This window comes from Aquarana catesbeiana, linkage group LG01 (assembly GCF_042186555.1).
Source record: "Aquarana catesbeiana isolate 2022-GZ linkage group LG01, ASM4218655v1, whole genome shotgun sequence".
NCBI lineage: Eukaryota > Metazoa > Chordata > Amphibia > Anura > Ranidae > Aquarana > Aquarana catesbeiana.
Window position 1 is genome coordinate 432501395 of NC_133324.1, and position 72089 is coordinate 432573483.

Sequence of the window (72089 nt, forward strand, 5' to 3'; positions counted from 1 at the left end):
GACTGCGATACGCCGGACCAAGTATACCGGAAAGTCCGCTCGTGTGTACGCGGCATTAGAGACACTTGCTGTTGCTATTCAGCAATCCTCTGATATTATGGGTTTTTGTAGGCCTACCGGAGAAGATCGGATTGCTCTTTATGCTGCTAATTCACTTTATTGTTTCTTGGTAATACCTCAAAATATTTAGTGACTGTGTAATGTGTCTTTGATTTCTATGTATGGATCACTATAATTTGGGACAAATAATTTTTTTTACCATTGGATCCTATAACAGACCCATTTTCCCCTGCTGCCAGCCAGATTGTTTTGGTTTCATGTTTTAAACATCTGAGGATTCATGTTTTGTCTAAATCAATGGTCTCCAAACTGCAGCCTTTCACTTGCCTTTTTCTGACCCTTGGGGCTCTAGTCCACCAACTGACACCAGTGATAGGGCTCTATTCTGCCAACTGACACCAATGATGGGGCTCTATTCCACCAACTGACACCAATGATGAGGCTCTATTCCGCCAACTGACACCAATGATGGGGCTCTATTCCAGCAGTTGACACCAATGATAGGGCTCTATTCCACCAACTGACACCAATCATAGGGCTCTATTCCACCAACTGACACCAATGATAGGGCTCTATTCCACCAACTGACACCAATGATAGGGCTCTATTCCACCAACTGACACCAATCATAGGGCTCTATTCCACCAACTGACACCAATGATAGGGCTCTATTCCGCCAACTGACACCAATGATGGGGCTCTATTCTGCCAACTGACACCAATGATGGGGCTCTATTCTGCCAACTGACACCAATGATGGGGCTCTATTCTGCCAACTGACACCAATGATGGGGCTCTATTCCACCAACTGACACCAATGATGGGGCTCTATTCCACCAACTGACACCAATGATAGGGCTCTATTCCACCAACTGACACCAATGATAGGGCTCTATTCCACCAACTGACACCAATGATGGGGCTCTATTCCACCAACTGACACCAATGATAGGGCTCTATTCCACCAACTGACACCAATCATAGGGCTCTATTCCACCAACTGACACCAATGATAGGGCTCTATTCCACCAACTGACACCAATGATAGGGCTCTATTCCACCAACTGACACCAATGATAGGGCTCTATTCCACCAACTGACACCAATGATAGGGCTCTATTCCACCAACTGACACCAATCATAGGGCTCTATTCCACCAACTGACACCAATGATAGGGCTCTATTCCACCAACTGACACCAATCATAGGGCTCTATTCCACCAACTGACACCAATGATAGGGCTCTATTCCACCAACTGACACCAATGATAGGGCTCTATTCCACCAACTGACACCAATGATAGGGCTCTATTCCACCAACTGACACCAATGATAGGGCTCTATTCCGCCAACTGACACCAATGATGGGGCTCTATTCTGCCAACTGACACCAATGATGGGGCTCTATTCTGCCAACTGACACCAATGATGGGGCTCTATTCTGCCAACTGACACCAATGATGGGGCTCTATTCTGCCAACTGACACCAATGATGGGGCTCTATTCTGCCAACTGACACCAATGATGGGGCTCTATTCCACCAACTGACACCAATGATGGGGCTCTATTCCACCAACTGACACCAATGATAGGGCTCTATTCCACCAACTGACACCAATGATAGGGCTCTATTCCACCAACTGACACCAATGATGGGGCTCTATTCCACCAACTGACACCAATGATAGGGCTCTATTCCACCAACTGACACCAATGATAGGGCTCTATTCCACCAACTGACACCAATGATGGGGCGCTATTCCACCAACTGACACCAATGATAGGGCTCTATTCCACCAACTGACACCAATGATGGGGCTCTATTCCGCCAACTGACACCAATGATGGGGCTCTATTTCGCCAACTGACACCAATGATGGGGCTCTATTCCGCCAACTGACACCAATGATGGGGCTCTATTCCACCAACTGACACCAATGATAGGGCTCTATTCCACCAACTGACACCAATGATAGGGCTCTATTCCACCAACTGACACCAATGATGGGGCGCTATTCCACCAACTGACACCAATGATAGGGCTCTATTCCACCAACTGACACCAATGATGGGGCTCTATTCCGCCAACTGACACCAATGATGGGGCTCTATTTCGCCAACTGACACCAATGATGGGGCTCTATTCCGCCAACTGACACCAATGATGGGGCTCTATTCTGCCAACTGACACCAATGATGGGGCTCTATTCTGCCAACTGACACCAATGATGGGGCTCTATTCTGCCAACTGACACCAATGATGGGGCTCTATTCCACCAACTGACACCAATGATGGGGCTCTATTCCACCAACTGACACCAATGATAGGGCTCTATTCCACCAACTGACACCAATGATAGGGCTCTATTCCACCAACTGACACCAATGATGGGGCTCTATTCCACCAACTGACACCAATGATAGGGCTCTATTCCGCCAACTGACACCAATGATGGGGCTCTATTCCACCAACTGACACCAATGATAGGGCTCTATTCCACCAACTGACACCAATGATAGGGCTCTATTCCACCAACTGACACCAATGATGGGGCGCTATTCCACCAACTGACACCAATGATAGGGCTCTATTCCACCAACTGACACCAATGATGGGGCTCTATTCCGCCAATTGACACCAATGATGGGGCTCTATTTCGCCAACTGACACCAATGATGGGGCTCTATTCCGCCAACTGACACCAATGATGGGGCTCTATTCTGCCAACTGACACCAATGATGGGGCTCTATTCTGCCAACTGACACCAATGATGGGGCTCTATTCCACCAACTGACACCAATGATGGGGTTCTATTCTGCCAACTGACATCAATAATGGAGCTCTATTCATCCCATTAAAACCAATGAAGGGGCATTGATGCTGGGGCATTTTCTACTTCCACTGGCCACAGTCCAGCCCCCATATCCACTGTCTCTATCTCCTCATCCCAGAAATTGACTCAACTTTCTGCTATTATATAGGATCTATTATACACCCAAGAAACTACATTCATGGTGTAGAATTGATTCACCTTGTTGTCCGAGATGCTCCAGCACTGACAGCTCTTTAATACATACACTTTAGCGTTGCCCAAAGCTCTATAGATTTTTGACCAGTATCTTTGCTTCAGTTCAAGATCAATGCAGTATTACACTATTACCAGACCCTAAGGCTCTGTTTCTACTACTGCGAGTTGTTGTGCGATTTGACACATGTGAAATCGCATGACAAGTCAAAATCCATGTATTTCAGTGGTCCCTGTTCTAATTGGTGCGACTCAAGTCGCAGCGATTTCAAAAAAGGTTTTTGCACTACTTTGTTCCGACTTGTTCTCTGTAGAAAGCAATGAAGTCACAATGCAGTCACATGTACATGTATGTCACTGCAACTTTGTTGCGACTTTGACTGAAGTTTGTGGAATCACATGATCTCTGCTCCTCCTATACAACACCTGACAACAAAAGAGGAAGGGGAAATGACTGAACAGGAAAAGGAATTATGTCACTATGACCAAATCGCATAAAATCAAAGTCGCATGAAAGTCGTTTGTAAAGTCGCATGGAATTGCATCAAACATCGCATTGCATCATCATGCTGTAAATCGCGTGACTTCCAGGTCGCAATAGTGGAAACCTATCCTAAGATGGCCATTCTCTGTATTTTTCCTGAGGATCTTATACCACCGATATTTAGGTTAATTGCTAACACCTATTTTTTTTTTTCACTACTGACTACGTAAACTTAGAACTCAAGGGTGGTTGTCTCCTTGCCCTGCTACATTTCCACAATGGTAAAAGGCTGTTAATGTTATCTTGGTGAGAGAGAGATTGATGTACCAGCATAGGCGCTGTCCAAATTAATGACAAAAAAGTATGCTTTCCTTGGTTTTCTTGTGCTGTAGCAGATTCCCCCTCTGGTCCTTCTCCATCACTCACCACTTGATTCAAAGATACAGTAAATTTTAAATCTATGTAGCGGTTAGAGATTTTTCCAAATCTGTGGTTTTCATTTTGCCTTTTTTTTTTTAACCCATTGGGGGTTGTATTGTGATATTGTTTGGGTTTGAAAGATAAGCTCTGAGGGGTAGTTTTGCTTTTCTCCTGAAATGTTCTGTTATTAGGGTATAATGTATTGCATCTACTTATAATGTGTGTTGTTGCTGCTTTAATTGTTTTGTGTTGATGTTTATCCATCAGTTGAATCCTATTTTGATTTGCGTTTTTTTTTTTTTTTTTTTAGTCTTGTATGTTTTGCTAAAACATAAATACTACTTGAATAAAAAAATAAAAATATAAGTTCAAGTATAGGGCTGTGGATTTTTGAACAAATATTGCAACTAATTGAACAAAATAATATTTTCAATTCAAACTGATCACTATCATTTCTGACACTGTCACTGCTGTAAAATGTATTTGTATTTACCTGGGGAATATTCTGCCCTGCAAGAAATAATTTGGAGACAGAATGTGTAAGGGTTAAATATGATAAAAGCATCAGACCCTTCCATGATAAAGTGCTTGTTTGTTTTTTTTTATATATGTGAGAGTGGCTTCTAAGTTTGACTGAGCCCAGGTTTTACACTGAGCTGCGGGGATGAAGCCATGCGAGTTCAGCTGAACTCGCACGATTTCACTCCCGCATGTCAGTCCTGATTTCAGCAGCGATTTCACAGGTTTCTGCACAGATGTCAATGGAAATCGCAAGAAGTAGTACAGAAACGACTTTTTGAAATCGGTGCGCCGATGGGACGGTGCAATTGCTGCCGATTTGACATTTGAAATCGCATGTCAAAACGAACCAATGTGAACCAGGGCTGAAGAAGTGTATCTGATCTTAGATCAGAATAAGTCTTGGAACACAGGAAATGATCATAGATCATAGTGAGGCTTGAAACACAAGGGACTAATCTTAGATCAAAATGAGGCTTTAAACACAAGGAACTGATCTTAGATCAGAATAAGTCTTGGAATACAGGAAATGATAATAGATCATAGTGAGGCTTGAAACACAAGGAACTGATCTTAGATCAGAATGAGACTTGAAACACAGGAAATGATAATCGATCATAGTGAGGCTTGAAACACAGGAAACTAATCTTAGATCAAAGTGAGGCTTGGAACTCAGAAAACCAATCAGAGTGAGGCTAGGCACATAGGAAACTGATCTGAGAGTGAGGCTGGGATCTTGAACACAAGAAATTAGGTGGGAGAAGGAAGGAAATGTTGAAGTAGCTGACGAGAGGTGATATAAACTCACTAGATAAGGTAATGTAAAGTCCTGATACTTATATTAATTATCTGCAACTTTGGTAATCAATGAGGGTAGTGGTTGGTGCATTGGTAGCAATGATGAGTGCGTAGATGTGGAGACTATGACAGCTGTGTGTTATGCCTGGAGATCATTGTTTTCCTGTATAATTGCTCCCCAGAGGAATTCATAGCTCGCTCTTCTGAGACTCCTAGCTCTTGTTTACCAGACAGAAACCTAAAAGATCATTTTTTTCCCCCCTAGCTTTATACGGATGACTATCAGAGCAGCGGTGCAGACATGACTGGTGGGAAGAAAAGTTCCAAGGAAAAGAAGAAGAGAAGGAGGTCCAGTTCTCATGACACGAGTGCCCAGATAGAGAGGAAGAGGAGGACTACGGAATCAAGTCAGCAGCAGGTAGCTTGTTTGTCCTTCTTTTGTTGTATGGACCTTTATACTTGCATACTTAGAGCTCAAGCCCTTTGAAAGCACACATGTAATAGAATACAGATTATTATGGATTACTACATTCACTGTCATATCTGTATAAAAACACACTTGTTTATGCGTTGACATGCACAAACATTGACAATAACAAACGGTTAAGATGGCATTCCTACATGTAATGTGGGTTTTGTGTCAGTCTTAATTCACTAAGCTCTGAAATGACTGTTCATTATAGCCATTGTAATCAATATACTTTAGTGTATGTCGGCTCTTGGTGCTAAAATGTTGGCTGTTATCAAAAATAGTCATCGTTGTAGCTTGGCAAATTGTGTGTCATGAATGATTAAGGCTGGATTCACATCTATACAGTTTTAGCGCTTTTTGCATTTTGCAGATTTGCACTACAGTCCATTTAACATGGTTTACTATGGAACATGTTCTGTAGTGCAAATATGCAAAAAGCACTAAAACTGTATAGATGTGAATCCAGCCTTAGTCCAACTCAGGGCAAATCTATAATTTCCTTGTCCCTTAAACCTACTACCCCCCCAACCCATCCTGCAAGCTGCTTAATTTACCTTACCTGATTAAGTCAGTTGTACTGCGTCCCCTGACTAATAATTTAATTACCAGAACTGAGCTTAAAAGATATGTAAAGGTTCGTTTTAAAAAAAACAACAAACGTGTCATACTTACCTTCTCTGTGCAGTTGGTTTTTCACAGAGTGGCCCCGATCATCTTCTGGGGTCCCTCAGCGGCATTCCTGGCTCCTCCTCTTCTCGAGTGCCCAGTTGGAGAGCCGCTCTCCCTCGGGGCACTCGTGCGGGCGCGCTCCCGTGTCCTGCTGCTGCATCTATTGACACAGACAGCAGGACTCGACCCGACTCCCGCGTCATTGGATTTGATTCACAGCAGTGGGAGCCAATGGCTGCGCTGCTATCAATCTATCCAATCAGGACACGAGACACCGGCTGGAGCTGGTGTTCCCGTCCACGTCCGTGGAAAGACCAGGTTCAGGTAAGTAAAAGGGGGGGCTTTGGAGGGCTGCTGCATCACAGGAGGTTTTTCCCCTTAATGCATAGAATGCATTAAGGTGAAGTGCCCCAGTGTGGGCACCCGGCTGTGACAGCTTGCGGCTTCACAGCCGGGTGTGCACTGAATGGCCGGGCAATCTTCTGGGACCTGTGATGTATCCCAGAAGATTGCAGGGAGGGAGGGGGAGAGAGGAAAACTTCCACTTGGGCTGCCTGTCAAAACTAGGTCCCATGGGAGCTGAACAATGTAAAAAGATTGTAATGTGTTCATCTTTAAGCTCCTAAAAGGAAGCTGAATTCACAGCGTAAATAGATAAAATGGAACTACTGATCTGTGATTCTGTGCAGAAAATCTTATGAGCCAATGGGTACCCCTGCTGGTGGGATTTGATTTCCATGTAGGACTTTCTATAGGAAAAGTAAAGGGAAGTCTAATTGATGAAACCCAGATGAAGAAAAAAACAATGCATTTATCTATGCCCTACTGTATTCATAATAATAATAATAAAAAAAAAAAATGTAGGTATACTTTAACCCCTTCACGCTTAAGGGTAAAACAAATCTAAATTCCTAAGCACAATTTTGACATGTGTTAGTAAAACCGTACCTATCATCACAACTACTTTGTGCATACAGGTGGATTATACCTTGTTTTATTCAGGACAAATTGGGCATTTATTTGGTAGTAAATAGTTATGGATATCTTTTTTGATTTTTTTTTTTTTTTAATTATCAAAGGAAAACTGGCCCAAGATAGTAAAAATGTATTTTTCTTGTTACCACCATAACCTACCACCAAAGAACAACCCAAAGAAAAATTCTCCTGCTCTTGACAATCACAGCGATACCACAAATGTGTATGTCCAGCTGTTTGCACCAGTAGTACCGCCCAGAAGCAATAATGCACATTTTGCTTTTTTTTTTTTTTTTTTTTTTCCTACCTTTGAATTATTCAACCTTTGAATCTCATTTGACCCAAACACTAACCCTGGCATTGACCTAGATCAAACCTTGATCTAGGTATTTTTCTTTATTATTTACTTATTTCTTAGCCTCGGTTTACACTAGATGCGTTGCAAATTCACATCGATTTTGCTGCGGATTCCGCACCGCATCAAAATCACAAGCTGTTCATGCGCATCGATTGTGGAGTGTATGTTAATGACACCCCGCAATCCGTTTGCAAAATGCAGTGCGATTTGCAGATTTGGTACGTATGGATGTGAACACTCATGCGATCCGATTCTGGTGTGGACAAAAAAAGGGTCCTGCATGAGTTTGGTGCGATTTGAGCCATACAAATCCATGGCTCAGATTGCATCCCAGAGACAACACATGTAATTTACACAGGAATGTCCTGCACTGCATCAGTGTGAACCCAGGCTCGCACATTCCTCTCTGCAAGGAATGAAAAAAATACATTGTATCTTTCCTCTCCATTCACAGAGAGTAAAAAACAAAGGGGCAGGCTTCACAGTGACTGATCCCTGTGTTAGCCAATCGGAAGTTATCACAGCGACCAGGTGACCTGGAATCGGGAGATCTGGGTCCCGATCGTTGGTACAGGGCCTGGGGCTCTCGGTGAGACCCCGGTCTCTGTGCTGGGAGCACACTGTGTGACGCGCTCCTAGCACAAAGGGAGATATGCATATATGTGGCCCTACGGAAAAAAGCCCAGTGCAGTGGGGCTGTATATATGTGTTACGTCGGCGGGAAGGGGTTTAAAGTATAACTAAAGGCAAAACTTTTTTAGTTTTGAATAGAGAGGACAAAGATTAGAACACCTGTCATATTTTTATTGCTGTCTGTGCCTTCATTAGTCAGGGAGATTCAGCCTCCCTGTTTGACCTGTTTACCATTATTTCCAAAAGCGAAAGCAAAAGTAAATCCCAAAATGTAGGTTGTCCCCAGAACTGGAATAGAGGGGAAATGATCTATCGGGGGCACTCGTTTTGGTGAGGGATTTCCTCACTTTGGAAAGATGTCCTCTTACTTGCTGTTTAGCAAAGAAACAGGAAGTGCAGGGAAATCTCTGCAATGGAGCACAGATAGTGTGAAAAAGACTGACAGGGGTTATAACCCTCCTTTCATCATCCAAAATGATAACGTTTTGCCTTTAGTTCTACTTTAAAACCCAAGAAATTTTCTTGTTTTCTTTCTTTTGGTCTAATAAAGTATACCATTGAAAGCTTTCTGTTCAATAAGTTAAAAAAAAACAAAACAAAAAAAACAGTTGACTCATTCAAAAATTCAGAGCTGTTGTCCTGTGCACTCTTCCCAGTAAGTCCAGTCTATCCCCATTTCTTGCCAAAGTGAAGAACATTTTTTTTTTTTTTTTCCTTTTTTGTTTAATTTAAAAAAAAAAAAAAAAAAAAATCCACAATGCCTTCTATTTTCACCTAGAATAACATCTTCTTCATTTTGAAACCTCCGAAAATATGCACGTCACATATGCCAGGATGCTTTAGGTTTCCTACAGTAGAACAGCAGCAACAAAGAGTGTAACAGCTGCATGGCGGATCACAGCAGAACAATGCTGGATTCGCTGGCTGGGTGGGTATGTGAATTGTTCACAAGACCAAAAAAAACAGTGGCAAAAAAAAAATATGTGGAGAGGGGGGTGAGGGGGTGGTAAGTTAAGTTCCTTTTTAAAGTAATAACATTTTAACACTGGTTACAAATCTCTATTGTCTGATCTGTTTACTGAATGCTGCAAAATTGATTTCAGGAACCAGAAACATCTGCTCCATATTCTTTGGTGAAAGAAGAAGAAGTAGAGGAGTTGAGTGATATAGAAGAAGGTGGACTAGACTTGAATGTGCCTCTTAAACCTATTAGTTTCTACGTTTCTGATAGAAAGGAGATGATGGAACATTGTTTTCGTGTTCTTGGCGATCGGAAACTTAAGAAAATGCTTCCTGATATGTTAAAGGTGAGACGATAAATATTTCTTTCTTTTACCACCTTCAGTGAGCAGGTGCAGTCAGATGCATGAACGTTTTCTGCAGTTCTATACTTGCTGTAAAGACAGTATTATTTGATTACCTGTATCTATACTAAAAATGATACACTGGAGCTTACTAGTCCTTAGTAGAGATGAGTTGGGCGTGTTTGGTTTCCTGGTCCCAACCCACCTGCCCTATCCCGCCAGGAAGCTGACACTGCACACCATTGATCACAGGCAGTGAGACATTTCCTGATCTGTGCAGCTGCGGACCGGGAAATTCCTCACTGCCTGTGATTAGCGGTGTCGGCTTCCTGGCGGAATCGGGCAGGTGGGTTAGTTGGGTTGGGACTAGGAACCCGAACACGCCCAAGCCCATTCCTAGTCCTTAGATGTGATGGCTGCGGTAGTTTTTCTTCTTTCAGGCTTTTTACTCCTGTTTTCACTTGATAAGCCTGCGAATAAAGAACTTCCTGTCCCTTCATTTTTACATTTTTTTTTTTTTTTTTTTCCTCCACTGGATCTGTGTGGGCAGCCATGGTTGTCATGTATGTAGCTCACCCCTTGGGTCTTCTAAAGGCAGGGTGCAACCTCCAGAGCCAGGGATTTACCCCAGGGCTGAGTCCATGGCTATAATGGGGAGCTTTGAACAGAAATTGGGTGCCAATTAGTAGTAGGAGAGAGGATTAGGGGTCTCAGATACCAGCAGCAGATCACTTAGAGACTCCTTGGATCCATAAAAAGTACAGCTTCACGGTACCAGGACCTTTAGGCCAACCCGGCGATACTGCAATTAAGTTTTCAGATGTAGAACAAGATCCAGCTTCACCGTCTCAGAACCTTTAAGCCGACCTGGCAACACTGTAAGCACGTTGCACAATTGCACGATTCTGGTGCGTCCTCCAAATGAGTCACCAGGCCCTCCTGAGAGACCAGCCTTCACCCTGACTCTTCTCTCCAGCAAGGGTCCTCCCCTGGATCTTCTCTATTTGGCTTGGCTTCTTCCACTCTGGGCAAGACAGCCTAAAGACAATCTCAGAATTAGTAGGCCCCAGACAGACTTCTGGGCCTACACGCAGAGCTTACTTTAGCAGCACATCCCCAGGCCAGGGGCCTGAGGCGAGAGAGCGAACACATGGCCCCCGCCCAAATATATATCATCTCCCAGAATGCACCAGTGGCTAAGAACCTCCTACTGGGCTGGCTGGAAGAAAAATAAATATTCATAACTCAGTCTAGTTGTACTCATACTATGGCCAGTGGTACCAGTGACACCTACTAGCGACAGTGAGAAATGCACAACCTAATTGATCTTCGGGAAAGACCAGGTATAAACTGTACAATCAGTCTGAGCAGTCTACAACCCAGCCAAAGAATACATTTACGTGATAACCCCAGTTTAGGACCAGGGGGCAACATGTAGGCTAGACTTCAAACAAATCTGCCTTTGTTCATTTTCCTTGAAGAATTAATGGGACTAGTAGATTACACAATAACTAGCAACTTCTAAGAGGAAGTGACAAGGATATTTAATTTCAAGATCAAGATCATCAGATATTTTCTGTGCTTGCTGAAAAATGGAAACTAGTACAGCCACCACATCTATAGACTGGTAAGTTGCAAAATAATACATTTTTTATTTTTGGGCTTTGATACGCTCTTAAGTCTATTCAGAACACACAGACATCTGAAAGCTAAATAAGTCAGAAGAGGGGCATGCTTTTCTCAAATTTCTTGAATTTTTATAGCTCTGTGTGGAGTATTATGCTAGGATGGCTTCCCTCCAAAAAAAAGAATAAGGCCATATTCGTAGATCAAATCTACTGAAACATACACTTAGTAGGACTTGAAAAGTATACCTGCTGACAATCCATATCAACCTAATACTGAATAGAACAGGGATAGGAAATGTAGATGTGCAATGAATTCAGCTGTGTGTGCATATGAGTGTAGTCACAAGGTAGCGTGTTTTCATTGTCACTGTGATACAGAAACTCAACTTGACATCAATCTGCAGTCTTTCTAAAGCTGGCAGTTATTCTGCTATATGGTCAGTTTAACCACTTGCTGACGAGCAACGTACCAGTATGCCGCTAGACTTCAAGTGGTTATACCTGGATGATGCCTGCAACTGTAAGCATCATCCCAGTACCGTTTTTTTAGAGTCAACAATCGGATTGCTTTTACAAGCAGCAGGATGGGACGTCCCACCCGCAGCTTTACCGGGATCTCCCCTTTCCACAGGGAGTCCCAATCGACCAACCGGCGCTTCCGCTGGCTGATCATAGAGACTGGAATTACTTTGATCGCCTCTATGATAAAGGAACCCGAAGGCGATGTCCTTACATCACTTCTAGTTTCCCTGGAAGTAAACGGCGCCAATTTCAAAAAATAAAAAGCATTTGATCACACCGATTTTGGTGTGATCAAATGCTTTTAAGTGTAGAATAGGGATCTGGGGTCTTATAGACCCCAGATCTCTCCATAAAGAGTACCTATCACATGCCTATTGCTGTCACAAGTGATGTTTACATTCCTTGTAACTGCAATAAAAGTGATGAAAAAATTAAAGCGACAGTGTAAAAATAAATTAATAATTAAAAAAAAAATTTAAAGTACCCCACCCTTCGTGCTCGTGCGCAATACGCGTCTCTCCCACATGCATGCAAACAGTGATAGTCCCACACATGTGAGGTATCAATGCAAACGTCTGATCTTAGGCAGTTATTCTAGCACCAGACTGTGTGAATCTAAAGTGGTAATCTGTAAAGGCTCAAAGCATCGCCTATGGATAATAAAATTTTTGTTGTTTGTCGCTGTTGCACAGGCATGCGCAATTTTTAAGCATGACATGTTTGGCATCTATTTACTCAGTGTAGCATCATCTTTTATATTTTACAAACAAATTGGCTTATGTATTGATGTATTGTGGTGTTGTGTTTTTTTTTGTTTTTTTTTTTTGTTTTTTGGCTTTAAGATTAAAAAAGTGTATTTTCCCCTAATCGTCTTTCAGGACAGCCACCTGAGACCTTGGCTCCTCCCCTCTGTAGGAAACACCTGCGCCAGCTTTCTTATAAATTTCCTCCTCCCCTGCTGGCTCCTCAGTTATTTGTGTTTCCTCCAGAGGGGAGACACCACAGGAACCAAGCCAGGAGAGTCAGGAGGCTCAGGCAGTTGTCCTAAAAAGGAGCAGAGGCTCTTTGGGCAGTCCAGGCAAACAACTAACCTGGAGGAGGATTGTCACCCCCACATCTCTGAGTGCAGATGGAGGTCGGGGGGGCTCCCTTTCAATAGCCGAGAGTGGTAGCAGGAGGTGCAGGCCCAGCCGTCCCATGCCCTCAAGCAGCGTGTAAGCACTGGCAGTGTAATCACGCTGGGTATTGGGACCGCACGGCACCTGTGACGGGTGACGTCATGTCCGGCGGAGGGGGCGTGCACTTCCGGGTTCGCGGCTTCCGGTTCCGGCCGCGAATCATGAAAAGGAGCCAGGCATAGGCTGGAGAGGAGCCGCACATGCTGTAGAGACAGCAAAGGCTCCGGTGGTGACACCAAAATGTCGGATGCAGAAGGTAGAGACCAGACTGCAGCTCCAGCAGAGACCAGCTCCAGCCATGTTAAGGTAAGGGGAACCTAGGGTGGAACTTCCCTGGCCTGAACCCACCGCCCCCCCGCCCCCACCGGGAGCCATTCATCCAGCAAAAATAGAGGGGGGGTGGGTAAAGTGCCCTCTGGTGTCAGAGGGTGGTTCATGGGGCCCCTGTTCAGGTAAGCCCACATGAAAAACGCTGTGCACCTGCAGTTTTGCAGGAGAAGATTATGGTAGTGTTATTCGGTGGGGTTTTGTCTTTTATATCATTTCAGAAAACAGACAAAGCCAGGCCCTCTCACAACTCAAAGAGGAGGTGCCCTTCCTGTAAAAAATACACTTAAAGATTCCTGGGGGAAAGCATTGTGTAAAGAATGTATTAGCAAACTGGTGCAGGAACATTCCACTGAGCAGGGCAGTGATTTAGCAGCTTCGGTTAAGGAATTATGAAATACATTTGAATCCTTTAAAACCTTCTTTGAAGGGTTTCAGATCCCACAGCTGCAGACTGCCCCTCCTACAGTACAAACAAAACTACCAAAAGTACAAGCACTACCTTCTACTAGTGCAGGCACTGCATCAGCCCCTAGGGAGGAGGCAGACGAGGAGCCTGACAGCGCAGCGTCTGGCTCCCAAGAATCAGAAGGAGAGGCCCTGGAAGGGGATTCCAGGAAACCCTCCTGGTACAAACTCTCATTGGAAGAAGTTGACCATCTTCTGGGAGCCATTCATACCACATTAGGTATACAAACTGAGAAAAAACCTTTATCCCTGCATCATCAAATGTATGTGGGTTTAGGGGAACAGGAAAAGAAGAATTTTCCCGTTCATGACGTCTTAGTGGAGGCAATTAAAAAAGAGTGGCAGGAACCAGAACGAAAGCCATTCTTTTCTAAAGCCTTAAAGAGACGGTTTCCATTTTCAGATGACAAATCATCAATATGGAATAAAACCCCGAAGCTAGATGCGGCGTTCTCACAAGTATCGAGACATACGGATCTAGCTTTTGAGGACATGGGGGTCTTATCTGAAGCAATGGCTAAGAGGATGGACTCCCTGTTAAGAAAGTCATGGGACTCCACAGTGGGAAGCCTAAAGCCAGCCATGGCAGTCACGGTAGTGGCCAGAAATGTTGAGTTCTGGTTGAACCAGATTCAGGCGCACATCGAGGAAGGAACTGCAAAAGAGCAGATTTTATCCTCTTTTCCCACTCTTCTGCGAGGCATCGCGTATATCGCGGATGCATCAGCAGAACTGGTACGCATGCCAGCCAGATCTTCGGCACTAACCAGCTCCACACGGAGGGCCCTTTGGCTAAAAACATGGCAAGGTGATTGCGCATCTAAAGCCAAACTTTGCGGGATCCCCTTCTCAGGGGACCTGCTGTTCGGGCCAGGATTAGAAGAAGTGCTGGACCGTACAGCGGATAAGAAGAAAGCGTTTCCGCTGAAAAGGAAAGCAACCTGCAGTCAGCCATACCAGAATAAAAGGAAGCAGAGAGGGGACACAAAATCCTGTTTCTCTGCACCCAAGGCAGAAAACCAGAAAAGACCTTGGGTCCAGAGAGGGAAAGGCAAGGGAGGAGCGATTTTTCGTCCTCCTGAACAAGCCAAAAATAAACCATGACAAAGTAGTCCCAGTGGGAGGAAGACTGGGGGCCTTCCTCCTGCAATGGGAAGAGATATCCTCCAGTCAGTTTATTTTAAGAACAATAAGAGAGGGGTATTACCTGGAATTTTCAAGTTCACCCCCAAACAGATTTTACACCACCAGGCTTCCAAAAAACAGAGGGAAAGCCAGAGGGTTAATGAGTGCCATAACGGATCTCAGAAAGCAAGGTGTAATAATCAAGGTCCCAAGAGAAGAAGAAGGGCAGGGTTTTTACTCCCATATATTCGGAGTACAAAAACCCTCGGGAAAGGTCAGACCAATTCTCAACCTCAAACCCTTAAATCTATCCATAACTTACAAAAGATTCAGAATGGATTCCATATACTCAGTGAAGGCCCTGTTACCACCAAGCTGTTATATGGTCTCCCTGGATTTAAAAGATGCGTACCTGCACATACCCATACACCAAAATTGCCAGAAGTTTCTAAGACTAGCAATAGAAACAGGGAAAGAAACCCTATACCTTCAATTCCGAGCTCTACCCTTCGGCCTCTCTTCCTCACCGAGAATTTTTACAAAAATTCTGGCAGAAGCTCTGGCACCATTGCGACTAAAAGGCATATCCATAATTGCCTATTTAGACGACCTTCTCCTTTTTGCAGACTCCCCCGGGAGATTGCTAGAAAACCTAGAATACACACGGAAATTCCTGGAAAGTCTAGGTTGGTTGATAAGTGTAGAAAAATCCAATCTACAACCCACTCAACAAATAAAGTATTTGGGGTATATAATAGATTCAGTGCAACAAAGAATATTCCTACCCAAGGAGAAGATAGAGAAAATCCAGAGAGAAATAAAAAGAATACAGACCTATCTACCATGTTTAATAAGAAAAATCATGTCAACGCTGGGGTTGCTAACATCAGCAATTCCAGCGGTACAATGGGCAAGCCTACATTTTCGGCCATTACAGATGTCCCTATTAAAGATATGGGATCACAAGCAGGAATCACTGGACACACAAGTGTTTATACCAGCAGGGGTAAAAAAGACCCTATGGTGGTGGAGAAGAGCAGAAAATGTAAACAAAGGAAGGCTATGGATCCTACCTATTTCCCAAACTCTAACCACAGACGCAAGTGGCGTAGGGTGGGGAGCACATTTAAACTCCCAAATCTCAAGGGACTTGGGGAAAGGAGGAGAGGAGGAGGTCGTCCAATTGGAAGGAGTTGAAGGCAGTATGGTTTGCGCTTCAATCCTTCCACAGAGAGTTGAAGGGACATCATGTGCAGGTCAGGTCCGACAACTCATCGGTAATCGCCTACATAAACAGACAAGGGGGAATCAGAAGCGGAGCCCTGTGGTCTTTAGCAAAGGAAATCCTGAGCCTCACTGGCCCAGGAGACCGTGGTTCTCTATGCTCAAAGAACTCGCCATAGAGCCCCCCTGGTTGTTACCAGTCCAGGAAGACCTACTTTCACAGGGCCCAGTGTACTGTCCCCAGGTAGGAAGGTGGAATTTAGCCGCCTGGTATCTGAGGAGCAGCTGCTAAAAGCAAAAGGGTTCTCAAACCGTTTAATAGAGACACTGCTGAAAAGCAGAAAGGTTGAGACACGGATTATATATCAAAAAGTATGGAAATGCTTTAGCAGATGGTGTGCAGAAAACAACTTCAAAACACAAAGCTCAATGGCAGTCTTAGAATTTCTACAGAGTGGTGTAGATAAAGGCCTAAGTCTCAGTACGCTAAAGAGCCAGGTGTCCGCACTGTCAGTTTACCAGGAAAAAGGCTTAGCAGCAAATCCATGGATAATCAGACTTTTCAGATCCGTGAGCAGGCTGAGGCCAATACAGAGTTCAGCCTTTCCAAAATGGGACCTGTCATTAGTGCTGGAAACTATGACAGCAGAACCCTTTGAGCCTTTGAAAGATTGCAGCCTAAAGATGCTGACACTGAAAGCAATCTTTTTGGTAGCGATCACTACAGCCAAAAGGGTCTGCGAGATAGGAGCCCTATCGATTGGACCCCCCTTTTGTCAGATTTTCCCGGATCGCATAGTCTTTAAAATGGATCCGGGATTTCTGCCCAAAGTGGCCTCGAAGTTTCACCGAGACCAAGACATAGTGTTACCCTCGTTTTGTTCAAATCCTTCGAAAGAACAGGAAATAAAGTTTCATAATTTAGACGTCAGGAGATGCGTCTTACATTATTTAGAGGTAACAAAAACACTTAGACGGATTCTTTATTTATTTTAATTTCTGGAGCTAGGCAAGGGTATAAGGCTTCAAGAAGCACTATAGCCAGGTGGCTTAGGAACGCCATTGAACAGGCGTACAAACTAAGGGGCATGCAGATCCCAGAAGGAATCAGGGCACACTCCACAAGGTCAATGGCAGCGTCACAGGCAGAGAGAGCTGGAGCAACGCCAGAACAGATTTGTAAGGCGGCAACCTGGTCCAGCTTCGCCACTTTTGTAAAACATTATAGAATGGACCTGTGGTCAGCCAAGGATCAGACCTTTGGACGCAAAGTCCTACAAGCTGTGGTCCCACCCTAAAGGTAAGTGCTTGGTTATCCTCTCAGGTGGCTGTCCTGAAAGACGATTAGGGGAAAAACGAAGTTACTTACTGGTAACGTTCTTTCCCGTAGTCTTTCAGGACAGCCTGGTACCCACCCAATTGTGTAAAAAGACATAGAGATTTCCTTACAGGAAATGTGATATAATGAATTATGTGTATCATATGTTCTTGTGTCTCCCCAGCAAACTGGAGGTGCTCTTCAAAGAACTGAGGAGCCAGCAGGGGAGGAGGAAATTTATAAGAAAGCTGGCGCAGGTGTTTCCTACAGAGGGGAGGAGCCAAGGTCTCTCAGGTGGCTGTCCTGAAAGACTACGGGAAAGAACGTTACCAGTAAGTAACTTCGTTTTTTTCCCAAAAAATTGCATTTGAAAAACCGCTATGTAAATACAGTGTGACATAAAAAATTGCAACACCCATCAATTTATTCTCTAGGGCCTCTGCTATAAAAAAATAAAATGTTTGAGGTTCTGCTTGTTACATGTCAACAAAAAGTGACAGAAAAGGCCTGGAGCTAAAGTGGATAAAAAGAACCTAAGGCCACTTAAAGCAAAACTGTCACTTGTATTCAAGACACAAACCTTGAAGCTGACTGCCAGGATAAACAGATTTGGTCTAGTCTTTCCTGTCACAAAGACTAGTCACCACTGTTCAACAACATACACAGGAAGAGCAGCACTTGATCATCTGGACTGTCAGGACTGAACTACTGGTGCTCAGGCTGGAGGAACATCACACCCTCACAAGTCGTCTGTCCAAAAAGAAAAAAGACGGCTACTCTATATCAGCCAAAAATGTGGATATTCTATTGGCCTAATAGAATCCAATTGAAGGGCAGGCTTGCCCTTCTATTGGATTTTATTATTTTGTCAATAAAGTATGCAATTTTCTGATGATACCATTTAGCCTACTTCTTGTTGGACAGTCACCACTGTTCTCTCCTTGTGCAAGACAACTGGTCTTGTATTCATCCCCCTGTAGATCTCTGCTACAGCCTGTGTGTGTCTGGGTCCCTCCTATAGTTCTGCTCTATGTACAGTACAGGGATGATGTCATCACTACCAGTGTATACTCTACGAAACTGACAGCTCCGGTTGGAGCCGCTGTACTAACCATGCAAGGCTAGTCCAGTGATCTGCCCCAGCTGAGCTGTTGTGTTCTTCAGGGGGATGCCTCCCCCCCTCTCTCCAGAACACTCCAATCAGCCCTCTCTGCCATTGGCTGAGAGGGCTGATCGCGAGTCAGTTGGCTGTTGGTTTTCCAACAGAAGCCGGCTAAATGAATACACACTGGTAGAATTCCGGCCTGTATTTTTTTTTTGTACTGACCCCACTGATTGGAAGAAGGAACGTTCTTACAATAAAAAATGTTGGACAAAACTCTGCTAGTGTATACCCAGCTTAAAGGGGTTATAAACCCTCGTGTTTTTTCACCCTAATGCATTCTATACATTAAGGTAAAAAAACTTCTGTCACTGACCAGCACCCCCATTTTACTCACCTGAGCCCGTTCGTTCCCACGCCAGAGACGCTCACACCCTCTCTGGCCGGGGTCTCCGCTCTTGATTGGATAGATTGATAGCAGCACAGCCATTGGCTCCCACTTCTGTCAAATCCAATGAGACGGGCGCCAGGGGGTGGGGCAGAGTTGGCATTCTGTGTCTATAGACGCAAATGCTGGACTTGTGAGCGTGACCGCACGGCAACCCCCAGGGAGAGCGCTTTGTCTTAGGGGGTCTCCCCATGCGGGGAGGAGCCACGAGCACTGTTGGAGGACCCCAGAAGACTAGGGTCGGGGCCACTCTGTGCAAATTGAACTGCACAGTGGAGGTAAGTATGATATGTATGTTTAAAAAAAAAAAAAAAAAAGTGTTTATAACCCCTTTTAAGGCTTGCTGTGAGATCAGACAGGGCACCCATCCTCCGTAACCAGATTTTGCTGGGCAAGTTGAAAAGTAGAATATGCATTTGACAGTTAGGACCTAAATGTTCCTCCTAAGAAACAGAATTATAGGGGGGGGCGTGTCCAAGATGACAACATGAGCAGCTGCATTCTCCACAAGCTCTGCTAGCTTTCAGGAAATTATCCGCATCCACGGGATATATTCCCCTAATTTCAGCCCTGACAACACCTGGATGAGGCGCAGATCCTCGGGCGCACAGTCCAGGCTTAAAAAGGCTTAAAATTCCCTTGATCGCAGAAGTTCCACCGCCATCTCCCTGCACGCACGTGGAGACACGATCCAATCACTGCTCTCACGCGGCATCGCAGACAAACCCCATGGAGTCGGCTGACTCCAGGCCGCCATGGCTAGCGGAGGTGATGGCGACAATCGCTACTTGCCAATTTACCCTTACAGCTAAGATCAAGGCAGTTCAAATGGATGTAGACCTCAATGCTCCAGAGTGAAGGAGACCGAGCAGCGGATCGGTCAGAGGACGAGGTCCTGGAACAATCGGCGACCCTCCTCACTCTCCAGACTATGGTGAAGGCCCTTGAGTACAGGGAGGAGGACGCTGAGAAAAGGAACAGAAGGAACAACCTTAGTATAATTGGCCTGCCTAAGGGAGCAGAGGGGGGGAAACCCCACGAGCTTTGTGGAAGGCATCCTGCGCACTCTTCTTTCTGATGCCCACTTCTACCCCCACTACACCATGGAGAGAGCCCACCGTGTCCCACCTAAGCCTGTTCCCCCTAGGAGCTCCCCCTAGAACCTTCATCCTCCCTATGCTGAACTTTCGGGACCGGGATGAAATTCTCCGTGCCTCGAGGCTGCTGGGTGATTTTATGCTTACAAAACAACAAACTGATGATCTTCCTGGACTACTCTGTCGAGACGCAAAAGCTCCGCAAATCATTGGACTCGGTGAAATCGTCGATGAGGCCCCGCAATATCCGTGTATAGTGTGCTCTTTCCGATGAGCCTTCGGGTCCAGGATGGAGAGACAACCCGCTTCTTCAACTCGCCAAGGGAGGCCTCCGCCTGGTTGGATTCCCTACCACCGATCCGTTGATCTGGGTATCAGTGAGTTCTTTCTCCCCTTCTACCACTACACTTTGAATCATCCCGGCTTTCGGCATGCCTGTCCACTTCCCTGCACCTGTTGTCCCCCTTGAGGTTTGCCCCTCAGCCACCCGCTGGGACCCTCATTCTGAGCAGACACGATCCAGGCGCTGCTCTCACGTGGCCTTCGCAGTCAAACCCCATGGAGTCAGCTGACTCCAGGCCGCCGTGGCTAGTGGAGGTGATGGTGGCAATTGCTACTTGCCAATCTACCCTTACCGCCAAGATCGAGGCAGTTCAAATGGATGTAGCATTCTGAGCAGACTTCTTCCCAGTTCTCCCCGTTCTCCATTGACTGTCCTGCTGGGGCACTGGAGAGCCCCTGGGTAACATTCACTGGGACTGTGGAGCAGGTTGTTGGAGGTGGTCTGCACTATTAAACCTAGGCTTAAGCCTGTTCCTGTTTTTCCCGCAACACAAATTTTTGCCCCTGACATGGTCAGGAGACTCGGCTAGTTTCTCTCCCCTTGGTTCACTTTTTATTCACTTTTGCGCAAGATCATTTTCTGCTCTTATACTTGTTTTGTGTTTTTGTGAACGCTATTAGATTTTGCAGCAATTTTTTTGGTATACTTCACTTTTTGTTATTTTGATACTAGGCATCTTATATTAATTACTCCTAGTGGCGCGATGGATACACCATTACCTACCCTCTCCCTTTCCCCTTAGTTCGCCAAGGCAACAGCAGAATACCTAGCAGAACCCACGTTTCCTTGTTGGATTATACTCTTATTGCTGTGGGGTGCATAAATTACTCTTCCTTTTTTCTCCTATAACTCTATCACACCCCCTCATCAGCCTTCATGAGGACTAGCGGAGGTGTGGAGAACTTATGCGCTCGATTGAGCCCCCCCCAATAAGATTCGGAGGTGTTCAGCTCACCTCTTGCATGTGTCCTCCCCTTTGCAGCCAGCATGCTGAATTGGGATTTGGGGTTTGATAATAACATCCAGAATCACAGAATTTCCCTCAGACCATGTAGTGATCCTAGGTGACTTTAATATGGCTCCTGATTCAGGCATGGACAGACTAGCAGCCGCTGCCCCCCACTACTCTGGTTTGGCAACATGGGCGGAGACTTATGGTCTGACATGTATGGAGACACCCTCAATCTCGTGCCTACACTTGCCACTCTGCATCCCACAGGTCCTTTTTCCCACATTAATCAAATTTTTGCTGGGAGATCTGTCCTGTCTAGGGTTCAGGAGGTCAGGATACTGCCCAGAGGCATATTGGACTACGCACCTCTACTCTTGAGCTTAGGCACCCTGGGCTTCCCCACAGACAAACTCTGGAGGCTTTCTAGATTCTGGGTTTCGGACCTGGAGATAGACACACAATTTAGAAGAGAGTTGGAGGGATACTGGGTGGTCAACCTGGGCTCAGCGGAGGCCACAGTAGTGTGGGATGCCTTTTAAGGCGTCCACGAGAGGGCAGTATCAGACCATCATTGCTAATGTTAGGAAATAAAGAAGAGCCGCTCTGGTTAAAGCTGAATCTGAAGCTGGGACTCAGGAAGCGCTCTGTTAGATCTCGAGAACCCCAGCACTACGCCCAAAGACAGTCTCTGACCAGGGAGGTCCTCTCCATACCTCCCTTACTCAGAAGAAGTTACTCGCACAATCCCAACACATATTTGAGCAGGGAGAAAGATCAGGGAAACTTCTGACCTGGCTCTCTAAAGAGCAATCTGGTGGGATTAGTATACCTCACATCCTTGGCCCTAGTGGAGACCTCCTTTATACCCCCGAAGAGATTAAAGGCTGCTTCTCCATACTACCAATGCTCTATACTTCCCGAGTGACCTATAGAGAGGACAAACTAACATCCTATTTAGAGGACATAGATATTCCAGTTTTGACTGCCACTTATAGGAATGGGCTAGATGGGCCTATCACGGTAGAGGAAATACTCAAGGCACTCAAAACACTGCAGTCAGGCAAGACCCCTGGCCTTGATGGTATTCCAGTAGAGCTCTACAAACAGTATGCAGACGTCCTTCCCGTTAGATTGCACGCTATGATGGTAAACTCGGCGGAATTGGAGACCCTTCCCCAATCTATGGGAGAGGTGGTCATAGTAGTGATCCCTAAGCCGGGGAAGAACCCTTCCCTGTGCTCCTCCTATCGACCTATCTCCCTATTAAACGTGGACGTGAAAATACTAGCCAAAATATTAGCCAACAGACTGAACACAGTTATAACAGCCCTTGTCCACCCCGACCAAACCGGATTCATGCCGGGTAGGGGCACAGATATCAACATCAGGAGACTCTTTACCCAAATTGCCAGAACAGGAAGGGGAGGCGCGGGGCTGGTGGCCTCCATTGAGTGGAGATATCTGTGGGCAGTTCTTTCCAAATTTGGCTTCAGCCCTAAATTCATGTCATGGGTAAAGATGCTGTATGCCAATCCGCAAGCCAGAGTCCACATAAATGGTTGTCTATTGGAACCTTTCTCGTTGAGCCATGGAACTAGACAGGGGTGTCCCCTACCCCCAGGCATTGTTTGCCCTGGCATTAGAACCCCTGGCCGCCCTCATCCGAGCGGCCAGGCAAGTGAGGGGTATACAGGTTGGGTCCATTGAAGAAAAACTCTACCTTTATGCGGAGGATGCTCTGCTTTATCTAGCTGATGCATCCACATCTCTTCTCTCAGTGCTGTCCCTATTTGATCAATTCAGTGGCTACTCGGGCATACGCATCAACTGGCATAAGTCTGTACTTTTCTCGCTGCACCCCTCACCCACTAAACACGATACCCAGAAACAGCTTAAATGGTTGGAAGAGTTCATGTATTTATGAATTAAGGTTACCAGTGACATAGGAGACTACATGAGCAATGACATGAAGCCCCATATGTCGCAGGTCACCACCAAATGTGCAGCATGGCGCACACTCCCCCTCACACCTGTAGGTAGGGTCAACCTACTGAAAATGGTGTATCTACCTACATTTTTATACTTCTTTAGGAATACCCCATCACATCTCCCCAAAAGCTTCTTCAAGAGGTTAGAGGGGTTGCTGGTGTCCTTTGTCTGGGCTAGGAAGCCCTCCAGGGTGTCAAAACGAATACTGTACCTCCCCCTTATGGGAGGAGGTCTGGCGCTTCCAAATTTATTATTGGGCAGTAGTCCTTTTCACCATTCGCTGGTGGTTTTCCCAGCCCAGAAAAAACCCAGCGGTTACATTAGAAGCAGCCATCCTGGGGTCATATGCAGCTTTGAGCAAACTAGCATTTCGAGGGATGCAGGCTGACCCCTCCATAACTACCCCTATGAAGACCACGATTAGGGCCTAGCAGGAAGCTAGAGCAGTGTATAAAAAAAAAACCACAAAAAAACCCTTTCATATATCCCCTCACATGCCCTTAATCTAGTGTTACCCCATCTAAATACCTTACCGGACTCTTCACTATGGGCAAGGAAGGGGATTACGAATCTTAAACATATCACTAAGGACGGTAAACATTTCAGCAATTGAAAGCCCTGTACTCGATACCCAACTCATGGGAATTTAGATGCTGGCAATTTAAGACATGCTTTTAGGACCCAATTCCCGGAAAAAATAATTTTGTAATTGGATTTTATAGAACGTCTATTAATCTCCAGTACGATGAAAACTCCTTTCCTCTCTAAACCTCTACTTGACGGTAGCCCACGACATTAATCCGACCCAATCTCTGGACAGGTAGAAGATAGACATACAGACTCTTGGTGACGAGGAATGGGATGAATGAGTCTGCACTTTTATCCCCTCGATGATAGCGGCAAAAGACAGATTTATTCAACTCAAATTCCTCCACAGGGCCTACTACACCCCACAGAGACTAGCCCGCATATACCCTCAATGAGATCTGCTGTGCCCCAGATGTAGACAGGAGGTAGGCTCATTCTGGCATATGGTTTGGTCCTGCCTCAAACTCCGACCCTACTGGGAGGCAGTCACTGATACCGTGAGCAGGGTGAGTGGGACACAGATCCCACTGGACCCCCTGACCCTTCTACTGAGTCACCTGGACCAGGTACAGGGAGAGAGGTATATTAGGCTGTGCATGACATTCTCCCTGATCTATGCTAGAAGGGAAATACTTCTAAGATGGAACGCGGCAGAGCCACCCACGAGAGACTCTTGGCACCTTTCAATAAACCCTGTACTACCCCTTTACAATCTTACATACGAGAGCAGGCAGTGCCCAGCGAAATTCAATAAGGTCTGGTCGGGGTGGATAGACACTAATGACTAAAGTACTAAGAGTAGACCTGAAGGATCACATGAGAGAGAGATTACCTCCATTTGAATTCCGTTTTACTCACCCTCCTTCCTCATCGCCCCCAATTCCCCCCCCCCCCCCAGAAATACCTCACTTTTCAGTTATGTAGGCTACATGTATGGGCAAAGGATGTGAAACTACTTTGCTGGTGGAGAACCCTGGTTGTTGCTAGAAATAACTCAATAAATATCTAGAAGGTATCCCATTGGACTAATACAGACTTCATCCTGTTTTTTTATGTGTATGGATGTATTTGTACCGATCATGACATTGTACTGCTGATTTTGTTCTACAATAAACATTTCTGTTAAAAAAAAAAAAAAAGAAACCGAATTATATCTTGTAGTGATCTTGCACCAAATCATATGCTTTAACTGTTAGAAAATGTCGTCTGAAAAGGAATCCTGTAGGGAATGTTGAAGCTATGAAGAGACTGCGGTAAATGACAGAGGGCTTTCTATAGCAAGGAGTTTAACTTTTTTTTCCCATGGAAATCAAGGCTAGTTGGGGAGAAGAACTTTTTATGCAACCTTTTGTGAAGCATGGTAAGGGATTCTGTCATTGCCATGTGTCCATAGTAGCCTGGTCTTAGCTGATGCTAGATGTCATTCAGCCTAGAATATTAGTGACATCCAGTGGTGGTAAGGCTTACTGCAGAGGACATAATTGGTCTGAAGATGAGTATTGCATCTAAAACTTTTTTTTTTGTTTTAGTAGCCTAAGATCACAGTACTGTATGCAGTGCTGTATCTTGGCCTAGGCCAACAAGGCCCAGGCCTAGGGCGGCACTTTGCGGGGGGGGGGGCGGCAAAAGCCGCCCCCCCAAGAAAAAAGCCCTCCTAACTCCTGCCTCCCGCACATATTCAATCCCCGGCGGCCGTCGACTTGCTGTAGCAAAGCCTTATGGGCTATATGGAGCTACTTGGCTGGGTAGGGTGGAGGGACTGGCGCCCCCATAGAGCAGATGGTGACTGGTCCAGCCCTCCTGCGCACTCCTCTAAGTACATCTGTCCCGCTCGGCTCTTCGTCCTGTCAGCGCTTGATAAATGAACGGCGGCTGGGGGTGATAACGGCGGTGACTGAAAGGTGGCCCGGGGTGACAGTGCAGTGACAGAGCAGCATCATCCATGGACAAGCAGAGCGCCGAGCACCCCCCTCCTTCTGAGGAGGGCTGGCTGGAGATGATGTAGGAGAGGAGGTTCACTGACCTGGAGGAGAAGCCTGAGAACAGGTATGAATAACTTGTTCTGTGCCACAAATGTATTAAACTTTGCAGTACATACATTTTCATTGAATATGCACTGTTTAATGAGTTTGCATTGATTTCAGAATGTGCAAAGTGCTCCATGCATGCTAAAATCAATGCAAACTCATTAAACAGTGCATATTCAATGAAAATGAATGTACTGCAAAGTCCTTAGTGCTATAATCCATAGCAATTAATATACAACTAATAATCTGTGATGTTGATGAGGCGGCACACTTAAAGCGGCACTGATAGAGCCCCCTTTTGGTGACTGATGTACTCTTAATCTGCACTGATGAGGCCGCACTGGTGGCGACTGATGAGGCCGCACTGGTGGCGACTGCTGGTGGCGACTGATGATGTACTCTTAATCTGCACTGATGAGGCCTGCACTGGTGGCGACTGATGAGGCCTGCACTGGTGGCGACTGATGAGGCCTGCACTGGTGGCGACTGATGAGGCCTGCAGTGGTGGCGACTGATGAGGCCTGCAGTGGTGGCGACTGATGAGGCCTGCAGTGGTGGCGACTGATGAGGCCTGCAGTGGTGGCGACTGATGAGGCCTGCAGTGGTGGCAACTTATGATGTACTCTTAATCTGCACTGATGAGGACGCACTGGAGGCGACTGATGAGGCCTGCAGTGGTGGCGACTGATGAGGCCTGCAGTGGTGGCGACTGATGAGGCCTGCAGTGGTGGCAACTTATGATGTACTCTTAATCTGCACTGATGAGGACGCACTGGAGGCGACTGATAAACTTAATGTTAATATTGTTAAAGTTGTTGTTAATATTTATTTTTGGATCTTAATTCTGCATAAAACATGTAATTTCATGAGATAAATTAAGATTGGACTTAGGGGAGGGGCGGGGCAGGGTAGGGGTTGGGTGGGGCGGGGCAAGTGGTGGCGAGTAACTCTTAAGGCCTGGCTAGTGTCTCAGGACTTGAAATTTTGAGGCCTGCATTGTACATTCACATCAGTCCCTGCCCTCAAGGAGCTTACAAATAGGCACTTGGTGCCTACTTTTAATGTACAGAGAGGAAAAGGTGGAGCCTAAAGAGGAAGGGATGTGGTTTACAGATGATAGGGCGGGTCCTAAACAGAAAGGGGTGTGGCCTTAGCAGGAAGGGGTGGGCCATATTTAAATTAAGGGGTGCACAAATTTAGCCAGGCCTAAGGCAGCACAAAACCTAAATACACCACTGACTGTATGTATTTTCATTGGTTTCAACTTTTGTGATACACTGAGGTTTGGGAAAACTCTGATTTTTTTTTTTTTTCCCCCTGAAATCTTGTTTTAACAGGATTTGCCTCTTGATGAAATCAAGCGTCTGTGCCTAGAGCAAGTGGAAATGGAAACAGATGATAATTTGCTCAGAATTCTACAGGGTAAGTAGAAAACGGTTCTTGCATAATTATACTTTAGTTGTGTATTTTCCTCCAAGTAGTAACATCAGGGGTCTACACATCTACTAAACTATGCCCACTGCTTAAAGAACTGTTATCACAAAAAAAATAAATAAAAAAAAAATAATTATATAACACAAAATTCTATAGGTATTATTATAAAAAACAATTGCAGGAAGTAAATGGAGTTTACATTTTCCCAAAGGCTCCAGCCTGTGATGCAGATTTCTTATCCAAAAGAACCAAACGGCCTGAATTACATTGTACTGAATGTTTAAACTTTGCCTTCAAAGTGAAAACAAATGTCTTTTTTTTTTTTTTTTTTTTAACTGACTTCATTAAAGTTTTTATAAAGCCATGACTTTTTACCCTACTGCATTCCCTTACCTCCCTAAAGACCTGAGTCTTATCTCAATCCAGGGCTGTGCCAGTCTGCAGCGACTCTAGTCTCATTTCCTGTCCTCATAGCACACAGAGGCAGCAGTGGGAGCTATTGGCTTCTGCTGTCAATCAAATACTGTAAGATGGGAGCGGGGGGGGGTGGCTGAGCCATATTGTGTTTGTCTATGGACGCACACAGCCCAGCCGGGAGCAAGCTTGCACGTCTGCCCCCATTGCAAGCGGTTTACCATAAGGGCAGACACAGAAGAGGGGGAGCCTACATCACAGGCATAATATGACTATATGGGGGGGGTTGGTTACAGGACACTATGCAGGCATACAGTGTGCCTGTATTAAATAGTCTGGTCAGCCTGAGGGCAAGTGCTTGTGGCAGGTTGTGATTGGGAGGGGATGTGTGTCAGAAGCAGGCTGTGATTTGTCAGGGGGCATACTGGCTGAACAAACTACCCAATACAGGCATGCTGTGTGTCTGTACAGTGTTTTGTACCTCTGAATGGCCAGCCAGATGATGAAAGGTGACCATGCTAATACAGATCAGCTTCTGCGCTTTGTGTGATTAGTTAAAACAAGAAAGAAAGGTGACTGGCAGGGTCAACCAAGTACTTCATTTGAAAGAATTACATGAAAATGATCAAGACTATGATGTATAAAATACACATTTTTAGGGTAACATACATTTTAAGATGGTGCTGCAGTTAGGCATGTGCAATTTGATTGTTCTGTTGCAATGGTGGCTCCATCAGTGAATTCATGGTGAAAAAAAATGGCAGCAAAACCATTCATGCATTGGTAGCATGTATAAAAGACTTATCTGTCCCATGTCTTGGCTGGTCTGCAATAAAATGAGAGACTGCACATGCATGGTATGGGATTACACCCTGGTCTATATAAAATTTAATCCCCAACTACATGTTGCTTTGGTATAAATCAAAATGGCTGTGTGAGGGGCTGACGTGGAGGTAATGGTGGTGGGGTGTGTGTGGCACATAGGGGACTCATGCTTCTGAAAGCATGAAGCAGGTAGCAGTTAACTGGACACGAGCTCTTGATTCAAGAGTACCCCTAGAAAGCACCACCAACAACCAAGGACCAATTTTTCCACAACAGTGTGGCAGGGGCATTAAATTTCAATACTTTTTTTTTTTTTTTTTTACAGCAAGGCCAATTCTTGCTTTTAAGAGTACCTATAGAAGGCTACAATGTGAAGGAACCACCAGCCCCCAAAGCCTAATTTTTGCGCAACTGTTACTTCTATCCAAAGTCTGTGAAAGAGACTCCAGACTTTATGTAAAAAATATTATTATCGTAATCTTGGCCTGAGTGTACTATAATTTGGCTTCTTCACGTAAGGCTTTCTCACTGTGGTGCAAAAATGTGTTATTTCCATCCAAAGTCTGCCAAAGAGACACCAGAATTTATCCAAAAATCTCTAATCTTGTTCTGAGTGCGCTATATTGTGGCCTCTTCATACAGCCTGGCTCCCCTAGACTTCAGCTGGGTTTGTTGATCGGCTCCAAACTTTTGCGATGTTCAAGAGTTCTGGCGCAAACCGAACTGGGGGTTGTTCGGCCCATCTCTAGACCATGCCATCTTGCAAAAGTATTAGTGGCAGGGGTTGAGACAAATTTTAACATTGTCGGTGGTGGATGAGCAATTGCAACAGCAGTTGTAAAAGGAGGTTTAAACCATGTGAATAAAAGGAGATCATAGTCGCGGCACGCACTTTCTTTCTTCTATTGATTTCAATGGGCAGGCACTACTTTTTAAGATCACGGTTTAGGGGCAGCAATCACTCCGTGTTTGCTAGATGCCTTTCATGTGCCATTAATAATGAATGGCACCTGCGTGCATCTAGCAAGGACAGTGCATTGCTGTGTGATGGAATAAATATGCCCTTCCTTGCATCTGTGCAGTGTGGTTTTTCCACATTGTTTTAAATTGCATTTTATGTGTACTGCCATTAAACTCTATTCGAAAGCACTCTTTATGAAAACACATCAAAGATGCAGCATGCAGGACTTTCAGCCTTTTCATGCAAACGTGTGCTCTAATAGAGTTTGATGGCAGCGCACCTAAAAACGTGTAAAACGTGCATAAAAGCATAATGCCGAAAAAACGCACTGCGCAGATGCGTACGCACCCAACATTAGTTTAGCTGGTGTCTTTCAGTCCCAGCTATCTCTGACAATCAAGATCCATTGAGCTAGTTTCCTGGTGTATACAATCTCAGCCATTGCATAGTGATCACATATAGGCTGGAGGTTCATTCAAAAAATGATTCTTCAGCCTACAGATGAACACTGTCGTTACTATATCTGCAATTCATATGCTTACGGTTATAATTATCATACAGTAGTATAATAATAATACAAATCATAATATATTATAAAAACATAGATTTTTTTTTTTTTTTATTATTTCTATAGCCAAATCTACAAATTGAATTTCCATTCCCCTTCTTCAACACTATGGCCAAAACATTAATATGCTAATTTAATGCATAATGGTGACGTCCTGAGACGTCATCATGTTAAATTGGGCAGGGAAGGAGATAAAGCCTCCAGCGAGGACTATTTAGTGTAACTTTTTGTCAGTTTATAGTGTGTCAATGGCTAAAGCTATAAAATTATACAAAAAAGTAGCATGGTTTCAAAGGATTGTCAGCAATAATCTTTTGCAAGAAGAAAAGCCTTGGTATCATTATCTTGCATTTGTATGTTGTGAGAGCATTTTCATTCACAATGTCAAGCAATAGGTATTTATTGAGAAAAGGCATGAAGAAGTTGACGGTCACTTTAATAAATTCCATTGTGTCAGAATAAATCCATAAATCAGAGTGTAGGTCTAGAATGGGTGAAAGAGCATATTCTGAAGTATTTCCAAAACAACATTTCCAGTACAAGATATTTGGAGTACAATAAAGCCGAATCCAGGCAAACTGCTATATACATGTTTTGAAATACATACAGTATATGGAAGCTGTTTAACTAACTATACATCCCAGGACACAGAGGACTTAATGTTCATGACTACTTAGGTTATGCTGCCCAATCCTTACCCAGACATAACCTCTCCCAGCTCCGCTAAGCCTAAATCTTAACTAGTGTCCTTAGGCAATGAATGGATATGCTTGCAGATGTCTCTCTGAAGACCTCCTTTCAGGGGCTTGGTTTTTTAACCTGCTGGTATAAAGGAGGGCTTCACCTGGATTGGTCACTTTGGCTAGGTGGCATAGAGGGACTGTGCTCAGACCCCACGCGCAAGAACGGAAATGGCCTGTACTATGCAATCTCTAGGGTACATTGTATCAGGTGAGCTCACTGGCAGAGTGCTTTACAGTTCCAGGGCAGTGATACCCCTGGAGGGAAGTCAAGTTGAGGATGCGCATGCTGTGATATGTGAAAATTGGTCCTTCTGGCCCTGCAACAGGACTGGTGAGTGTCTCTGATATGGTGGAGCATGCAGCAGTCTTTCCCCAAAAAGTGTGGGGGGTGATGTGGATCACTACAGTGGCAGAGCTCAATAGCGGTGAGCTTCACAAGGTGCATAAACACGTGCAACCACAAGACTCCTGCTACACCACAACCGGGAACGGCCCTAGTGATTTGGCAGTTTATATTGGTGTAACTTGCCACACAGGTGTTCTGGTGTAGGTTGACACTTCTCTCAGCTGGGTGGTCATTCTCTTTAAAGTGCTCCAGGCCTGTTAACGCAAAGCAAGCATGTCCTTGCACAGGCATAGAGGAGTGGGAATGATGGTGGACTCCCAACTCCTATCAGGTAGTGGGGACCCCTGCAAAGTTTGCCTTGTAGTGGGTCACCGAAGGGTCAGTTTAGCTTTGAATCTCTGCCCTTATTTGGTAATAACAGGGGGCACAACCCCCTGCTTACGTTTCTTCAGCCATTTCTGGTCTGTAAGATCACCTCACAGGTGTTATCACTGGCTTGGGATGTGAGTGTGGGCATTCTCCTCCTTTCTCTCCTTTTGCAGGAGGATGAGGCATCAGAGGAACATCAGAGGAGACAGCTGTCAAGCATCAGAAATCATCTGTAGAGGAGTCCTACCACTAGGAAACTCAGGGGCAGGTGCTGTGCCTCCAAAGTGGTTCACTCAGCAGTACTCCAAGGAGAAAAAATGCGGTTCTCTTGCTGTTGATCCCACCATTTCCTACTTGAGCAAGACCCTATGTATCAGGTCCTGGTCTTTAAAGAAGCCGCAGATAAGAGGTACAGACCCTCTTTAAGGCATCCTTTTCTCTGGTAGGATTGGCTTGCGGTTTTTATTTGCCAGGCCCTTAAAATTTGGGCAAACCATATGCTCTATTTCAGAGAATCTCACCCAGAGGATCCTGGAGCTTGTGAGTATTGTGAATAACTGGTGAGTATTGTGAATAACTGTGTACTGAAGCCGTGTAAATTAGGAATATAATAAATTAGAGTCAGGAGGGGAGTTAACAACAGTTAATTGGACAGAGTAAAATTCCTCTAGAAGTATCATCAATAAATTAGTGGGTACAATGTCCAACGGGTATAGAATTGCAAATTGGTGCACATCTTGTGACATGTATGCTTTCCTTGAGTATTCGATCAAGGCAGAATGCTGCTGCACAAAATGTGAGCATGTTGCTTCCTTGAAGCTCAGGTTCTGAATCTAGGGAAGCAGCAGGCAAACACTGCAAAGTCTCTCCAACCTGAAAGCGAGTTTGGAACGTACCCGACAGGTACTGGCAGGGGTCAGCACAGAGGCAGGTGGAGATACAGGGGTGCAGGCACCAGAGCAGAGTAGTTGGGTGACAGTTAAGCGGAGTAGAGGGGAAAGTGGCAAGGAGGCCAGTCCTGGGCTGGAACATCCCAATAAGTATGCCCTGTTGCGTGATGTTTGGGAATCCAGTCAAGGACCAGCATTGCTGGAGCAGAGCAATGCCCCTAGCTGCCAGGGGAAAAACTCCTCCAATGAGGGTGGGGGGCAAGGCTAAGGGTAAGGAAAGACAGATCTTGGAGGTAGGGGATTCAGTTTTTTAGGACAGAGAGGGCTATCTGTCACAAATACTGTAAGCACCGAACGGTGTGGTGTTTACCGGGCGCTTGGGTTCGGCACATTGCGGATTAGGTAGACAGATTATCGGGTGGGGATGGGGAAGACCCAGCTGTTGTGGTATGTATGGGTACCAGTGACAAAGATAGAGGAAGATGGAAAGTGCTAAAAAACGATTTCAGGGACTGAGGCTCGATTCACATCTATGCATGTTGCTTTTGACCGTTTCTGCCGTGCTTTTTGCTGTGCTTTCTGCGTTTTTGTAACTGCAATTTTGCTGCGATTTGTGTCTCTATTTTTTATTTTTACATTCACTGTATATAACTGGTTACCTCAGTTATATCGTACCCCTACCCATTCACCAAAAAAGCAGTGAAATGTCAAAAAACAGCTTTTATTTTTTTTTTTACAAGTCCTTCTATTAAAACAATAGCCCTGTCTTCTCCCCGAGCCATCTTCTCCCACCACTGTCTCTGCCGCCACCGTATTCTCCCAGAGCTCTCTTCTCTTTTCTTCCTCGCCACCGATTACCCGCTAAAAACAAAAAAGTCCTCTCTTGTCCTAATGCTGTCTTCCTCTGTTGTGACTTCCCCCGCTGTTTGACATCCCTTATGTAGCCATGGGGCGTGGTCATCCAATGATGTCACCTGGAGAGCCCGCCCCCTTGTGATGTCACAAGGGATGGGCTCTCCGGGTGACGTCATCTGAAGTCCACGCCCTGTGGCTACATAAGAGATGTCAGACAGCGGGGGACGTCACAACGTAGGAAAACAGCATCAGGACAAGAGCGGTCTTTTTGTTTTTAGTGGGTAACCGGCAGCAAGGGAGAAGACAGCGGCGGGAGAAGGCGGCTTGTGGAGAAGACTGCACTGAGAGATGGCAGCGGGAGAAGGCGGCTCGGGGAGAAGACCAAGCTATTTTTTTTAATAAAGGACTTGTAAAATCAAAAACCAGCTTTTTTTTTTTTTTTTTTTTCACTGCTTTTTTGGTGAACGGGTACCCGATACCCATTCACATACGAGGGGTGGAGGTGAGATCTGGGGGCCCCCTTGTTAAATGGAGCTTCCAGATTCCGATATGCCACCCCCACCCGCAGACCCAGACAACCACCAGCCAGGGTTGTCGGAGAGAAGCCCTTGTCCCCACCTCCCCCCCATGTTGAAGGCATTCGTACTGGTATGTTGCTCGCTCGTCCCCTCCTTTTCCTGACCTGCCGGGCTGCATGCTTGGATAAGGGTCTGGTATGGATTTTGGGGGGACCTCACACCATTTTTTTTTTTTTTGGAGTGGGGGTATTGCCTTCAAATCCATACCAGACCGAAGGGCCTGGTATGGACTGGGGGGGACCTCACACCGTATTTTTTAGTGAAATTTTTTTTTCACACTCCGCTGGCAGCTGATGACTCATCCATTGCTAAGGATGCGGCGGCCGGCTTCCTGACCCGCTCCTTTGCAATCTGCATTTTGCGTGAAAAAAAGTCCCTGACCCTTTCCAAAAACGCAGAGGCATAAAAATGTATTAAATGTGAACGTGTTCCATAGGAACCCATGTTAAAAAAATTCCCTGCATTTCTGCAAAATGCAAAAAGCATCAAAAAACGCATTAGTGTGAATCAAGCCTTAGGAGCTAAATTTAAGAGTAGGACCTCCGAGGTAGTATTCTCAGAAATACTACCAGTACCTCGAGCCACACCAGAGAGGCAGCGGGAGATTAGAGAAATTAACAAGTGGCACTGAGAGGAGCTGGTGTAGAAAGGAGGGGTTCTGGTCCCTGGAGAACTGGGTTGACTTCTCAGTCGGTTACCGACTCTTTAGCAGAGATGGACTGCACCTGGAGAGGGTGCAGCTCTGCTGGGAGAGAAGATGGCTGAAAAGCTAGAGGGGCTTTTAACCACTTCAATACAGGGCACTTATACACCTTCTTGCCCAGACCAATTTTCAGCTTTCAGTGCTCTCATACTTTGAATGACAATTACTCAGTCATGCTACACTGTATCCAAGCAAAATTTTTATCATATTTTTGTCACAAATAGAGCTTTCTTTTGGTGATATTTAATCACCGCTGGGTTTTTTATTTTTTGAGAAAAAAAGAGCGAAAATTTTGAGAGAGAGAATTTTTTTTTTTTTTTTAGTTTCTATTGTAAAATTTTGCAAATAAGTAATTTTTCTTCATAAATTTGGGCCGAAATGTATACTGTTACATATCTTTGGTAAAAAATAACCAAAATTAGTGGATATTAGTCTGTGTGAAAGGTATAGAGTCTGCAAGCTATGGTGCCAATCATTGTAAATTGATCACACCTGATCACAATTGATGTACTGATGGCCTATCTCATTTCTTGAGACACTAACAAGCCAGGAAAGTACAAATACCCCCCAAATGACCCATTTTTGGAAAGTAGACAGTCCAAGGTATTTTGTAAGAGGCATGGTGAGTTTTTTGAAGTTGTAATTTTTTCCCACAATTCTTGAGAAAATTAAGATTTTTTTTTTGTTTGTTTTTTTACACAAACCTGTCATATTAACAGGTTATTTCTCACACACAGCATATGGATACTTGCAACTACACCCCAAAATACATTCTGCTACTCCTCCTGAGTATGGTGATACCACATGTGTGAGACTTTTACATAGCCTGGCCACATACAAAGGCCCAACATGCAGGGAGCACCATCAGGTGTTCTAGGAGCATAAATTACACATATCATTTCATGATGATTTATCACACTTTGGAAGCCATGGAGATCCAGGACAATGGAATTGCCCCCAAAATGACCCAATTTTGGAAAGCAAACACCCCAACGTATAATCTATGAGGCATAATGAGTCTTTTGAACGGTTCATTTTTTTCCAGAAGTTTTTAAAAATTTGGGGAAAAAAAACACTTTTTTTTTTTAACACAAAGTTGTCCATTTATCCGATATTTCTAACACATAGCATGTGCACAGCAAAAATTACACACTAAAATACATTCTGCTACTCCTGAGTATAGCGATACCACGTGTGAGACTTTTACACAGCCTGGCCATATACAGAGGCCCGACATCCAAGTAGCACCTCCAGGCGTTCTAGGAGCATAAATTACACATATAATTTTCTGACTACCAATCACATTTAATCACTCACAGATCTCCTTCTCTCTCCTCACACGATCGGTGTTTGAGGAGAGGAAGCAAAGATCGCCTGGAAACCGCTCTATTATTTATTCTTGTGACCGGCTGTGATTGGAAACAGCCGATCACGTGGTAAACAGCCAATTTCGGGGGTGTAATCACGGATGTGGAAATACGGGGCAACTTGGGAAACAGCGACCACAGGTATATCAGATTCAGTATAAATCACAGAAATAAGCACAAGGTTAATGCACTGAATTTCAAAAGAGCTAACTTCCCTAAATTTCTGCTCCTTGCTAGACAATATTAAATGGGATAAAATCCAGGGAACAAGGAACACTGACGAAAAATGAGAGTGCTTTAGGAGCATACATAATAAAGGCATTGGCCAGTACATTCCAACGGGAAATAAGTTTAAAAGATCTAAAATGAATCCTGGGTGGCTAAACTCTAACGTAAAAAATGCATATAAAAGCAAAAGATAAGGCCTTTAAAAAATACAAGACTGAGGGGTCATTGTCAGCATTCCAGCAATACAAAGAATGCAATAAGAAGTGTAAGAACGCAATCAGGGCAGCTAAAATAGACAACAAAAGGCACATAGCGGAGGAGAGTAAAAAAATCTTTTTTTTTAAATATATGAACAGTAAGAAAGCGAGCCCAGAGCATATTGGCCCCATAAAGGATGACGAAGGGAATTTGGTTACAAAAGACAAATAGAAGGCAAAATATTGAATTGCATTCTTCTCAGTTTTTACAAAGGAGGGGGGGGGGCTATAGTAACCAAGACTTTAATGTTAATAGCACAACACAGAATTTACCCTCATGGCGTATTGTAGTTGCCAACATTGTAAAAAATTTTATAGGGACACTTTTTTATCTGTAGGCAGAAGTCTTATTATAATTAGGGGTTGGGGCATTGGTTTGTATGTGTGGCGTAGCAGGGAAAGATGGGCGTGGTTTAAACTTCATATTGGGCATGGCTCAAAGGGGTGTGGTTAGAGTCTGAGATGTATGAGGGATGAAGTGAGAAAGAAAGGGAGAAAGATAGCGATGGGGAGGGAAGGAGAGAGAAGGAAGGAAAAAGAGGGATGGAGGGACAGCAGGCCCAGTTCCTACACCACAATAGCAATATGCGTATTCAAGAAAGTTTAATAATCGGCAGATAAAGATACTCCAAACACCTGATGTTAGCACTTCAGTCATCATGGCACCATGGTTGTTATGGTGTCAGGATTATTGAAGAGCATTATTTCTATTATTAGACTGTAATATAAAATAGTTCAACTCTCCATAAGGCTGAATCAGTGGGAGCCCTGAGCGTGTCACTTGCCACCGTCACCTGCCACCAGATGCCATCAGGCGCTCCCAGCAGAGTCCCTCCTTACACCGGGCGCCCCCAGAAGAGTCCCTCCTTACATCAGGAGCCCCCAGCAGAGTCCCTTGCCTCTGCCTCTCGTCTGATAATGCATGATTTGATCTCCGCCGCTATTACAGAAGACCAGCTCTCATGCAGGCCAAGCCTGACTTGCCGAAGGGAAGAACAAGAGGCGGAGCCTGGGGGGCGGCCAATAGAAATGGAGCTGCCGCAACCTCCTGCCATGGGGTGGGGGGTTGGCGGCAGCTCCATTTCTATTGGCAGCCACCCGTGCTCCGTCTCTTGTTTTTCTTTCCCTCGGCGAGTGACCGGTCTCCACGGAGAGCTGGTCTTCTGTAAAATGGCGGCGGAGATCACCAGTGTCGGTCCCCGGACCTCTAGTAGCGGCTCTGGCAATTCTCCAGGAGTCAGGACAAATGCCAATTTCCCGTGACTTTTCCCGGGTCAATGTGAAAACGGGACAAGGGTCTAAATCAAGACTGTTGGAATGTATGCAGTATCAGAAATAGACTTGAATGGCGCATCTGCAGCGCGATGCAGGTCAGCAACTCTCTGTAGGAACTCCGCCGGATCGAAAGGGAATAAGCTTAATCCACAGGGCTTAATCACAGCTATTTTGTCCGTTTTTTTTTTTTCTTATCTGCACCCCTGCAGGATACTTCCGTGCATGCTGTCGGGCAGGAAGGGGCACGGTCGCCACTCACAGCATTCTCTAACAACTTATTTGCTCCGCACCAAAGAGAAGTCAATGTTCCAAATGACTTCCGTTCTCCACAGACTCCACAGTCCCCTACAGTCACATGTGACCCTCAGCCAGAGAAATCTACCACACGAAGTAACAGTGAATATTCTCAGCTCACAAAAGCTGATCTCAATGCCAGTTTAACTATTAGGCCCCTTTCACACGGGGCGGATCCGCTCAGCAGACTCTCTCCCCAACCTGCTAGGAAGGTGCAGGTTGACGGTGGCGTCAGCATGGAGTCTGTACCTCTCACTGGCACGTTGCAAGGACTCTTGGACCTGCACCCAAGTGGAATAACGATCGTGGAGATGCTCCTCTAAGGCAGGAATTCTTTGAGGAACAAAGGAGTCAGGCAACATGGATGGTTGGAAACCATAATTCGTCAAAAAGAGACAATCTGGGAGCAGTATTGACGGCACTATTGTGAGCAAACTCTGCCCAAGGTAGGAGGTCTGACCAGTTGTTATGGTGGTTAGAAATATAGCAGTGTAGAAACTGCTCCAAGGCTTGGCTGGCTCGTTCTGCGGCCCCATTGGACTTTGGGTGATACGCAGAGGAGAACGAAAGCGGGATTCCTAACTGTGCACAAAAGGCTCGCCAAAACCTGGAGACAAACTGGGTACCCCTGTCAGAGAAGATAACCTTGGGTAGCCCAAGTAACTGAAAGATCTCCCGAGCAAAAATGGATGCCAGTTCTTTGGATGTGGGCAACTTCTTTAGTGGAATACAATGTGACATTTTTGAGAACCGGTCAACCATCATAAGAATATCGTAATCTCTGACTCTGTTTCCTCACTGAAACTGGCACCACGATTTATTGGCCTTTCTGTATTCTCTGTAGGATCAATCAGTGGCTTACCCATTAGACCTTCCTTCTAGCATGCGTATTTCTAATGTTTTTTCATGGCTCCTTATTAAAACCTTTGGTGTGCAACCGCTTCACCACCTCGGTACTACGTCCTCGCCCCCAGTGCAGGTTGAGAAGCATGAGGAGTATGAGATACAATCGATCATTGACTCCCGTTGATTCCATGGACACATACAGTACCTGGTTCATTGGAAAGGGTACGGTCCGGAGGAACGCTCTTGGGTCTCATCCTTGAACGTACATGCTCCTGTCCTCCTCCGTGCTTTCCATAGACTAGTACCCCCTCAAACCTGGTGGTCCTCTGAGGGGGTACTGTTAGGGCTGGGCTCTCAGCCCTCCCTTCTCTGTGCTCCAGTTGCTCAGCTGTCGGTTAATTGCCAGTACTCCTCGTTCTACAGTGGCTCACCTGTTGATCATCTCCTGCTTGTCAGTCAAGCCCACAGCCAGCCCCTTCTGGCTAGTTAAACTGCCTGGTTCATTTCTTCAATGCCTTCGCCTTGGTCAACATATCTAGAGACTCTCTGCTGTGTTCCTGTTGAAGGCTTGCCTGGCTGATGTTCCTGATCCTGTCTGCTGCCTCTGACTATGCTGATCTCTGGCTTCCTGATTTCTTGGCTTGTTCTGACTACCCGATTTGGCTATCGTACCCTGGCTATGTTTTGATTACATTTATCAGTTTACGATTTTGTTAAAAGATGTTATTTTTCCTGCATTTTCTGTCTTCGTCTGTTTCATGGTTCCTGACAGTTATTCCCATCAGAAATGCTGAGGTACAGTTTTGGGAGATTTCCCATGGATATGTGGCATTGTAGACAATTGCATCACCTTTTTCTTGACACAAGCCTGCACCATTATTTATTGATGCAGTTTAAACGCCTTTTTGCTGCTCGAACACCGATCTCACACATGATCTCTGAACTGTATAAGTTGCTGACTACTGAATCGGCCCATTCAAAGCCAGTCTTCATCAGGGAATGGAATTGATCCTGCCCCTGTATGACATCGACCAGGGCATGCTGGGCTGATGATGTTGTAAGGGGGCAGGGTGACCCGATGACATAATCGAGTGGCTCCACCCCTTAGCTCCGCCAACCCAAGCTGCTAAACAACCTATCATTCAGTGGGAGCCAAGCGCCGGTGCCGGACAGTTTTTTTTTTTTTCGGGTCAGCAGCCAGTGTTCATCATGATTGACGTTGGATCTACTTTGGGGGGCATTTTTTCTTTGTCGGGAGCTTTGAATAAAGGACTTGTCAAAAACTGGCTGTATATTTTTAATTACCTCCATTTTTATTTGGTGAATGAGTAGGGATACTATGTACCCTATACTCATTCACATAGGTAGGGGCTGGGATCTGGGGGCCCTCTTAGGGAGCTTCCAGGTTCCGATAAGCCCCTCACCCGCAGATCCCCATAACCACCACCCAGGGCTGTGGGGAAGAGGCCCTTGTCCCCAATAGCAAGGCCCCGTCTCCCCCAAAGCACCCCCCCTCCCCCATATTGAGGGCATGTGGCCTGGTATAGTTCAGGAGAGGGGGCGCTCATTCGCCTCTCCCTTTCCTGGCCTGCTGGGCTGCATGCTCGGATAAGGGTCTGGTATGGATTTCAGGGAGACCCCACACCATTTTTTAAAGAAATTGGTGTAAGGTTCCCCTTAAAATTTATACCAGACCCACGGTGTTTTTACAACAGATATGTCATGGTTGCTAAAGATGTTGTCACTGTCCACTCCTTAACAAGCATATTTACTAGCTTTCATGCAATATTTTAGTAGCTTTTTTTTATTTTGTGAATTGCAAAAAAAATTGAGTTACCGCTTTGTTAATTGAGCCCTAATAGAGAGGATACCTTCAGCATGTTCTTTCTCCAGTCCTTGTCAATTAGCGTTGTTAGACACTACCGGCAGTAACTTCTTAAAATTTTTTTTTTTTTTTTTTTTTTTTTTATAGCAGCTAATTTATATTGTTTATTTCATCCTTGCATATTGCTTTAGAACCATGAAAATCCATTGGAATCAAATTATTTGTTATGGAAAATACAAACTGGGCTTCCTTATCCTTGAAAAATGCTGTGTTCTATTTACATTCATTGAACCACTAAGCCCCATAGACATGGGTGCCATACTATACTTCAAGCCCTGTAAATGCTGGCTCAACATCAGGGTAAAAGGATAAATACAACCAAATGGGTCGGTTGACAGGAACACTTGTTGCTTCTTGGCAAAACAAAAATTTGCCAGTAGCCTCAGTTTGCTTTGAAGTTTGTAATGCTGCCCAATGTTCCAACTGGACTTCCATGCTTTGACAGCAGGAAACAACTGGGCTGATTGTGGCCTAGAAGTCCCTAGAGTTGGTTTTAGAACTGCATGTTGTAGCATGCATTGTCTGACCACTCCCCTATTAACGGCTGCTCTTTGACACCATTTATTATTAATGACTGTTTCTTTTTTTATTACAAAATGTATTTTCTCTTTGTTTTAGGTGACCATGGAGTAGACTCTGCAGAAGAAGAGGAAAGATATACTCAATCCAGAGCAGGTCCTAGTAGCCAGTGTGTATAAATTAATGTTTTCTGCCCTTTTATTGCATGTGTTTTTTTTCCGGTAGTTCCAACCCCCTCCTTTCTCCCCTTGTACTATCTAGCACCAATATCACCAACAGCCTCTGCTTTGTCTATTTTCTCCATACACAGAAGTGCAGGCTTTTATGGGATTTTAGGGAGGCAGTTTAGCAAAGTGGATCGTTGACCCCTTAAAGTGCGTGCTGTCGGCCTACAGCATTATTCGCTAAAGGTTTACTATAAAGCCTAAAAATACAAACAGATACCAATCTCACAAGGGGATTGGCTTAAAACTATACTCTGTCCTGATCAACAGCTCTCTGGCTTTGCCAAGCTGGCATACAAAAGTAGAGCCCACGAATAGAGAAGAGCACTGGGAGGCTCTATTTAAATCAGCACTATACAGCAGCAAGAAAGCCTTGGTCCTAAGGCTTATGACTCATGCAACAGAGCTGTAGAGCAAAACACATTTGGTACGATGCCCGGTGGGTATGGAGATGTGACTCGGTGCACATCTTGCGGCATGTATGCGTTCCTTGATCATCCAATCACGGGCAAATACTGCTGCGCAAAATGTAAGAACGTTGTTTCCCTGGAAGCCCAGGTTCTGAATCTAGGGAAGCGACTGAGATGACTCTACAAACTAAAGGATAGTTGGGATCGTACCCGGCAGGGGCCAGCACAGAGGTGGGTGGGAAAAAAAGAGGTGCAGGCACTAGAGCAGAGTAGATGGGTGACAGTCAGGAAGGGTAGAGGGGGAAAGAGTCAGGGAGGCCGGTCCTGGGACTGGAACATCCCAATAAGTACGCCCTAAAGTGTGATATTGGGGAAACCAGTCGGACCAGCATTGCTGGAGCAGAGTGACGCCCCTAGCTGCCAGTGGAAAAACTCCTCCAGTGAGGGTGGGGGTAAGGAAAGACAGATTCTGGTGGTTGGGGACTCCGTCATTAGAAGAACAGAGAGGACAATATGTCATAAAGACCTGAAGCGCCGAAGTGTATTTTGTTTACCGGGCGCTTGAGTTCGGCACATCATGGATCTGGTTGACAGATGACTGGGAGGGGCTTGGGAAGACCCAGCTGTCCTGGGGCACGTTGGCACCAATGACAAAGTCAGAGGAAGATGGAGTGTCCTAAAAAACTATTTTGGGGACTGAGGAGCTAAATTGAGGAATACTACTTCCAAGGTAGTATTCTCTCTAATACTATCGGTACCTCGAACCACACCAGAAAGGCAGTCGGAGACTAGGGAAGTTAACAAGTGACTGAGGAGCTGGTGTAGAAAGGAGGGGTTTGGGTTCCTGGAGAACTGGGCCGACTTCTCAGTCGGTTACCGGCTCTTTATCAGGGACGGACTGCACCTAAATGGGGAGGGTGCAGCTCGGTTGGGAGAGAAGATGGACGAAAAGTTAGAGGGGCTTTTAAACTAGGCGACGGTGGGGGGGAGGGTACAGATGTAGAGATAGCCAGCGTGGAACTAATTTCAGAGGGTTGTATTGGGGGCATTAGTGGTAGGTTGACTAAAGTACCTAAACCCGAGGTAAGTAAATTAACAAATCCAAATTACAGCCTCGGAACAACCAACAAGGAGATAGTATGCGACCGGACAAAACTACGAGGATTTTTCCCTAATGCCAGGAGTCTGGCTGACAAGATGGGAGAACTAGAGCTGCTGTTGTATGGGGAGGATTTAGATTTTGTGGGAATTTGAGACTTGGTTCAACAGCACTCATGATTGGCTGGCAACCATTCAAAGGTATTCCCTATATCACAGAGATAGGGAGGGTAAAAGAGGAGGAGGGGTATGCCTGTATATCAAGAATGATGTACAAGTTAATTTGAGGGATGACATCTCTAATGGAGCAAGGGAGGAGGTGTAATCATTATGGGTAGTGCTTCAAAGGGAGGAAACCAAGGGGAAAGTAATACTGGTAGTATACTATAGGCCACCTAACCAGAGGGAGGAGGTGGAGACGGACTTCCTATCACAGTTTGGAATGGCGGCAAGGATGGGAAGTGTCATTATAATGGGGGATTTTAATTATCCAGACATTGACTGCACGGAAGGAACCGTGCATTCTTCTAAGGCTCGCCATTTCCTAAATGTCTTGCAGGACAGTTTCATGGGTCAGATGGTAAATGCACCAACAAGAAACAAAGCGATACTAGACCTATTGATTACTAACAATACAGACCTCATCGCGGATTTGGAGATATGGGACAATTTAGGAAACGGCGATCACAGGTCAATTAGTTTCAGTATAAATCACACAAATAGGAAACACAAGGGTAATACAAAGACACTGAATTTCAAAAGAGCCAATGGGATAAAATCCTAGGAACAAAGAACACAGAGGAAAAATGGGAGTGCTTTAAGAGCATATTGAATAAAGGTATTGGCCAATGCATCCCAATGGGAAATACATTTAAAAGAGCTAACAAAAGTCCTGGGTGACTTAACGCTAATGTAAAAATGCATATAAAAGCAAAGGAGAAGGCCTTCAGAAAATACAAGGCTGAGGGGTCATCGTCGGCATTCCAACTTACAAAGAATGCAATTAGAAATGTAAGGGTGCAATCAGGGCGGCTAAGATAGAACACGAAAAGCACATAGCAGAGGAGAGTAAAAAAAACAAAAAAAAAAACAAGAACATTTTTAACCACTTGCCGACCGGCTCACGCCAATATACGTTGGCAGAATGGCACGTACGGGCATGTTAACTTACCTGTACGTTGCCCTTTAAGACGCGGAATTGTGGGCGCGCGCCCGCTGCGAGCTCCGTGAGTGTGATCGCGGTTTCCACTGACTCGATGTCGTCTACCGGAGAGGAAGAACAGGGAAACACTGATGTAAACAAGCATTTCCCCATTCTTCCTAGTGACAGGACACTGTTCACAGCTCCCTGTGATCGGAAGCGGTGATCATTGTTGTGACACACGTAGCCTATCCCCCCTACAGTTAGAACACATCCCTAGGACACACTTAACCCCTTCAGCGCCCCCTCCTGGTTAACCCCTTCACTGTCAGTCATATTTACACAGTAATCAATGCATTTTTAATAATTTTTAATAAAAATGCCATAAAACTATCCCCCCATTTTGTAGACGCTATAACTTTTGCGCAAACCAATCAATAAACGCTTATTGCGATTTTTTTTTTTTTTTTTTTTTAATCAAAAACATGTAGAAGAATACGTATTGGCCTAAACTGAGGAAAAAAAATGTGTTTTTTTAAATATATTTTTAGGGGATATTCTAGCAAAAAGGAATAAATATTGCGGTTTTTTTTTTTTTCTCAGAATTGTCGCTCTTTTTTTGTTTATAGCGCGAAAAATAAAAACTGCAGAGGTGATCAAATACCACCAAAAGAGAGCTCTATTTGTGGGGAAAAGAGGACGTCAATTTTGTTTGGGGGCCACGTCGCATGACTGCGCAATTGTCAGTTAAAGCGACGCAGTGCCGAATCGCAAAAAGTGCTCTGGTCTTTGGCCAGCCAAATGGTCCAGGGCTGAAGTGGTTAAGTATATAGATAGTAAGAAAGGGAGGTCAGAACATATTGGCCCCATAAAGGATCATTGAAGGGAATCTGGTTACAAAAGGCAGAGAGATGGCGAAGGTTTTGAATTTATTCTTCTCAGTCTTCACGAGGGAAAGGGGGGGATTCAGTAACCAAGAATGCAATGTTTATCCTCATAAGACGTTACAGGAATCTTCCTCATGGCTAACAGAGGATAGAATTAGAAATAGACTTGAAAAACTTAACGTTAATGAGTCACCGGGACCAGATGGCTTACACCCGAGGGTCCTTAAGGAACTTAGTCAAGTGATTGCCAGACCATTGTTTCTAATTTTTATGAACATTTTTATCTACTGACTGTAATGGTACTAGCTGATTGGAGAAAAGCCAATATAGCGCCATTATTTAAAAAAGGGCCAAGATTTATCCCTGGGAACTACAAGCCAGTTAGCCTAACATCAATAGTTTGCAAGCTCTTAGAGGGGATGATAAGGGACTATATATACAAGATTTTAGTAATAAAAACTGTATTATTAGCAGTATCGGCATGGATTCATGAAGAATCGTTCTTGCCAAACAACCTGTTAACCTTCCATGAGGAGGTGAGCTGCCATCTAGATAAAGGAAGGCCTGTAGATATGGTGTATCTGGATTTTGCAAAGGCATTCAATACAGTTCCACATAAACATTTACTGTACAAATTAAGGTCTGTCGGTATGGACCAAAGCGTGAGTACATGGATTGAAAACTGGCTACGGGGGCGAGTCCAGAGGGTGGTGATAAATGGGGAGTACTTGGAATGGTCTGGGGTAGAAAGCAGGCCCCCCAGGGTTCTGTCCTGGGACCAATCCTATTTAAAGTGGAGTTCCACCCACTTTTACAACTCTTTAGCATCCCTTACTAAACTGTGCACTGTAAACGAATTGGATATTTAAAAAAAAAATTCTCAGCACCTACTGTATATCTGCTGTATTCATTTTTCACTTCCTCCTCCCTGGCCGTGGCCCATCGCATCATTTCCTGTTTGCAATGCCTTCTGGGAAGGGGCGGCAACTTCCTCTGACACTGCCGTTGCTATGGAAACCTGACCTGAAACCTAATTACACTGCTTGTGCTGCACTGAGCATGTGCGAGATTTGCAAGGATGAGATCCAGGAAGAAATACAGTCTGGCCTCAGATGCCCACACTTAAGATGGCCACGGCCTGCTGTAAGTTTATAAAATAACAAACTACTGCTATAAAGTAGCAAAACAGACCTTAGTTTACAGACTAACTTTACTAGAATACATTAAGCTTTTGTATTATAGGGGTATTTTTATTTAAAAAGTATAATTTCGGCTGGAACACCACTTTAATTTTATTCATAAACTATCTGGGGGATGGGATAAACGGCTCAATCTTAGTATTTGCGGACGATACTAAGCTAAACAGAGCGATAACTTCTGCGCAGGATGTGGAAACCTTGCAAGAAGATCTACATTCATGTAGAAAATTGTAAAATGTTGAAAAATGTAAAAAAAAATGCACTTGGGTGCCAAAAATATGAATGCAATCTACTCGCTAGGGGGAGAACCTCTCGGGGAATCTAAGATGGAAAAGGACCTGGGGGTCTTAGTAGATGACAGGCTCAGCAATGGCATGCAAGGCTGCTGCAAGCAAAGCCAACAGAATATTTGCATGCATTAAAAAGGGGATTAACTCCAGAGATGAAACGATAATTCTGCAAGACTCTGCTTTGGCCGCACCTGGAGTATGCTGTCCAGTTCTTGGCGCCAGTCCTCAGGAGGGATGTGCTGGAACTGGAGAGGGTCCAGAGAAGCAAACAAAGCTAATAAAGGGACTGGAGGATCTCCGCTATGGGGAAAGGCTACAACCATTGATCTCATTCTCTCTGGAGAAGAGACGCTTGAGAGGGGATATTATTTCAATGTACAAATAGCGTATTGTGACCCCACAATAGGGATACCTAAAGGTACAAAGAATAGGGGAAAGTTTACTTCCTCTTTAAGGCTTTCTTGCAGCTATAATGTACTGATTTAAAAAAAAAAGCCTCCCCATTGCTCTACTCCAATCGTGTACCCTTACTCTGTTCTCTGCATGGGGTTTTTCATCCCTAAAACATTGAAGGATCCTGGTACAAACTCAGTTTACTGTTTTATTGCCCTGTTTTCATCAGAACAGGAATCGTTTTTTCGAATTGCATAACTGAATGGATCAGATGACTGGATTGTTATATGTGTGTGGGTACATTTAAGAATACCTTCATTCACAGACCAATTTCTTTCCTTATCTTTTGAGCTAGCACCGTCTGTCTTTTTTACTGTGCCCCCATCCCTTCTTTGTAATTTTTCATCCTTTTTTTTTTTTTCTGTGGTCCGTTCCTCAACTGCCAGAATGTTATGGTTTCAATCTATGGACTGGACATATTGGTGGCAACACCACATCTTTTAGAGTCTACAGCCCAAGATGACATTGAATAGTATAAATATTCCCCCAAAATGACAACGCTGTGAATAATCTCAATAGGTTTCCTAAGAGGAATTTTAGTATGTTCAAAGGTCTAGGTGTGTGTTGTTGGGGAGTAAAGGTTCCCTCCTTTACTTTACCTAAGAAGAAACCTATTTTATAGGCAATGTTATCTTTCTAGCTTACATGTTTATCTTTTAAGGTACTATTATGCTGCACTGTTTTCATCTGACGCTAGATGGCTCTAGAAGACTTTCTTTTAGTAGTATCTGTTTATTCTGCTATGCTGTAAATTATAGGCCTACAGCAAGCTTTAAAGTATAGAATAGTGTGCAGAAAATAACACTCCAGGGACCTGAAAGGCAGATGGTCATGTTTCCCCTATTCCATCTCAGTTTGTGTGCAAGTAATAACATCTTGTACAAGTTATTGCCTATTTTTCCTGTTACAGAAATGATGGTCCTTGTAATGGCGAAGCTAAGAAGTGTTTGTTGGAAAAAGGCGTGCTACATATTACTGCCTCAGAAGCTCGACTCAAAGCAGACACCAAGAAAATGCTATGTATTATAAAAAATTGAGCAGTGCAGATTCTATGAATTAATTTAAAATCCTATATAATATTTAGCAAATGATAAAAACATTCTACAGCAATATAACCAACTCTTCAGATCTCCAGAGCCTGTAATGCTTTTACTGCAGCACTGCTTTGTGCATGCTGTACTACCTAGCTTCTTTTTTTTTTTTTTTTTTTTTTTTTTTTTTTTTTTTAAGGCTTTGGTCAAAATATGCTTCTTGCTAGCAGCAATACAGGTTGATGTTTCCCTTGTGTCATGGATTGTAGACTACCTGACAGGAAGACCATAGTATGCACGTTTGCAAGACTGTGTGTCAGGGTGATCAGCAATATTGGGGTTCCACAGGGGACAGTTCTCTCTCCCTTCCTTTCTTTTTACTGTCCACACTGATTTCAGCTACCAGACAGTCTTGCCACCTTCAGAAGTTTTCTGATGACTCTACGATAGTGGGATGTATCAGGGATGGGGAAGAGACTGAATATAGGACTGTGGTGGAGAACTTTGTCACATGGAGTGGGGTTAATCATCTGTATCTAAATGTGACAAAGACAAAGGAGCTGGTTATGGATTTCAGAAGGGGGAAGCCACCAGTGACCCCAATCTCCAGCCGAGTGGATGTGGTGGTAGTAAAGATTGAAAAGTATCTGGGGGTGCATATAGATAATAAGCTGAACTGGAGCAAGAACACTGAGGTCCTCTTTAGGAAGGGCCAGAGCCGCCTCTACTTTTTGAGGAGACTGGGGTCCTTTAACATCTGCCGGACAATGTTGAAGATGTTTTTATGAGTCTGTGGTGGCCAGTGCTCTCCTGTATGCAGTAGCAGGCTTAGGATGTCCGACACCAACAGACTCCACAAACTGATTCACAAGGCCAGTGATGTTGTTGGATTGGAATTGGAGTCTTTTACAACAGTGTTAGAGAGGAGAATGTTGTTTAAGTTACTTTCTATCTTGGACAACTCCTCCCACCCACTCCACAATACGCTTGTGTACGTCTGCGGAGTACCATCAGTGACAGATTGTTACACCCACAATGCACCACAGAGCGAAGCAGGAAATCCTTTTTGCCTGTGACGATCAAGATATATAATTCTTTTCTGTGAGAGCTGGAGGTGAAGATTTAATTCTGGTTGTTTATGATCATCAGGATTTTGTGTTGTTTTTATAGTATGTTGGTATTGTGTTGGTTATTATCTGGGATGGTGTTAGAGAAAGTGGTGTATTATTTGCATTTGGTAGTTTGCCTGTTATTTTAATCTGTGTTATTTATTCTATGTTGTATTTTAATTGTATAGATGTTTCATTTGTAGTGTAGTTTTAATTTTGTTATTTGTTAATGGCTGTTATTGATAATTTTGTTGTGTTTTTGCATCTTGTTCAGTCTATTTTTGTGATTTTGTGTTGTCTTTGTTAAGTGTGTCTGTGTTGTAACAATCTCCCAGTTTCCCTTTGGGATTAATAAAGTATTCTGTATTGTATATGAACTTGCAGTGCATTCGTTTTTCAATAGACTGGCTATTTCACTTGCTTAATCTGCTGTTAGACATAGTAGACTATTGTAGTCCTTTGGTAGTTTTGCTTTTGTGTGATTCTGTAAAATCTTTGGTACTGTTTACAATCTGATACCTAACTGCACATATCCATGTCACACTGAGCAGCAGCCTTCTACTAGAAAAACCCTAAAACCTAGCAAAAAACAATATGCTGCCCTCTCTGAGAATTATTGTCAAGGGCCTTTCTACAGTTCTCAGGTTAATGGTAACAGTGAGATCAAAAATCGCCCTCTCATATATCTTAAGAGGAATTTGAGTATAAGAGATGAATTAATGATGAAAGTGGAGAAAACCGGATCTACAGTATGTTTTGATGTGCGTGTGTGTGTATATATATTATTTTGATTTGAAAATGTACACTGCAAGAGCTTGCGCAACACTTTACATTTAGTTCCATTGGTATGATGTGGATCAGCCATCTTTATTATTATTATTATTATTATTATTATACAGGATTTATATAGTGCTCACAGTTTGCTCACCAGTTTACAAAATGAAGGCAGACATTACAGTTACAATACAATTTGGTACAAGAGGAATCAGAGGGCCCTGCTTATTAGAGCTTTCAATCTATAATTTGCTAAGTGAAAAAGAAAGCAAAAAGACAGGATACAAACTAAGATTATTTTTCAAATCTTACATTAAACGTCATACAAAACCTTTTTATTTTGGATAGTGTGGGGTTGGGTAACTGCTATCTGCGTCCCCTTTGAGGAAATTCCGTTCACTTCCCTATCCAGGTGACTTGGAAAAAATTCAAACAGGACACAGACAGCAAGAAAAGCACTTTTTTGAAAGTCTACCCAGCAAAGATGACAGAGAAAAAGGGGGTCCTAGAAAACCATTTGAGCGACAGTGAACTGTGCTTATTCATGTAAAATGCAGATAACCTAGCTTTATACATTGCCCATTTTGTATTGTGCCGGTGCATGTGCAATTGTGCCAGCACACATTTTTTAAATTATTAAAAAAAAAAGGATTTGATATATACAGTACAGTATGGTGTACTTTTTAGTACATATTGTGTGATATTTATCAAGTACATATTCTTTTACAGACATAACGATTTAACATCTTCCTTAAGGGACAGTGTGGACGAGATGGATACAAAAGCGGGTACGTGGATCTACTTTATTGGTTTATTATGTGCGTGTACGAGCAGAAAAGAACATAGTTTCAGATTAGAATGTGAACACTATCTTTCAGCGGTCCAACAATGGCATTTGTTCACTTATTTCAAAATACTTTACCCACTTCAATATCGGGCACTTTTACCCCCTTCCCGCCCAGGCCATTTTTCAGCCTTCAGCACTGTCACATTTTAAATGACAATTGCGCAGTCATGCAACACTGTACCCAAACTCATTTTTTATAATTTTGTTCACACAACTAGAGCTTTCTTTTGATGGTATTTAATCACCATTGGGTTTTTTATTTTGTGCTAAAACAAATGAAAAAAGACCTAAAATTTTGAAAAAACTTGTTTTTCTTAGTTTCTGTTATAAACGTTTGTGAATAAATAATTGTTCTTCATAAATTTAGGCCAAAATGTATTCTGCTACATTTCCTTGGTGAAAATAACCCAAAAATCAGTCTTTATTATTTAGTCTGTTGGAAAGTTATAGAGTTATAGAGAGTCTGCAAACTATGGCATATATGGCCCCATCTCATTTCTTGAGGCCCAAAAATGTCAGAACAGTACAAATACCCCCCAAATGACCCCTTTTTGGAAAGTAGACAGTCCAAGGTATTTAGTAAGAGGCATGCAAGTTTTTTAAAGTTGTAATTTTTTGTCAGAATTTTTTGGAAAACAAGGAAATGTAAAAATTTTCATTTTTTTTTTCCATACTGTCACCACTGCAGCACAGCATCATCATATAACTGGTGTGGCAGTGATCGGGACACTGACTGGTAACCGTACGCGGAAAAAAAAAGTCTAATCGTTTTTTTTTTCTATTTTTTGAAATTTTTATTCCTTTTTGGCTCTTTTGTGTACGTTTTTTTTTTTTTTTTTTTTTTTTTTTTTAAACACACTGTGAACAGAGCAATATAATGTTACCATAGGAACATTGTAATACTTTGGGGAAGTAATCAGGATTTTTTATTTTTTTTTTTACACATTATGATTGCTTATAGCAGTGAATTTAATTGCTATAAGCAAGAATTTTAGGAAATAAATTCAGTTTATTCAGTTTGTTTTGTTGTGATTGGCCCTGTCTGTTCCATGTGATCACTGTGACCAAACACAGCAAACAAGATTGTAACAATGAATGGCACGAATCAAAGTCTATCATTTTTTACAATTGTCATGCAATCTGCTGTGATTGGTCACAAGGATCACATGGTACTGGCAGTGGGCCGTTACACTGACAGCTGGTGAAAGTCCCACTCGGCTGTCAAATTGCTATAGGTCGGGCGGAAACTGGTTACATAGCACCATTATATCCTGGGGCAGAAGCAACTCTAATGCCGCATACACATGACCGGTCTTTCCGTCGAACTGAAGTCTGATGGTCTTTCCGACGGACTTCCACTGAAACGGACTTGCCTACACCCGATCACGCCAAAGTCCATTCGTTTAGAACGTGATGACGTATGACGGAACTAGAAAAAGGAAGTTCAATAGCCAGTAGCCAATAGCTGCCCATGCTTCATTCTTGGTCCGTCAGACTAGCATACAGACGAGCGGTTTTCCAGATAGGAACTGGGTCCGTCGGAAAGATTTGAAACCTGTTCTATTTCTAGGTCCGTCGGAATTTTCGGAAAAAAAGGTCCAATGAAGCCCACACACGATCCGAATGTCAGACGGAATGGTTCCATCGGACCTTTTCTGCCGTAAAGTCCGGTCGTGTGTGCGCAGCATTACTTTTACTGACTTACAGGCTTGACAGCAATGTGTTTTACGTTCTCGTCTTTTTATAATTTAACCTGTATCCCCTTCACTTTTATCCCATATACATTCAAGAAGGAACTTTATTCCTCTGTGTTTGTGAGATGTTTCTTGGACTCGTATGTGCTCCAGTTAGTCGTTCTCTTGCATGTGCAGTTAAACATAACTTTTTAAAAAGCTTCTCTGCGTTATGTTTAGCAGGTTGTTTACATCAATATATGAGGCTTCTTTTATGTGAAGGAAACTTATCTGTAACATAAACCAGGAGACAAAATATAAACTTCATCTGTGTAGTACAGGCAGAGGGAGGAGACATCTGCTGGGATTTTTACATGCTAAGATGGCCTCCATCTTTGCAACAAGATATTTGAAAACTGATATTGAAATACAGGAAATTTGACAAAGAGCTGCATACAAGCACTCAAGAAGAAATCATTTATTATATTCAATTCTTATTACAATAAAAAAAAGACATAATCATGCTATGTTAATAAACCCGTTTGCAGGAGTTTCTCTCATGTGTACAAGGTGGTATCAAAAAGTTTCGAGACTAGTATTGTAACACGCCAACAGGTGGCAGCACAAGGCTGCATGCACAGCCGCAGGAAGCACCCAGCCTTCATAAGTCAGTGTGCCAAAAGACATTGTCCTGTGTACAACGGGAGCTGTGCAACTGGTGCTATTCTGACCGTGTGCATTACCACGTCCGTTATTTCATCATGGACAGCAAGTTAGAACAAAGAGCAAACATGAAATTCTGTATGAAACTGGGCAACTCTGCCACAGATGCGATGGTGTAATTAGTTCAAGATTTTTTGAGTGGAGACCTGCATGATACCAGCGATCTGCTGGTGCAATGCTTTACAGGTTCCAAAAAAAAAAAAAAAATGCACATTTTTTTTTTTTTTTTATCTTTTTACCTGCAAAAAAATGTGCATTTACTATTATTTATTTATTTATTTTATCTCCTTCCAGTCCGCGTCATTGTAAAATGAGAGATGGTCTGGAACCCTATTGTTCAGGGAGGACGTCATATGACATCTTCCCGAGAGTAAAAATATTTGCCTATAGTAGTGAAATTCACTGCTATAAGGCCCCTTTCACACTGGGGCAGGAGGTGCGTCGACGGTAAAGCAGCGGCGCTTTACCGTCATTTTACCGTCGGTATTTGGCCTCTAGCGGGGGGGTGTTTACCCCCCCGCTAGCGGCCGAGAAAGGGTTAAAAACCACTGCAAAGTACCTCTACAGAGGCGCTTTGCCGGCGGTATAGCCTTGGTGCCCCATTGATTTCAATGGGCAGGAGTGGTTTAGGAGCAGTGAATACACCGCTCCTTCACCGCTCCAAAGATGCTGCTAGTATTTTTAGCGCAATAGCGCCTGCAAAACGACCCAGTGTGAAAGGGGTCTAAGCAAGTATGGTACGTAAAAAAAAAAAAAAATATCAACTCCCCAGAGTGGTGCAGTGTTCCTATGGTAACATTGTATTGCTGTGGTCACAGTATGTAAAAAAAAAAAAAAATACTGTAAACAAATTATTACTTTTTTTTTTTTTTCCCATACTGTCACCAGTCGGTGTCCCTGGTCACCGCCACAACAGTTATATAATGACACTGTACTGCACTGGTGAAAGTATGTAAAAAATAAAACAAAAGTGAAAAAAAACTTTTTTATTTTTCTTCATTTTCATTCAAGAAAGTGACAAAAATATATACAACTTCAAAAAACATGCCATGCCTCTTACTAAATACCTCACTCTACTTTCCAAACAGGTCACTTGGGAGTATTTGTATTGTCCTGGCATTTTCGGTCCTCAAGAAATTAGATGTGTCAGTACATCAGGATTGACTAATTGTCAGATGTATATACCATAGTTTGTAGACGCTATAACTTTAAATTTCCTAAAGACTAAATCATAAACAAATAAAATACATATATATACTATCTATCTATCTATCTATCTATCTATCTATCTATCTATCTATCTATCTATCTATCTATCTATCTATCTATCTATCTATCTATCTATCTATCTATCTATCTATCTATCTATCTATCTATCTATCTATCTATCTATCTATCTATCTATCTATCTATCTATCTATCTATCTATCTACACACATACCCTTAAATTTTTCACTTTGTTATATTGCAGCCATTTGCTAAAATCATTTAAGTTCATTTTTTTCCTCGTTAATGTACACACACCACCCCATATTGACAGAAAAACACAGAATTGTTGACATTTTTGCAGATTTATTAAAAAAGAAAAACTGAAATATCACATGGTCCTAAGTATTCAGACCCTTTGCTCAGTATTTAGTAGAAGCACCCTTTTGATCTAATACAGCCATGAGACTTTTGGTTTTTGGCTGCTGTTTACATTAACTTGGTCATTTTACGTGATTATGTTAAAAAAAAAAACGCTGCTGGTGTGTCTGAAGGCCTTTCAGTATTGGGAAGCTTCAAACTAATCATAAAATGTTATTTCAGTGAAATAGTTATCAGTTTATGCCAATAATTATGGTTAGATGGTGTGTGTGTGTGTGTGTGTGTGTGTGTGTGGTGTTTTCTGCATAATTAAAAGAGCAGAATAAAATAGATAGGAGGATGCACACAAATATGCACAACTTATGATTACAAGTTAGGTGGCTGGCCAAGGTCCTGTCTTAGATGCTGATTTTAGTAATAGTAAAAGTTGTACTGATTTATGAGCTAATAATTATATGTTGCTAGTGTTTAATTTTATAATGTTTACTTTGATAATACTGATGGGCTGACAAATGGGTGGAATAATTATTCAAATGTCTGTGAGTGAATAATCAAGGCTGTCATCTCCTGCATGTAAATAATGTCTTGACATTAGCAGAGCTTAGCTTTGGTGAGGAGAAGACAAGAATATTTACTGTTTGATGTATTAAGCTAAAAGCACATCATTCAGATGTACTTTGCAAAGCAAACTTTTGTAAAGTAAACTTTATAGATGTTCAAACTGTTTTCTTTTAGAAGTGTTTCTTAAGAAATAAAAGTAACACAGGTTTATAATCTACATAAATAAATATGTACTTTATGTATACGTGTGTGTATGTATATACAGTATATATACATAGTATCTCACAAAAGTGAGTACACCCCTCACATTTTTGTATATATTTTATTATAGCTTTTCATGTGACAACACTGAAGAAATTACAGTTTGCTACAATGTAACTTAGTGAGTGTACAGCTTGTATAACAGTGTAAATTTGCTGTCCCCTCAAAATAACTCAACACACAGCCATTAATGTCTAAACCGCTGGCAACAAAAGTGAGTACACCCCTAAGTGAAAATGTCCACATTGGGCCCAATTAGCCATTTCCCTCCCCAGTGTCATGTGACTCGCTAGTGTTACAAGATCTCAGGTGTGAATGGGGAGAAGGTGTGTTAAATTTGGTGTTATCACTCTCACTCTCTCATACTGGTTACTGGAAGTTCAACATGACACCTAATGGCAAAGAACTCTCTGAGGATCTGAAAAAAAGAATTGTTGTTCTACATAAAGATGACCTAGGCTATAAGAAGATTGCCAAGACCCTGAAACTGAGCTGCAGCATGGTGGCCAAGACCATACAGCGCTTTAACAGGACAGGTTCTACTCAGAACAGGCCTTGCCATGGTCGACCAAAGAAGTTAAGTGCATGTGCTCAGCATCATATCCAGAGGTTGTCTTTGGGAAATAGATGTATGAGTGCTGCCAGCGTTGCTGCAGAGGTTGAAAGGGTAGGAGGTCAGCCTGTCAGTGCTCAGACCATACACCGCACACTGCATCAAATTGGTCTGCATGGCTGTCGTCCCAGATATAGACATTAATGGCTGTGTGTTGAGTTATTTTGAGGGGACAGCAAATGTACACTGTTATATAAGCTGTACACTCACTACTTTACATTGTAGCAAAGTATAATTCTTATGTGTTGTCACATGAAAAGTTATAGTAAAATATTTACAAAAATGTGAGGGGTGTACTCACTTTTGTGAGCTACTGTGTGTACATATATGTACAGGGGTTCTTTACTCGGAAAATAGGTGCAGGAACTCCCTCCTCTTCCAAGTCACCCATTTTCTTCACCCCCTACCCACCTCTGAGAACCGTTCCCTGGCTCCAGGCCCTAGGCAGCCCCAATTACCACCTCTTTTAGAGGATATAGAATCAAGTATCATTTTGTGGTGCTAAGCAATGTGTATGGAATTTGTTAATGATAACAAGAAAAGCAGTAAAACAGACCCCCCCCAGCAAGAACATATCTCCCCAACAATAAAAGACCACCACATTAAAATACTCCTCCAGCAAGAACAGATCCACCCCAGCAGCCAGCATCAATTGACTCTCCAGCAGCCAGCAACAATTGACCCCTCCCTCAACAGTAGTTCTCTCTTGGCTCCATTTAACCCCCCAGCAACAATAGACCCCCCAGAAATAATAAATCTGCCAGCAACAATAGAACCCCCGCAAAAAAATAACTCCCAAGTAACAATAGATCGGCCCCAGCAAACATAGACCCCACCCACAATAGATCCCCCACCAGCAAGCATCAATAGACCCCCTTCCTCAACAGTAGATCTCTCGGAACAACAATAGACCTCCCCTGCAACAACAAATCCCCCTCAAAACAATAGTGCCTCCAGCACACTCCACCACCCCTTGCCATTACATACTTTCAGTGTTGAAGGTGCTAGAACTGCATTCCCCTGGGGTCCCGCTGCAAAAAAGCCCTGAATGTATGTATGTATGTATGTATGTATATATCCAAAACAATAAAACTAAACAAATGCAGCCCCCACCGCATTAACAGAAATGCAGCCCCCACCGCATTAACAGAAATGCAGCCCCCACCGCATTAACAGAAATGCAGCCCCCACCGCATTAACAGAAATGCAGCCCCCACCGTATTGCCATGAATGCAGCCCCCACCGTATTGCCATGAATGCAGCCCCCACCGTATTGCCATGAATGCAGCCCCCACCGTATTGCCATGAATGCAGCCCCCACCGTATTGCCATGAATGCAGCCCCCACCGTATTGCCATGAATGCAGCCCCCACCGTATTGCCATGAATGCAGCCCCCACCGTATTGCCATGAATGCAGCCCCCACCGTATTGCCATGAATGCAGCCCCACCGTATTGCCATGAATGCAGCCCCCACCGTATTGCCATGAATGCAGCCCCCACCGCATTGCCATGAATGCAGGCCCCACCGCATTGCCATGAATGCAGCCCCCACCGCATTGCCATGAATGCAGCCCCCACCGCATTGCCATGAATGCAGCCCCCACCGCATTGCCATGAATGCAGCCCCCACCGCATTGCCATGAATGCAGCCCCCACCGCATTGCCATGAATGCAGCCCCCACGGTATTGCCATGAATGCAGCCCTCACTGTATTGCCATGAATGCAGCCCCCACCTTATTGACAGAAATGCAGCCCCCACGGTATTGCCATGAACGCAGCCCCCACGGTATTGCCATGAATGCAGACTCACCATTGCCGTCAGTGCAGCCTGATTCATGTCCACCTGCAGCCTTCGAAGAGACAGGGAGGGGGCGGGACGAGCGCCAACAGATATACAGGAGAAACTCCTGTTTTTATCGGCAGCCTCTTTAATTGAAAGTCCCGCCTCCTATGATGTAAACAATAAACAATTGTCCAATGGCAGCGCAGGAGATGGGACTTCCTTTTACACAGGACGCAGTGAAATTCTTCTGTATCCACGGTATTGCCATGAATGCAGCCCCCACCGTATTGCCATGAATGCAGCCCCCACCGCATTGCCATGAATGCAGGCCCCACCGCATTGCCATGAATGCAGCCCCCACCGCATTGCCATGAATGCAGCCCCCACCGCATTGCCATGAATGCAGCCCCCACCGCATTGCCATGAATGCAGCCCCCACCGCATTGCCATGAATGCAGCCCCCACCGCATTGCCATGAATGCAGCCCCCACCGCATTGCCATGAATGCAGCCCCCACCGCATTGCCATGAATGCAGCCCCCACGGTATTGCCATGAATGCAGCCCCCACGGTATTGCCATGAATGCAGCCCTCACTGTATTGCCATGAATGCAGCCCCCACCTTATTGACAGAAATGCAGCCCCCACGGTATTGCCATGAACGCAGCCCCCACGGTATTGCCATGAATGCAGACTCACCATTGCCGTCAGTGCAGCCTGATTCATGTCCACCTGCAGCCTTCGAAGAGACAGGGAGGGGGCGGGACGAGCGCCAACAGATATACAGGAGAAACTCCTGTTTTTATCGGCAGCCTCTTTAATTGAAAGTCCCGCCTCCTATGATGTAAACAATAAACAATTGTCCAATGGCAGCGCAGGAGATGGGACTTCCTTTTACACAGGACGCAGTGAAATTCTTCTGTATCCTGCCAGCATATCTATCTTTTGTGGCCCCCGGCGCTCGGGGATTCGTTGGGGGCCACAAAAGATATATATGTCAAAATTACCAGGCGGGCCATCCGAAACTGGACCGCGGGCCGGACTTTGGACATGCCTGGTCTAGCCAGTAAGGGTCCATTCACACTATTGCATTGCAAAACATATTCACTGTACATGGCACTTCAGTGCACTATACAGTAGGAGTCAACGTAGTGTTGCTCTGCCTTAACAAAAAAAAAAGGGCCATTTTGTGTTTTGTTTCATTGCTATTCATGATACATGGGCTGCAGAGAATGCATTTAGGAAAAAAAAAAACTTTTGGACTTTAGAACAATATACAGTACATACTCCTGCTCACATCCACAGATACCGAATATATTGGACTTTTACTTTTTAAGTGATTATATGTACCTTTTATAGAATTTGCAGTCCTTCTTTTATCAGGGTACCTGGAATGAGATATTTGTTGATACACATCCTTTGCTTGCCCATACTTATGTACAGGAATGCATATAAAAATTCACACTGGTGACTGTTTTTGCTGACCCTTCATTCCAGCTGCTCCCTAGATCCCTTAATAGATTTTTCTACTCTTACTCTTCTAGTAACTTTTTCTGTCAAATGATTATCACTATCTGCACTTTTCCTGTCTTTTTACTCCTTCTACACTTCAGAACATCTAATCTTTTAGTCTGTCTTATACAGCAGTTGCCTCCATAGTCAACAGTGCATCGTTCAACTATGTTTTCACAAATAGAAAATCGAACTGTAATTGGAATATAGATTATCAGAAAATCTGTCTGGTGTTGGGAAATTGATAAGAAGCAGGATACTTTTTTTTTTTTTTTTTTCTTTTACAGGAAAGGGAGAAGACTATGATGCTCTTAGCATCAATGCGGATACCTATGATAGTGACATAGAAGGGGCAAGCTTTGAAGAACGTAGCCATGACCCATCTGTCACAACCTCCACAAAAGTAACCGGAGAGCCTGATGACCTTGTGATGGACATTGAAAAAAGCGTGAATGAAATTCTTGGCTTGGCTCAGCCAATAGCTGAAGAGACGCCCCCTGGACCTGTTGCTGTACTCCCCGAGGACATACAGCCATCAGCTCAACAACTTGAGCTGCTTGAACTAGAAATGAGAGCTCGTGCTATCAAAGCCCTTATGAAAGCTGGTGATGTGAAGAAGACATGATATGGCACAATGTTGTTTACTACCATTTCTTATTTAAGTAAGTTTAGTTTTAGCTAATGCAATGGAATGTTTAAATTTAAGTTTTGTACTTACTGCCATAATAAGAATCTAACAATAGCAAATTGTTTAAATTAGCAGACTGCCTTTGCTAACCAAACCTGCATTTGCTGACCAAACCTATTGATTTGGCTATCTCTGCCTTCTGAGATGCCTTCAGAACACATAGCCAGCATATTTGTTCCAGGGCAGTGACTCAAAGTATTTAAACCATTATATCTGCATTAAAGCCAAGTACCTAACTTTTTCAGGTTTCATTAAAAAAAGGCAGTCTTTTCAGTGGAAAAAAATCCATAAACATTTTAAGAATAAAAAGTAATTGAAATTATATCAAACATTTCTGGTTGTTGTATTCCTTTTCTTTACTACCATATATTGTAGCATCTGACAAACAGTATTGACTTTACTGTGCACTAGAAGTAACATTGCTTAGTAGGGGTGCAACGGATCAAAAATCTCACGGATCGGGTCGATCCTCGGATCAGAGTCACGGATCGGATCATTTTCGGATTAGCAAAAAAAAAAAAAAAAAAAACAAACCACACAAATTTTGTTACACCCACCGGAGTTTTAGATTTAAAAGCTATTTTCAACACAAAACCGAGCTTATATGCATAAATACAGTATTTGTGCATATAAGCTCAGTTTTGTGTTGAAAATGGCTTTTAAATCTAAAACTCCGGTGGGTGTAACAAGATGTCCGCTTGCCCCCTTCTCACTCTATCATTATTGTACTGTGCAGGAGTGTGGGGTGTAGCAAGATGGCGGCGACGAAACGTCACTTCCTGTCGAGACAGCGGCCGCTTCCAGGTGTACTAAGATGGCCGCCGGCTCCGGAGCTAGGCCGAAGCCGCGGCCTTTCCTATGGCTGAGGCCGAAAAGTGCTCCGCGGATCACGGGTGTGCCAATCCGCGGAGGGTGATCCGTACGGATCACGGATCGGCAACGATCCGTTGCACCCCTATTGCTTAGTTATAAGTAAAAGTACACTGAAAACTCACTAATAGTGTAATGTACTGAATATGTATTTTTTTCTTCTTCATTGAGGGACACAGAAATTCAAAAACAGTTGGCTTATACTGCTGTCTACACAAGGTTAGGACACTGGAAAAAAGAGAAATTATAAGCTGGTCAGCGTATAATCCCTTCTATACCCAGTGTGTTTACGTTTTTGCTAGTGTCATAGGAAGCTTTATGCCTTTTCCTTAGCTTTAATGAAAAAATTCTACTTTTTGCTAGCCTTCCTTTTTTTGTGGAATATTTTTCTTGGGGACTTTAGTCAAGATTCCTCACTGCATCTCTGCTTGGGCTGGTCTATGTGTAGCTGTTTTCCAGATTGGCATTTCCCCAGCCTGACTTTGGAGGCTGTATTCAGGCCCCACTAGACTAGACCTTGAGGGATAGCCTGGAATTTGACCTTAGGGTACTGTGTTCCTTTTTAGACCTAAGTGTCCTTTGTGAGGGCTCCTTTACGCTTGCTTCGACTTTAACACAGATTAAAGCGCCTACCACGTCAACATGTTTTTTTTTATATGTTTTTGATGCTTCCGTGATGCTTTGACGAAGCTTGGCAGATGCCCTGTGTGTGTTGATTTTGTATTTGTTTTAAAAGGGCCCAGTAGAACCCCAGCTCATTAGTACCCTTGTTCAGCAGATCCCCAGCTCATTAGTACCACTGTTCAGCAAGTTCCCAGCTTATTAGTACTTTCGTTCAGCAGATCCCTTGCTCCCCTTGCTCAGTAGTACCCCCAGCTCTGCTGATGCCCCACACAATAGTACCCCCAGCTCTGCTAATCATCCATTTAGGTCAGGAAACAACTTTTGCAGAATTCAGCATAGTCTCCACAAGCAAGGGGATTCTAGAACTTTGAATTAAATGAAGAGGTCAGAGTTTAAGACCTCGCTTTCACTGAAAAAGCCTCCTTTGAAACACCCAGTACCTACAGTATTTACTAATTTGTTTTTATTTCTAAAAATACTTTCAGAAAGGGTATATTTTAAATACTGTGTGCGCATTTAGTGACCCCTGGATACCATCCCTAGCTCAATTGAAATGCTGAGCAACATCAAACTCATGGCCCCCGAAGCCTTGATCCCATTTGGCCAAGCCCCACCCATTTTACCCATAGTATAAGTAGAACCTTAAAGCGTATCTAAACCCAAAACCAAAAATGTAATACTGTATATTGCAGCTTTTCAGTCCTTAGATGTTGTGGTTGTATTTTTTTTCCCTGATTTGTCATATGGTAGTCTTGCAAATAACACACTTCCCATCCTGTGGTAGCTACATCTTTTTCTCCACTGCATCTATGGAGACAGTCATGCTTCCCACCCAGGTTGGACTGCAACCTTGTCTGCCTTTGTTCATCTCTATTCCATGGGGAATAATGGGATTAGTAGTTTATACAAGAAAGATAACATTGTTTTGCTTCTAGTTCAAGTGACAATGACACTGCATTTCTCGCAAGATCAACAGCTATTTTCTGTACTTTCTAAAAATGTTCTGGGTCCTAAAAAAAAACAAAAAAAAAAAAAAGGACTGAAAGGCTGCAAACTATTAAGCTATTACATTTTTGTTTCCAAGTATACTTTAACTGGTTCCCGACCAGCAGCCGCAGTTGTACTGTTGCAGGTTGGCTCTCCTGTGCGAATCGCCGTCATTGTACGTCGGGTGCGTACATGGTGATCTATGGGTGCGCCATTCGCTAGCGGGGCCGCCCGCGATCGCTCCGCAGCGAGGCAGAACTGCCATTGTAAACAAAGCAGATCCTCATTCTGTCAGGGGAGTATAGTGAGATTGTCTGTCTGTTCCTAGTGATTAGGAACAGCGATCTCTCTCTACTCCCTGTCAGTCCATTCCCCCCACAGTTAGAAAGCACCTCCCTAGGGAACATTTAACCCTTTGATCGCCCCTGGTATTAACCCCTTCCCTGCCAGTGTCATTTGTACAGTAATCAGTGCATTTTTATAGCCCTGATTGCTGTATAAATGTCACTGGTCCCAAAAAAGTTTCAAAAGTGGCCGATCTGTCCGCCGCAATGTTGCAGTCCCGCTAAAAATCAGATCACCACCATTACTAGTAAAAAATATAATAATAATAATAAAAATGCCATAAATCTATCCTCTATTTTGTAGACGTGACAACTTTTGCGCAAACCATTGGGTATACGCTAATTGGGATTTTTTTTTTTTTTTTTTGCCAGATATATGTAGAAGAATAAATATTGGCCTAAACTGAGGAAGAAATTCCTTTTTTTTTTTTTTTTTTTTTTTTTTTTTTTTCTATTATAGCAAAAAGTAAAAAAAATTGTTTTATTTTCAACATTTTCGCTCTTTTTTTTGTTTATAGCGCAAAAAAATAAAAACCACAGAGGTGATCAAATACCACCAAAAGAAAGCTCTATTTGTGGGAAAAAAAGGACATCAATTTTGTTCGGGTACAATGTCGCATGACCGCGCAATTGTCAGTTAAAGCAACACAGTGCTGTATCAAAATGGCCTGGTCAGGAAGTGGCTAAATCCTTCCAGAGTGAAGTGGTTAACCACCATAGTACACATGTAAGGCATAATGATTTCATCCAAATCAGATTAAGATGTGTGTAAAGTTTTTGGTTTTGAATAAAGTAGGAAATAGTTAAGACCTCCCATTTTTTTTCCCTGTGTTTGTCTCATCAGGGAGATTTCCCTTCACTTCCTTTCCTAAAGACACAGAAGAAAGTAAGGGAATATCTCTGCAAAAAAAGAGGAAAACATTGCAAGATTTCCCCTCTATTGCTGGCAAAGAGAGAGGTTAAATCTACCCAGTGAGGACACAGACAGCAATAAAAACCTGACAGAAGTTTTAAAGCTTCCCTACTCTATGGAAAGATAAAAAGAAAAGCTTTGCTTCACTGTATACTTTAAAAGAGAAGTACAGCCAAAGCTCGTTTGGTTGTACTTCTCCTGTGGATCACAGGAGTGCTGTTTGTTCTACACTCCTGTGACCCATTTTTAGTGAAGTCGGGATCTGCCCACATGCCTGGACTGGCACCTGGCTCGGCCTCTCAGCGAGCCCCTGAGAGCCTGAACCGGATGCTCCCGTCCCCTCCACAGCCCAGCAGCTCTCTGCTTGGGGAGCTGTGAGAACTGAGTGATCGCCAGTGTTTGATCACTCGGTTCTCAGTGTTAAAGGTGCTGGGGACAGGTCCTGCATCTACCTAGGTAAGTATGATTCCTAAAAAAAAAACAAAAAAACACACATCTCTTTTAAGAGTAGAGTAGGAAAGCAATGCCTGGTTTTATTATCTCCCCATCTTTGGCAGTGTTCTCCTAATGCACTTCAGAGTCTTTCATGAGCGATGAATTCTGGAGGATGAAGAAAGGTTGCAACAGTCTTCTAAATCTCAATATCTGAGAATGATAATCCTGAACACAAAGGGCATGGCATTCAAATACCTACTTGGAGTTGTCATTCAAGCATTCTATTGATTTAATAATACCGATGTGCTTCAGATACTCTAGAGCAAATATTCTTCATAGGGCAAGGAGACAATGCTGGAGTGGTAAAAATGGCTATAGGCCTATAGCCAACATACAATATACAGTAAGTTTTTATGCTGGAATAAATGCAATGCATGTGCTTACTTACCACTGGCATAGATCGGAATAATTGCATTGATACAGCTGTAGGGAATACAGATCAACAGGATATTCTGTGGAGCTATACTATTAACAGAACACAACTAGATCATAAAATAAATACTAACAAAGCATTCCCATTCCAGCTATACAAAAGCAGTTACTTATACGCACATTTTTATAGTCACTCAATACTGTCATCTTTCTCATCATTTTAACATGTTTAGGGTTTGTTTCATATTACAGCTATATTTATGTTGTAACATAAGACATGGTCACATTCCCCAACCTTTTCCCCACTTAACCTGTATCACAGGGTGCCTCTACCTGCAGCCTTCTGTCTGTATTAGATTTTGGCACAGCTGTGTATGGCTGTGCTCACACAGCCATGTGATCCATTCACAGGTCCGTTCACAGGGCTCTAAAAATGGAAAGACTACAAGTCCCCTTTTCCACTACAGCAGAGGAATGCGCATATCTAAATAGAGCACTATGTGGTGGGGTCACGGTACTTGTAGTCCATTGATATTTTCTTCCAGCCCCAGTATATGCGTACCTCAAGACATACCTGGGGCTAAGGTGTAAACAATGCAGCAGCCTGTGCATTGCACCAGCTATAAACCGATTGCTGTTGCAATGCTCTGCAGGCTTCAAAGCAAAGAATGATGCACCTTTTTTATTTTTAACATGGGTTCATTTATTTAATTTTTAAAAAGGTAAACTATGCCCAGTGGCGGAACTTTCAGGGTCGCTGCAGTCGCACTTGCGTCTGGGCCCTGACGTTCTGCCGATGTGGGGGGGCCCCAAGATCCGGCATCTCCCCCTGCATCTCTGGCTGTCAGTTTGGGATGCAGTGGAGGGAGTGGGAGGTGAAGATCGGCAGCTCTATGGTGCCTGCGGGATCTCCCCTGGGACTAGTAGTTCTCCTCCCGAGTGTATACAGTGGATAGGGGAGGGGCCTCTGACCCGGGCAGGTATCGGTTTCACTCTTCAGTGTACAAGTGAGTCGCTCTGCTTGTACACTGTTGCTGATACATGCCAGGTTCAGAGGCCCCTACCCTCTCCACTGTATACACTCGGGAGGAGAACTTCAAGCTCCAGGGAGGTTGCACAATCCACGGGCACCATAGAGCTACCGATGGCCCCCTCCCACATCCGAGATGGGGGGGGGTACAGAGATGTGCTGGGAGTTGGAGGTGCAGAGACCAGCCAGGTACAGGGGAACCTCTGGAAAGGGAGGGGGAAGCTGTCTGGGGACCCTGATGTAAAGGGGGGCTCTCTGGGGACCCTGATGTAAAGGGGGGCTCTCTGGGGACCCTGATGTAAAGGGGGGCTCTCTGGGGACCCTGACGTAAAGGGGGGCTCTCTGGGGACCCTGACGTAAAGGGGAGGCTCTCTGGGGACCCTGATGTAAAGGGGAGGCTCTCTGGGGACCCTGATGTAAGGGAGGGGGGCTCTCTGGGGGCCCTGATGTAAGGAAAGGGCTCTCTGGGGGCCCAGATGTAAGGAAAGGGCTCTCTGGGGGCCCAGATGTAAGGAAAGGGCTCTCTGGGGACCCTGATGTAAGGAAGGGGCTCTGGGGACCCTGATATAAGGGGGAGGCTCTTTGGGGACCCTGATGTAAGGAGGAGCTCTCTGGGGGACCCTGATGTAAGTGGATGCTCTCTGGGGGACCCTGATATAAGTGGATGCCCTCTGGGGACCCTGATGTAAGGGGAGGCTCTCTGGGGACCCAGATGTAAGGGGAGGCTCTCTGGGGACCCTCATGTAGAGGGGAGGCTCTCTGGGGACCTGAATTGAATGTGAAAAAAAGAATTGACAGCAAAAAAAAATTGAGAAAAAAAATGGCGTGCCCCCCCCCCCCCCAAATGCATGGATTTGGAGGAGACCCCATGCCAAAATAAAACAATAAAAAAACAGTCCCTTATCCGAGCATGCAGCCCGGCAGGTCAGGAACCATACTAGGCCGCATGCTCTCAACATGGGGTGGGGGGGTGTCTTGGGGCAGGGGATGCGCTGCCCCACCCACCCCAAAGCACCCTGTTCTCGTGTTGATGGGGACAAGGGCCTCTTCCCCACAACCCTGACCAACGGTTGTGGGGGTCTGCGGGCAGGGGCCTTATCGGAATCTGGAAGCTCCCTTTAAGAAATGGGGTCCCTGGATCCCAGCCCCCCATGTGAATGAGTATGGGGTACATTGTACCTCTACCCATTCACCAAAAAAAAAAAAGCAGTGTAGTGTCACAAAAAACAAGAGACGTTTTTCGACAAGTCCTTTATTAAAAATTAAGAATGTCCTGTCGAAAGCTCCAACGTCAATCACATTGGAGTCCCCCCCCCCTCCCCTCCCCTTTCCTGTCTTGCCCACTTGTCCCCTCCCTTTCCTGACCTGCCGGGCTGCATGCTCAGATAAGGGACTGGTATGGCTTTGGGGGGGGGGGGGGCCACGCCAATTTCTTTTTATTTTGGCGTGAGGGTCCCCTCCAAATGCATACCAGACCCGAAGGGCCTGGTATGCATTTGTGGGGGACCCCTAGCTGTTTTTTTCTCAAATTTTTTTAGCCAGCAATTATTATTTCTACATTCAACTGTTAGCGGGGAATCCCACTGACAGCTGATCACTCATCGGTTGTTAATAATGCGGTGGCTGGGGGGGCGTGGCCTAGCACCGAGGGAACATGGCAGCTTAAACAGAGCTCCGCCACCTAGAGCTTCTGTTTTGCCTCTCATCAGCAGGACAAACTCAATCATACTGCGTGAAGATGACTGGGAGAAGCATGTCAGCCACCCAGTCCCAGCGTGCACAGCTTAGCCAGAATATACCGGCGATGTTCCGTACTCAGCACACTGAACCACAGGCCGCATCTCAAGCCTCGGACCGGAGTACAATAAGCTATGCCACCACTGCTGACTCCCTAGGCGGTTTGGCTGCAGGTATGCTTACCTCACCCTCCTCTCTTCTCTTGTGTCTGGCCGATCTCCAGCAGGTTGCTATGGACACTAAGAGCATTCTGTCCGCAGCAATCTCTGACCTAAAAACTGACAGAGCAGTAGCCTCTCGTTTGTAAAATGGAGTTGGCGGCCATGACACATGGGCGGCCATCCAGCAAGTCCAAAGAGTCACCAGTGTCCATGGCCTGCACCTGATAGACATGCACCAACATATGGAGGACCTAGACAATAGAGGCCACAGGCGCAATTTATGCATTAGAGCAGTGGTTCTCAACTCCAGTCCTCAGGACCCACCAACAGGCCAGGTTTGCAAGATAACTGAAATACATCACAGGTGATATCACTTGCTGCTCAGTGATTGCAGTATTCTAGTCTGCAACTCCCCAAGGTAATACTTAAAATCTGACCTGTTGGTGGGTCCCGAGGACTGGAGTTGAGAACCACTGCATTAGAGGAATACCCGAATCAGTAGAAGGGCCCCAACTACAATCAGTCGTCTGGGCCATTTTTAACACTTTACTGGGTAGCCCACCTGATGCCCCTGTTGAAATGGGAAGGTGCTACAGAGCACTCCGACCGAGGGTTAGGGACACTGATCTACCTAGAGATGGTGTGTGCTGTCTGGTCAACTTTACCCAGAAGGAGGACATACTGCGCCTAGCACGCAGCCATGACCACTTGGAACACAAGGGTGCACGCATTCAACTGTTTCAGGATCTCTCGGCCATTACTCTCCAGCACAGGAGAGACCTACATCCGTTTCTTCACGTCCTCCAGGACAGATACATTGCCTACCGGTGGAAATTCCTCTTCTGCCTGCAAGCTACTGCTGGTAATAGCACAGCGTTGCTGAGAACACAGGCAGTCTTACAGCCTTTCTGTGACACCCTAGGCCAGTGTTTCTCAACTCCAGTCCTCAAGGTGCACCAACAGGTCATGTTTTCAGGATTTCCACTATTTTGCATAGGTGATTTGATCAGTTTCACTGCCTTAGTAATTACCACAGCTGTTTCATCTGAGGGAAATCCTGAAAACATGACCTGTTGGTGCGCCTTGAGGACTGGAGTTGAGAAACACTGCCCTAGGCCATGGGTGCTCAACCTGTGGCCCTCCAGCTGTTGCGGAACCACAAGTCCCATGAGGCAATGCGAGCAACTGACAGTTACAAGCGTGACTCCCAAAGGCAGAGGCATGATGGGATTTGTAGTTCTGCAACAGCTGGAGGGCCAAAGGTTGAGCACCCATGCCCTAGCCATTCCAGTAGTCTACATGCTGGACTGGTATTGTGCATTCCTGCAACCAGACCCCTGAATCCCTACTGATGCCACTCCTCGCTCGCAAAGGACCAGACAAAGGCATCGTAGACCCTCAACCAATTCTTCGTTGAGAATTCGTGAAGACATGGAGACCGAAGACAGCCCACGAGTTTCTCCATCATCTGTCCGCTGCAGAACGGATCACTGACTATACAGATGACAGCTTGGGGAGCTGACTTATGCTTCTTCTACATCTTCCCCCCTGATTCCCGGAGATTTATAACTATTGCTTAAGGCTATTATGCTATTACTGACCTTTAGCCCATGGTTAGCTGTTACACCAGGTTTACCAGGCCGTGAAGGCTACACCTAAAGCTTTGTCTACTATGCTTTGTAGCTCACATCTTCTTGCATTTGGGACCTCAGTTAACCCTCCCAAGCCTGGGGGGGGGTCATGCTCAGTCACCTGAAATATCACTGGCATCCGGTGAGCTGACGGGTGTACTCATCGTGGGGCTTTGTGCCAACAAAGAGCAGAGGTGCGCTTCATTTTGTAGGGCTTCCAAGCTCTGCTTGTCATATGTAATGCTCTAGTTAAGTTACAAAGGAGACTGCAATGACTGAAGCCACCTGTTCTCCCCAACATGCCACTCTGAGACACCTGGAAGATACTGGACATGGGCTGTGCGAACACACAAACAGAAGTCCTGCTTGGTCCCCTGCTCTGCTCTCTACTATAAAAGAGTCACAGACCACTCAGGCGAGCAGCGAAGTATGCTAAGTACTTTATAGCTAACACAGTACGGGTACCTTTGGTGTTGGTGGTTTGATATGTTCATGGTTTGTTTTTTTTGTTTTTTCCATTTAGCGGGTCTTTCATCGAGCCTGTGAAACTTGAGTGTTCTATTACAATACTATAGGTCAGGGATATGCAATTAGCGGACCTCCAGCTGTTGCAGAACTACAAATCCCATGAGACTCTGACAGCCACAAGCATGACACCCAGGCATGATGGGATTTGTAGTTTTGCAACAGCTGGAGGTCCGCTAATTGCATATCCCTGCTATAGGTTGTACCCTGGCATTAATGTCCCATCCTATGCTATAATAATGGGATCTGTTCTCGGTTGCCGCTCAGGTCATGCCCCTCTGGGGTCTTCATATCTCGGACCCTAGGCTTATGACCTGGTCTGGGTGTTGGGAGCTCAGGGGGTGCATGTCTCAGTCACATGATCATTACCTCACTCAAACACCTCTTTTTTTTGGGGGGGGGGGGTTGGGTGCAGCCCTTTACCTTATGCTGGGCAATATATATGGTACAGCACACTACGTGGGGGCTCCTAAACTAGGTGTTGATTTTTTTTCTCAAACAGTGGTGGCATTTATCTTTTTGCTGATCTGATATATGCTTCCTTTGGACATCTTTGAGCCTTGGGCTTGCAGCGGGAAGGGTTTTCAGATGGAGCCTGCACTTAACTATTTTGGGTGGGCTCTGTCTGCTGCTCTCCGGTGCTTCTGGCTAGGGTTTGTCCCATAATATGTGAACTTGAGTTCAGAGGTGTCTGGGTGGTGGGGTGTATACTTCTACCTTGGTGTTAGACTTTTCCCCACCTCAAGGAGGCAGGTTCCCCTTTGAAATTATCCGGATTGTTTTTTTCCTTATCCCACTACCCCACAGTTTTCCCAATTAGGTGGGTCAGCAGGACTGAACCCATCTCTGGTATATCTCATGCATTACCCGTGTTTGGGGTGTACATCTCATGCGTGTATCATTTATTTTTCTATATTTGAAAGTACCTTCTCTGATTACATAGGCTAGGTGTATTTCTTAACTCTCTCTCCTTATTTGCTCCTTCTACTTACTCTTTCCACTGGTCCCTCTCCATCCACTGCTTGCGGGTGCCATCCGCATGCAATAACAGTGTTCAAACATGTCTGATATGGTGCATTCCTCAGCTCCTCTATCCCTCAAAGTGTACTCCTTAAAGCAATTGATTGCAGGATCTGAGCTTCGCTTGATTCCCTGGTTCCCCAAAGAGCAGGTGCCACCTGCCCTTCACACGCATCCACTCATTGGGGAGACTCGTCACGCCTTCAACAGGGTCTGTAAAGCCCATGTGTTTTCAGCCACGGCATGCTCGATTACCCCTATTAGGGGCAATCCGGACTTTCCTCTAGGTTTGGCTACAACCTACCTCTCAAAGGAATAGCCATATGCGGAGATGCAAGCAAAACATTTCTTTAGCAGGGGCAAGTTTGTCCGGCAGCACGAGCTTGTAATGTTATCCATCACTAAATCCTTTTCTTTTTGGTCCTATATCCAACTAAAACATTTTCTAGATGATCCGGTGTTCTGCCGAGAATGTTCCGCTCGGCGGATAAGGACCCCCCTCTACTGTGCAGGCGCAGCGCCTGCACAGTAGGATCCGGCGGAAATAGCCGAAGATAAATAGGGGAAAATCAGCTGTACACGGCGCCTGTAAGAGGGCCCCTCGCTGGCTCGCTTCGCTCGCCATGCTTCGGGCACGGCCTCGCTTCGCTCGGCTCTTTTAGATTCCCCCTCTAGGTCCACTTGGATGGTGGGGAAGGAACCTGGACCTAGGGCGCAGGCGCCGTGTACAGCTGATTGTGGATTTTGTCGTTCGTCTATCTCCGGCGGCTGCTAGTAGTTGGTACTGCGCAGGCGCTGCGCCTGCACAGTACAGGGGGGGAACTTATCCGCCGAGGGAACTTTCTCGGCAAGACACCAGCAAAGAGAGAAAGTTACACAAAAGCACCTGCGGTTTTTGAATCACTGTGTTCTCGTTCGTCGCCCCAGAGTTATGTGATCTCAGCGTTATATGCCTCCATGTTTGGGAAACCGTACACTTTGCTACGCTCAGATCATGCATTCTGGGAATCCGTCTTAGACATGGAAATAGAGGAATCTAGCTGAGACTGCATTCACTTGTTTATACACAAGGGGTCCCTGAATGTGAACACGCAGGAAAAAT

At 44.4% G+C, this 72089-nt stretch overlaps 1 protein-coding gene across 1 annotated transcript; it reads left to right on the forward strand.

Annotated features, from left to right (window-relative positions):
- Positions 1–5168: 5168 nt before the first annotated feature.
- Positions 5169–60607, forward strand: CAAP1 (caspase activity and apoptosis inhibitor 1). The gene is made up of 7 exons (XM_073635946.1): positions 5169–5326; positions 5574–5726; positions 9519–9722; positions 27393–27477; positions 41512–41581; positions 50758–50816; positions 59878–60607. Exons 2-7 carry the CDS (start codon positions 5610–5612, stop codon positions 60213–60215), a joined length of 873 nt encoding a protein of 290 aa, XP_073492047.1. The 5' UTR covers positions 5169–5326; positions 5574–5609; the 3' UTR covers positions 60216–60607.
- Positions 60608–72089: the final 11482 nt, after the last annotated feature.

What these genes read in the sequence shown, in the direction of transcription:
- CAAP1 (XM_073635946.1), top strand. Translation starts at nt 5,610, where the DNA reads ATGACTGGTGGGAAGAAAAGTTCCAAGGAAAAGAAGAAGAGAAGGAGG. An exon ending in CGGAATCAAGTCAGCAGCAG is followed by an intron (nt 5,727 to 9,518) that starts GTAGCTTGTTTG and finishes AATTGATTTCAG; the next exon opens with GAACCAGAAACATCTGCTCC. An exon ending in TGCTTCCTGATATGTTAAAG is followed by an intron (nt 9,723 to 27,392) that starts GTGAGACGATAA and finishes TTGTTTTAACAG; the next exon opens with GATTTGCCTCTTGATGAAAT.